This window comes from Xenopus tropicalis, chromosome 7 (genome assembly GCF_000004195.4).
Source record: "Xenopus tropicalis strain Nigerian chromosome 7, UCB_Xtro_10.0, whole genome shotgun sequence".
Classification (NCBI taxonomy): domain Eukaryota; kingdom Metazoa; phylum Chordata; class Amphibia; order Anura; family Pipidae; genus Xenopus; species Xenopus tropicalis.
Genome location: NC_030683.2, coordinates 120,482,485 through 120,554,573, shown reverse-complemented (window position 1 = coordinate 120,554,573; position 72,089 = coordinate 120,482,485). Strand labels below are relative to the sequence as shown.

The window sequence follows — 72,089 nt, the reverse complement described above, 5'->3', positions numbered from 1 at the left end:
AGCAGGCAGCAAGATGAGCCTGAAGCCTGAAAAAGCTATGGATGCACATCTCAACAAGTAAAGTAAATCTGGGAGGGATGGGAGGTTGAGCATCAGACTGCTATGAAGATAAGGGCCTTGAAGGAAAATCCTTCTTAAGGCTGTCTAGAAAGGACAACTGACAACTACATCAGGGGAGGATGGGGAGGAACATCAAACTGAAGGATTTCAGAGAAGGACAAGTATATCAGGGTGGAGGGAGAAGGGGAGACATTAGACTGCTCAGAATCAAAGGTCAGAAGAAGAGAAGAAGAAAACTGCAGCTAATGGATATTTACAGGTGATACCACAATCCAGAATGGAGACTTTCAGTGGTGTGACCTAAGAAGATAGAAAATCCTTTAGGGTTTTCTGTAATAATTCCTATGGGAGATAGCTCTTAGTACAAGTTGATCCAGGGACTGGTCCGATTGCCATCTTGGAGTCAGGAAGGAATTTTTTCCCCTCTGCGGCAAATTAGAGAGGCTTCAGATGGGGTTTTTTGCCTTCCTCTGGATCAACTAGTAGTTAGGCAGGTTAGATATAGGCATTATGGTTGAACGTGATGGACGTATGTCTTTTTTCAACCCAGCTTACTATGTTACTTACTAAGATCTTAACCTAGAAGATCCAAACCTACTCAGACATCTGGAGGTATAAGACAGTAGAGAGCAAAGGTTTTCTCTGAGCTTTTGTTAACTAGGAAAAGGTCCAAGCAGGCACATCTTTACAGTAATGGACAAGTATATCTGGGAGGGATGGGAGGTTGAGCATCAGACTGCTACGAAGATAAGGACCTTGATAAAAGAAAATCCTTCTTATGGCTGTCTAGAAAGGACAACTACATCAGGGGAAAATGGGAGAGGAACATCAGACTGATAAGAATATTTTGCTTGAGGGTTTCAGAGAAGGACAAGTCTATCAGGGTGGAGGGAGAAGGGGAGACATTAGACTGCTCAGAATCAAAGGTCAGAAGAAGAGAAGAAGAAAACTGCAGCTAATGGATATTTACAGGTGATACCACAATGCAGAATGGAGACTTTCAGTGGTGTGACCTAAGAAGATAGAAAATTCTTTAGGGTTTTCTGTAATAATTCCTATGGGAGATAGCTCTTAGTACAAGTTGATCCAGGGACTGGTCCGATTGCCATCTTGGAGTCAGGAAGGAATTTTTTCCCCTCTGCGGCAAATTAGAGAGGCTTCAGATGGGGTTTTTTGCCTTCCTCTGGATCAACTAGTAGTTAGGCAGGTTAGATATAGGAATATTTTGCTTGAGGGTTTCAGAGAAGGACAAGTCTATCAGGGTGGAGGGAGAAGGGGAGACATTAGACTGCTCAGAATCAAAGGTCAGAAGAAGAGAAGAAGACTGCAGCTAATGGATATTTACAGGTGATACCGCAATCCAGAAGGGAGACTTTCAGTGGTGTTACCTACGAAGATAGAAAACCCCATGGGTTTTTCCGTAATGATTCCTATGAAGACCTAAACCTAGAAGATCCAAATATTGTTTTCCTGGGTAGACTAAAAGTCCCCTCTAGGAAAAGCCCCTAAAGTGAAAGAGTGCAAAATATTCAAAAACTGTCTGGCGATTTGGTTCCACTTTGACCAAATCAGCTGGCAGTGAAAGGGTTACAGGACAAATGAAAGTTTAAAAATAAATAAAGCTTACAATATTGGCAGATGTACTTACTAGGAGTGATTTTTTTCTTTGATATGTTGAGTAATTAATATGAATTCATGCTTTTTAAAATAACTTAGAAGCTGTTGTTCCAAGCCTGTCAGACTTCAGTAAATCCCAGATTACAGGGCACACACATAGGCAGGAAATCTCTTAGGGGCCCTGGGCACAGATTCCTTGGTTTGCTCTGGCCCATGTCTGGGTCATGTGACTTACCCAAGTATCATATCTTACCTCTCTGGCCCCGCCTGCCTTATCAGCCAGGCCAATGAGATTTACTGCCGTATGAGTTGCCATAGGGACATGTATGTATGTATAACTTTATTTATAAAGCACCACAAGGGTACGCAGCGCTGTACAATCTTACAATATACACAATTACACACAGGGAGGGCAAGTGTTATAATAAATAAATACAATAAATATATATATATATATATATATAAACAACCGCACTCTGCACTCACCCATTATCAATATGTAGAAATTGGACACTAGGGCATTTCGCTACTAAGAAATGCCTTCCCTTCCCACCTCAAAAAGAGGGATTGTTTGTCCGTACATTGCAATATACATTAGCTGGCCAACTACGTCAAAGTCATCCCTTCTGGCCAGTCCTACCCTAACTGACCTATTTAAGTAATTTAAGATTAGTACTGAGCAAAGGGACTAAGTTTTACCTGCAACATGCTTGCGTATAAGGTTAAAACTCCCATATGGTTGCCCTTTTATTAGCTCCATTGGGATCACCTGTATTTTATGGTCACAGCCTCATTGCACCCCCGCTTAATGGTTTACAATTTAGTGGTTGAGCACAACTTTCCCTTTTTGTGTTATTATATATATATATATATATATGTATATAAGGGCCATGTGGTATGAGACACAGTAGGAAGGAGGTCTCTGCCCCGTAGAGCTTACAATCTAAGTGGCTGGGTAACATACAGGCACAAACCGGAAAGTAAGGGTGAATCAGGTATGGGCATTTGCCCTTAAGCACAGGACTAGGCAAGATATGTAACCCTTTCTTGGTTGTAGCCAAGCCAACAGCACGGCTAGATAGGTCTAGAGCATGGGGTACACGCGACTCAGTCCTTCAGGATGGGCCTTCGCTATGTGGAAGTAACCAAACGGAGCTATGGTGTAGTGCAACTACAACCCACTGTAGCTGTGTGCAGTGCAGAGTAACAAATGGGTTCTTGCAGTTGAACAGTAGAACTGGTTTATTTTCAGCGACAAGCAACTTGCAGGGTTATGCAATATCCTCACACACATCAGTTAGCATAGCATTTCCCTGGGGACAGCACAGAGATGGTGCACACCCGCTCTCTGGAACAGCCAGCTGGATACCCCACTCCTCAGGCCCCACGGCAACTCTGGATCAGGGGTCACACACTACCTGCCTCCTATGGCTAAACCGGGGCCCTACGCTAAGGCAACAGGGCCTGTCTGGGAGGGACTCCCACAGCTACTTTCCTCTGAGCCAAACTGCTCTTCCTTCCCTCACTATCTCACTCTCCTAGAAAGTGCTCCACACAACTTGCTCTCTAACTGGTCCTCGTTCACGGGTCCCTGTCCCCGACTTCCCCAGAGTGACTGACACACTGACTGACTGGGGCACATGGCTTACTGGGGCCTAGTCCCTTGCCTCCAGCACAGTGCTGCTTCCCCTGTGAGCAAAGGCAGCCAAAGAGCCAGACCCACCCCCCTGCTAAGCACTATATCTGTGTCCCAAGGGAGGGGTCTCCCTGTTACCCAATAAACACACATATGAACTCAAACTGATACATGGGTCTTTGCCCAGTAACAGCACAAACCAGGAAGCTGCAGGGTTTAAAGCCATAGGGACTAGTTAACCCTATGGATCCCTACAGATACTTATAGCTTTCCTGCTCCTCGCTTGGTTACAGTACAGCAGTGAGGGGCAGGTTTCAGGAAAAAGAATAGCACCATTTAGTTCTTTCTGACTAAAGTCTGAAATAATAAAATCTTTATTTTACACACAGCAAAAGAAAGGTAAGTTATTGCTTAATAACATTGCAGGGCCAGAGGGAGGCACAAAGGCAGTAGCAATGGAACACTGGGGGGAAGGGAAATGGCAAAAAGAAAATGGCGGCGGCGGCATACACTGAGATACACTGAGGTATTAACAATGTTTGACCCTGAAGTTTGCAAATGAAATATTATTATTATTATTATTAATAATAATAATAACATGTATTTATAAAGCGACAACATATTCCACAGCGCTGTACAATAAGTAGTTAAAATCTATCTTTTAGTGCAGCATTTTAGGAGAGGGGTAATTAGGAACATTTTTTAATTCTAGGTTTCATTCTCCTGTAAGAGTTTCTGTAAAGGACATTGTGGAGGGGTAGTAGCCTGCAGCCTTGTGCCTTTATATGGGCACAGAACCCCTCAGTAACTGCTAATATCCTTATCATTTACAGTAGGGGGTACATTATCCCTTATAATACATGAGTGATACTCAGAGTTCCCTGTATAACTCAGCCTGCAGCCTTGTGCCTTTATATGGGCACAGAACCCCTCAGTAACTGCTAATATCCTTATCATTTACAGTAGGGGGTACATTATCCCTTATAATACATGAGTGATACTCAGAGTTCCCTGTATAACTCAGCCTGCAGCCTTGTGCCTTTATATGGGCACAGAACCCCTCAGTGACTGCTAATATCCTTATCATTTACAGTAGGGGGTACATTATCCCTTATAATACATGAGTGATACTCAGAGTTCCCTGTATAACTCAGCCTGCAGCCTTGTGCCTTTATATGGGCACAGAACCCCTCAGTGACTGCTAATATCCTTATCATTTACAGTAGGGGGTACATTATCCCTTATAATACATGAGTGATACTCAGAGTTCCCTGTATAACTCAGCCTGCAGCCTTGTGCCTTTATATGGGCACAGAACCCCTCAGTGACTGCTAATATCCTTATCATTTACAGTAGGGGGTACATTATCCCTTATAATACATGAGTGATACTCAGAGTTCCCTGTATAACTCAGCCTGCAGCCTTGTGCTTTTATATGGTCACAGAACCCCTCAGTGACTGCTAATATCCTTATCATTTACAGTAGGGGGTACATTATCCCTTATAATACATGAGTGATACTCAGAGTTCCCTGTATAACTCAGCCTGCAGCCTTGTGCCTTTATATGGGCACAGAACCCCTCAGTGACTGCTAATATCCTTATCATTTACAGTAGGGGGGTACATTATCCCTTATAACACATGAGTGATACTCAGAGTTCCCTGTATAACTCAGCCTGCAGCCTTGTGCCTTTTTATGGGCACAGAACCCCTCAGTGACTGCTAATATCCTTATCATTTACAGTAGGGGGTACATTATCCCTTATAATACATGAGTGATACTCAGAGTTCCCTGTATAACTCAGCCTGCAGCCCTGTGCCTTTATATGGGCACAGAACTCCTCAGTGACTGTTAATATCCTTATCATTTACAGTAGGGGGTACATTATCCCTTATAATACATGAGTGATACTCAGAGTTCCCTGTATAACTCAGCCTGCAGCCTTGTGCCTTTATATGGGCACAGAACCCCTCAGTGACTGCTAATATCCTTATCATTTACAGTAGGGGGTACATTATCCCTTATAATACATGAGTGATGCTCAGAGTTCCCTGTATAACTCAGCCTGCAGCCTTTTGCCTTTATTTAGTCACAGAACCCCTCAGTGACTGCTAATATCCTTATCATTTACAGTAGGGGGTACATTATCCCTTATAATACATGAGTGATACTCAGAGTTCCCTGTATAACTCAGCCTGCAGCCTTGTGCCTTTATATGGTCACAGAACCCCTCAGTGACTGCTAATATCCTTATCATTTACAGTAGGGGGTACATTATCCCTTATAATACATGAGTGATACTCAGAGTTCCCCGTATAACTCAGCCTGCAGCCTTGTGCCTTTATATGGGCACAGAACCCCTCAGTGACTGCTAATATCCTTATCATTTACAGTAGGGGGTACATTATCCCTTATAATACATGAGTGATACTCAGAGTTCCCTGTATAACTCAGCCTGCAGCCTTGTGCCTTTATATGGTCAGTGAACCCCTCAGTGACTTCTAATATCCTTATCATTTACAGTAGGGGGCACATTATCCCTTATAATACATGAGTGATACTCAGAGTTCCCTGTATAACTCAGCCTGCAGCCTTGTGCCTTTATATGGTCACAGAACCCCTCAGTGACTGCTAATATCCTTATCATTTACAGTAGGGGTACATTATCCCTTATAATACATGAGTGATACTCAGAGTTCCCTGTATAACTCAGCCTGCAGCCTTGTGCCTTTATATGGGCACAGAACCCCTCAGTGACTGCTAATATCCTTATCATTTACAGTAGGGGGTACATTATCCCTTATAATACATGAGTGATACTCAGAGTTCCCTGTATAACTCAGCCTGCAGCCTTGTGCCTTTATATGGGCACAGAACCCCTCAGTAACTGCTAATATCCTTATCATTTACAGTAGGGGGTACATTATCCCTTATAATACATGAGTGATACTCAGAGTTCCCTGTATAACTCAGCCTGCAGCCTTGTGCCTTTATATGGGCACAGAACCCCTCAGTGACTGCTAATATCCTTATCATTTACAGTAGGGGGTACATTATCCCTTATAATACATGAGTGATACTCAGAGTTCCCTGTATAACTCAGCCTGCAGCCTTGTGCCTTTTTATGGGCACAGAACCCCTCAGTGACTGCTAATATCCTTATCATTTACAGTAGGGGGTACATTATCCCTTATAATACATGAGTGATACTCAGAGTTCCCTGTATAACTCAGCCTGCAGCCCTGTGCCTTTATATGGGCACAGAACTCCTCAGTGACTGTTAATATCCTTATCATTTACAGTAGGGGGTACATTATCCCTTATAATACATGAGTGATACTCAGAGTTCCCTGTATAACTCAGCCTGCAGCCTTGTGCCTTTATATGGGCACAGAACCCCTCAGTGACTGCTAATATCCTTATCATTTACAGTAGGGGGTACATTATCCCTTATAATACATGAGTGATGCTCAGAGTTCCCTGTATAACTCAGCCTGCAGCCTTTTGCCTTTATTTAGTCACAGAACCCCTCAGTGACTGCTAATATCCTTATCATTTACAGTAGGGGGTACATTATCCCTTATAATACATGAGTGATACTCAGAGTTCCCTGTATAACTCAGTCTGCAGCCTTGTGCCTTTATATGGGCACAGAACCCCTCAGTGACTGCTAATATCCTTATCATTTACAGTAGGGGGTACATTATCCCTTATAATACATGAGTGATACTCAGAGTTCCCTGTATAACTCAGCCTGCAGCCTTGTGCCTTTATATGGTCACAGAACCCCTCAGTGACTGCTAATATCCTTATCATTTACAGTAGGGGGTACATTATCCCTTATAATACATGAGTGATACTCAGAGTTCCCTGTATAACTCAGCCTGCAGCCTTGTGCCTTTATATGGGCACAGAACCCCTCAGTGACTGCTAATATCCTTATCATTTACAGTAGGGGGGTACATTATCCCTTATAACACATGAGTGATACTCAGAGTTCCCTGTATAACTCAGCCTGCAGCCTTGTGCCTTTTTATGGGCACAGAACCCCTCAGTGACTGCTAATATCCTTATCATTTACAGTAGGGGGTACATTATCCCTTATAATACACGAGTGATACTCAGAGTTCCCTGTATAACTCAGCCTGCAGCCCTGTGCCTTTATATGGTCAGAGAACCCCTCAGTGACTTCTAATATCCTTATCATTTACAGTAGGGGGTACATTATCCCTTATAATACATGAGTGATACTCAGAGTTCCCTGTATAACTCAGCCTGCAGCCTTGTGCCTTTATATGGGCACAGAACCCCTCAGTGACTGCTAATATCCTTATCATTTACAGTAGGGGGCACATTATCCCTTGTAATACATGAGTGATACTCAGAGTTCCCTGTATAACTCAGCCTGCAGCCTTGTGCCTTTATATGGGCACAGAACCCCTCAGTGACTGCTAATATCCTTATCATTTACAGTAGGGGGTACATTATCCCTTATAATACATGAGTGATACTCAGAGTTCCCTGTATAACTCAGCCTGCAGCCTTGTGCCTTTATATGGTCAGTGAACCCCTCAGTGACTTCTAATATCCTTATCATTTACAGTAGGGGGCACATTATCCCTTATAATACATGAGTGATACTCAGAGTTCCCTGTATAACTCAGCCTGCAGCCTTGTGCCTTTATATGGGCACAGAATCCCTCAGTGACTGCTAATATCCTTATCATTTACAGTAGGGGGCACATTATCCCTTATAATACATGAGTGATACTCAGAGTTCCCTGTATAACTCAGCCTGCAGCCTTGTGCCTTTATATGGGCACAGAACCCCTCAGTGACTGCTAATATCCTTATCATTTACAGTAGGGGGTACATTATCCCTTATAATACATGAGTGATACTCAGAGTTCCCTGTATAACTCAGCCTGCAGCCTTGTGCCTTTATATGGTCACAGAACCCCTCAGTGACTGCTAATATCCTTATCATTTACAGTAGGGGTACATTATCCCTTATAATACATGAGTGATACTCAGAGTTCCCTGTATAACTCAGCCTGCAGCCTTGTGCCTTTATATGGGCACAGAACCCCTCAGTGACTGCTAATATCCTTATCATTTACAGTAGGGGGTACATTATCCCTTATAATACATGAGTGATACTCAGAGTTCCCTGTATAACTCAGCCTGCAGCCTTGTGCCTTTATATGGGCACAGAACCCCTCAGTGACTGCTAATATCCTTATCATTTACAGTAGGGGGTACATTATCCCTTATAATACATGAGTGATACTCAGAGTTCCCTGTATACCAAGTTCAGCAGTAAAATGCTTTGAGCCCTTTTGCCCACTTATATGGGGTTGAAATGCATTGGGTTTTTGCCTCTTTATTTATGAGGCTTCCTGTCCCACAAAATATAGGTGAAGGGGTTAAATGTACTGTCGGTATTAGCTGTAGCACTTGTGCTATGAGCCTGATTTAGCTTGACATCTTCATATGCGTTGGGCGTCTGTAGGGATTGCCTGGGAAAATACTTGACAATAATAACCAAATCTTCCTGTATCATTAACTCCTGTGATATTTGATATGTTTTATTCATATTAAAATCAACAAACTCTAACCACCTATAACAACCAATCAGCAGGCAGTATTTACATGTCCCTTGATTAAAAGTAAACATTGTATTTAGCTGTATTTAGATGAGTGAATTTTGTTATGATGATGCACAATGTACCACAATGCAAAACGGTAAAAAATCTGCAAAACACATTTGTCACATGAATCTTTTTCATGCCCAGTGGCCCAAGGATCCTAATGGGATTGGCAGCAGTTTCAATTTCCCCATTAAAGTCAATGGATGAAATTTGATTGGCTGTTGTTGGCCCCTCCCACTTTTGGTCATCCAACAAATGTTGCTGTTTCATTTGGGGTGACCCCATGATTATGTTATGCAAGTTTGGGGGGTGGAGCTTCAAAGCTGTAAGTGCGGCAGCAGTTTGAACATCTTCCCTGTCAAAGTCAATGGGAAATTTGGGGGGCGGGATCACTTAGAAAAGAACAAGCAGCCTGCTCCGCTATAGGGCGAAGATGTGTGGGGAGTTTGGGTGTTGTACCCCTAAAACTGTAGGAGGAGTAGCGTTTAGAAAAGAATAAGAAGTCGGAGGATAACACTGTATGTTTTTCAAACCAATATAATTAATAGAATTGGCTCAGACTAAATAGGAACAGACACACATTGTGCTGATACTGGGATGGGGCCTAGAAAGGTGATTGGATGAATGGTTGCTAGGTAGGTTGTTACTAGGATATAAGTGATGCAGGTATGGGGGCCGTGGGAATAATATGGGAACTCTCTGTGTTTGGGGATTTAGTTCCTCAGATGTTATTGCCTTTCTGTGGGGTTTGTGCGTCTGTCTGTGCCCCAATAGTATTACACCCCCCTCTATAAAATCCCGAAAGCCCCTCCCTCTATTAATGTGACCTATAATGTGCCCTGAAATGCTGGGCCCAAGGTGCCATGGGATAGGGCAGATACACATTCCCTAAAGTTTCATTATATTATAATCACTGGTGATGAGCGAATCTTTTCGCCAGGCATGGATTCGCAGCAAATTTACGCATTTCGCCATTGGCGAAACTTCCGTGAAAATTCACCGCAAAAAACATCGGTGCGCGTCAAAAAAAATTGTCGTTCGTGAAATTGGGCGTGGTCGCATTTAAAAAGGGGTACGGTTGCATAAAAAAATCACTTTGCAAATTTTTCTCCATTTTGCGAATTTTCTTGCCGTTTCGCGAATTTTATGGTGAATCTGTCCCGGCAAGAAAACTCGCAAAATGGTGGGAAATTCACGAAAAGCATTTGTTGCCTGTGTTTTGGTTTTTTTTTGTCGCCCACATTTTATTTTGTCGCCCGCAGGTTTTTTTTTTTATGCGACCGCGCCCAATTTGATGCGCAACAAAAAAATTTGATGCCCGCTGAATTTTCACTGAAGTTTCGCAAAAACAATCCGCCAATGGTGAAGCGCAGAAACACGCTGCGAATCCGTGCCTGGCGAAAAAATTCGCTCGTCACTAATAATGAACCCATATTGGACATAGGAAAAGTCTTTTTTAGTAGATTTAAGGTATGGGGTATCTCAATTATGGAAAGACCCCTTATCCGGAAAACCTCAGGAAGTGAGAATTCTGGATAACAGGTCCCACACCTGTATTCGGACATTTTTTTTTTCAAACTAAACAACATTTTGCATTGAGATTAAAATAAAGTGTTTGTACAATACATTCATTTATAATACAAAATACGCACAGCAGGCACATAACGAGAAGTACTCGAACCTTTGCCAGTGTTAATAGTTTATAGATTTAATGGGATTTGGATCATCAGTCAGTGGTTAATGACAATTAAAGTGCAGATTAATTACCCAAGGAATGGCAATTATTATCAGTGGGTGATTAAAGCATTTACAATGGAAATTGTGTATATAACCAAATAATATATATAACTCCATGTGTATGGTGCCTTTCTTTTGATAAGCCTGATCAAGTGATGTTCTGATGGCAACACAGATGGTGGTGATGTCACAATTGTTTCCATGGCAGCCCTGGTGGCCAGCTGGTGATGTCATAATGGTTTCCAAGAGACCCCCCACGTAGTTGGGTTAAGGCTTCAGATACGTTTGGAAGTCAGGAGAGGTAGGTGTCTCCCTTATGGGCTCCTCCATGTTGATACTGTGAGACTCCCACTAATGGGAATAAGCAGGGAATACGCAGTGTGGCTGGGGCCCCTCTGTAACCATAGCTACTGTAGCGCCCAGTTACTATCAGACTAAATGAGAGATTTAGAGATAAAGTAACTGCTGTATAACTGCTATCATTTGTATTTAAACTGCCCAACACTAATAACATGGAACCATCCAATCCCATCTCCAATACAAACTGCCGAAAATAAAGATTTTACATTTTCCATATTATTATATTGGGCTGAAACCCCCCCGACTGTTCTTCCACTTTGGCTTCTTCTTCTTCTTAGCGCCCCCCATTTCTAAACACTACTCCTCCTACAGTTTTAGGGGTACAACACCCAAACTCCCCACACATCTTCACCCTATAGCGGAGCAGGCTGCTTGTGCTTTTCTAAGTGATCCGGTCCCCCCGTCTTTTTGTGGCGCCGCTCCGAACCCCCCAATTTTCCCATTGACTTTGACAGGGAAGATTTTCAAACTGCTGCCACTCTTACAGCTTTGAAGCTCCACCCCCCAAACTTGAATAACATAATCATGGGGTCACCCCGAATGAAACAGCGACATTGTGGGATGACCCCAATGTGGGAGGGGCCAACAACAGCCAATCAAATTTCACCTGTTGACTTTAATAGGGAAATTGAAACTGCTGCCAATCTTACAGCTTTGAGGCTACACTCCCCAAACTTGAATCACATAGTCATGGGGTCAGCCTGAAGTGGGCGGAGCTATGAACTGCCAATCAGATTTTATCTATTGACTTGGTGGAAATCCAACCTGCTGCCAGTCTCACAGTAATAACCCCGGGGTCCCCAAACTTTTTACACTTGGTCACTAGGGGACTGCAGTTATAGATTTGAAAAGTGGGCGGAGTCACCAACAGCCAATCAAATTTAACCTATTGATTTTTATTGGTTTGATGCCAGAGTTCCCAAACTTTGCACAGTCAGTCACTGGGTGACTATGCATTCAAGTTTTTTTTTTGTTTTTTTTTTTTTTAAACTGCAAAGTGGGAGGGGCCAACAAAAGCCAATCAAATTTTACCCATTGACTTTCATGGGAAATTTGAAACTGCTGCCAATCTTACAGCTTTGAGGCTACACTCCCCAAACTTGAATCACACAGTCATGGGCTCAGCCTGAATGAAAATAGGATGATTTCTGGATGCCCAAAAGTGGGTGGAGCTGTGAACAGCCAATCAGATTTTACCTATTGACTTGGTGGAAATCCAACCTGCTGCCATTCTCACAGTAATAAGACCGGGTCCCCAAACTTTGCAGGGTTAGGCACCAGGTAACTGTAGTTCAAGGTAAGAAAAAGTGGGCGGAGCCACCCTCAGCCAATCAACCTATTGACTTTACATGGGGAAATTCAACCTGCTGACATTCTCACAGTATGAACACCAGGGTCCCCAAACTTTTCACAGTTGGTAACTAGGAGACTGCAGTTTTAGTTTTAAAAAAGTGGGCGGGGCCACCAACAGCCAATCAGATTTCACCTATTGAATTTTATTGGTTTGATGCCAGGGTTCCCAAACTTTGCACAGTCAGTCACTGCGTGACTTCATACTCAAGGTTAGAAAAAGTGGGCGGGGCCTCCAAAAGCCCACACATTTCTTTCATTGTTTTCAGTGGGGAAATTTTAACTGCTGCCAATCTCACATGTTTAATGTCAGGGTCCCCAAACTTTGCACAGTTTGTCACTGGGTGACTATGTTTAAAGTTTAGAAAAGTGGGCGGGGCCAACAACAACCAATCAGATTTCACCTATAGACTTCATATATTTAAATTTAAACTACTGCCATTCTTTAAATATTAATACTAAGGTCTCCAAACTTTGCAGAGCTAGTCACCTGGTAACTGCGGTTCAGAGTTAGAAAAAGTGGGTGGAGCCACCAACAGCCAATCCGATTTTAACTATTGATTTTCAATGGGGAAATTCAAACTGCTGCCATTCTCACAGTATTAACACCAGGGTCACTAGGGAACTGCATTTTTAGGTTTTTAAAAGTGGGTGGAGCCACCAACAGCCAATCAGACTTCACCTATTGAATTTTTTTTTGTTTAAATTTAAAATTCTGCTTTTCTCACACTATTTATGTCAGGGTTCCCAAACTTTGCACAGTCAGTCACTGGGGGACTACATATTCAAGGTTAGAACAAGTGGGAGAAGCCACCAACAGCAAATCCATTTCCACCTATTAGATTTCATTGGTTTATATTTAAACTTATGCCATTATTTAAATATTAATTCCAGGGTTGTTAAAGTTTCCAGAGTTAGTCACTGGGTATTGAAGTTTAAAAGAGGTTTAAAAAAAAAGTGGGCGGAGCCACCAAACAGCCAATCACATTTCACCTATTTACACCTATTTACCCAAAATTTGCAAAGTTGGTCACTGGGGGACTGCAGTTCAAAAATAGGAAAAGTGGGTTGGGCCACTAACAACCAATCAGATTTCATCCATTGAATTTTATTGGTTTAAATTTAAAATGCTGCCATTCTCACACTATTTATGCCAGGGTGCCCACTGTTTGTCACTGGGTGACTTCAACTCAAGGTTAGAAAAAGGGGGCACACCCACAAATCAGAATTCACCTATTGACTTTTATTGGTTTAAATTTTAACTGCTGCCGTTCTTTAACTATTAACCCTAGGGTCCCTAAACTTTGCAGAATTAGTCACTGGGTAACTGCAGTTCCAGGTTAGAAAAAGGGGGTGGAGCCACCAACTGCCAATCAGATATCACTCATTGACTTTCGGTGGGGAAATTTAAGTTGTTGCCATTCAGACACTATTAAAACCAGGGTCCCCAAACTTTGCACAGTGGTTTTTACTATATAACTGTGGTCCAAGGTTAGAGAAAGTGGGCGGAGCCCATTCAGTGACTTCATGTTTTTCAACCCAACATGAAGTTTGTTCTATAACTTCCCTTTCTAGTTATTATTAACATTTATTTATAAAGCGCCAACATATTCCGCAGCGCTGTACAATAAGTGGGTTTCATACATTGGACATACAGAGTAACATATAAAGCAATCAATAACCGATACAAGAGGTGAAGAGAGCCCTGCCCAAAAGAGCTTACACTCTACAAAATATTGATTTTGTTCAGGAGACATGAGTGTCTGTGCGGGGGGGTCTCTTCCATATTATTCCCATAGAACTATGCATTACTCAAAAATATAATAAAAAAAAACTACTTATCACTAATAACCATTGTAACCAGGGTTTCTGCCTCAGGGGCCCCTACACCCCCCAATGTCGGCCCCCACCACCTTCATGCACCCCACTCCCCCCTGCTGGGGCCCCCCAACACCTGCCCAACCCCCTCCCGCCTAAATTAAACTTACCTACAGCGCATTAGGGGTGGGAGACCGGCAGATCACCGGAACGCCCTGCAGGGATTAGATCTGGGCCACTGGGGCTCACTGGGTTTTTTCCCGGTGCCCCGGTGGCCCAGTCTGATGCTGGTTGTAATTTAAAGAAATACTACATTAGTTAAACAACAGTGGTTCTGGTTAATGGATCTGACTCCCTATATAATATAGCAGGAGTCAGTTCTCCTACAGGCTGTTAATTAGCGGCTTCTATTATATTTTTTTAAAGATACATCGTCATGTGATTTTTTTTTAACATAAAGTGCGCAACACGACGGGAGAGGAGACGCCCGTCACAGCGACGCCCGTTACTCCGTATAATAATGTAGATTTAGGGGTTTAAAGATAACAGATTAATGGATACTAATTAATTGTTTTTGTTTATTTCCAAATAGTTTATAACATCTAGACCAAAATGGCTTTTAAACGATTCCATCAGTGCTTGAGATGTTTGCTTCGACTATGCACCCGCAGAAAGAAGGTAAGATAAACGATTTGCCCGTTATGCACCAAACAGAGCATTGCATTTTCTTGCCCAAATCAACTCCATTTGCACATTATTTAGTTTACGTATATATATATATATATATATATGTATAAATATATGAAATAAATATATAACAATAGCAGCATGCCTCAGGTTTCTTTGTACAAAAAATTAACACTTGTTTTTCCTCTTTAGCAACCAAGTCTCGAGCAAGATTTAATCAACGATGATGTAAGTAGAATAAACCCTGATATAAACATTTCAGACTAAATGAGAAGCTAGATCAAGTTCTTTGTGCATAAGTCACTTTGTGGTTGTGGTGCATGGGTGGGTGAATGATGGGAGATGGCTAGAGATGGGGTGCATGGGTGGGTGCATGATGGGAGATGGCTAGAGATGGGGTGCATGGGTGGGTGAATGATGGGAGATGGGTAGAGATGGGGTGCATGGGTGGGTGCATGATGGGAGATGGCTAGAGATGGGGTGCATGGGTGGGTGAATGATGGGAGATGGCTAGAGATGGGGTGCATGGGTGGGTGCATGATGGGAGATGGCTAGAGATGGGGTGCATGGGTGGGTGAATGATGGGAGATGGGTAGAGATGGGGTGCATGGGTGGGTGAATGATGGGAGATGGGTAGAGATGGGGTGCATGGGTGGGTGAATGATGGGAGATGGGTAGAGATGGGGTGCATGGGTGGGTGCATGATGGGAGATGGCTAGAGATGGGGTGCATGGGTGGGTGAATGATGGGAGATGGGTAGAGATGGGGTGCATGGGTGGGTGCATGATGGGAGATGGCTAGAGATGGGGTGCATGGGTGGGTGCATGATGGGAGATGGCTAGAGATGGGTTGCATGGGTGGATGAATGATGGGAGATGGCTAGAGATGGAGTGCATGGGTGGGTGAATGATGGGAGATGGCTAGAGATGGGGTGCATGGGTGGGTGAATGATGGGAGATGGCTAGAGATGGGGTGCATGGGTGGGTGAATGATGGGAGATGGCTAGAGATGGGTTGCATGGGTGGGTGAATGATGGGAGATGGCTAGAGATGGAGTGCATGGGTGGGTGAATGATGGGAAATGGCTAGAGATGGGGTGCATGGGTGGGTGAATGATGGGAGATGGCTAGAGATGGGTTGCATGGGTGGGTGAATGATGGGAGATGGCTAGAGATGGAGTGCATGGGTGGGTGAATGATGGGAAATGGCTAGAGATGGGGTGCATGGGTGGGTGAATGATGGGAGATGGCTAGAGATGGGGTGCATGGGTGGGTGAATGATGGGAGATGGCTAGAGATGGGGTGCATGGGTGGGTGAATGATGGGAGATGGGTAGAGATGGGGTGCCTGATTGCGTGTTGGTGCCCCCTGTTAGCCTTATTATACAGCGATGCTATTTCCTGTAGGGCACTAGATCATAACTAGAGAAACTAAGAGACAATAATCATTGCTATTTAAAAATTAAGCTTATTTCTCCTTCACTTTAACACTATTGGGATTTATAATATGTTCTATTATTCACGGGTAAACAGTTTAGATCTTGATTTGTTTAAACCTTCATTTTTTTCAGACATCTAACGAATTTGTAACTTGCGAAAACGACGTGAAACAACAAAGTCGTCTTTCCAAGGTAAAGCAGTCAAGGCGATTGCTATTTCTATTTTATTTTCCCTTTATTATTTCCTTCTTGCTGTTTCCCAATAAATTCAGGACTTTCCTGTCCTTGCCTGCCATATGTTGTTCTGTCTGTATCTTAAACTGCTTTTATCTGTACATTTAGGGAAGTGATGAGAAATCACATTTAGACAACAAGGACACTGGCAATCCGAAGATTGCAGGACATCTACAGAATGCTATTGTAAGCAATTCAAACAAATGTATATTTCAGTTTTACCTTAGCCAGTTTTCCACTTGAGCCTTAATAATCATTCTAGGGGAGAGACATTAGGGGCAGATTTATCCCTACTGGAGCCTTCCTAAATAATAATAATAAGATAAACCTGCCCCTAAACATCTCACCTATTGCTCAATGTCATTTCTATAACTCGGCCACAATATAAACAAACTATAAAGTTTTAATTGAAACCTCCTCGGCTCCCTAAACCCATGCTGGCACATCCCACAGTTAGGGAATAGGGGGCGGCAGTATTCCCAGCCTCGTTGTTGGGGTTAGTGGGTAATTTAGTGGCATTAGAACAGGTCCAAATTGCATTCCTGTACATGCAGGCTTGTATGTATAATGTTATAAGGTGTCGCCTCATTTATGACCACAAGTGCAAAGTGCATTTTGGATGCTATTTTTCCAACAATGCAGTGTTTTTTGCCCATTTCCCAAATTTTGCCCATTTTGCCCATAGCCAGCAGTTAGTGGATTTGTACCTACAGTATTGTCATTTCCTGCAGTTGCTGTTCATATGATGTTTGCATGTGATTCTTTAGGCTTCTGCACTAAGTTGGGAAACTTGGAATTACCTCTCTATTAGGGGTGCCGTTTGTGCCAGGGTTCAGGGTCGGATTGGGGGGTGCAGGGCCCACCCCAGGGGCCCTGCAAGTGGCCCCGCCGGCCGTGTCCCCCACAAGGGCCTCCGCTGATCCTCCTCAACCCCCCCACAGGTGTCCCCGCCCGACATCCTCCCCTGAGCGCGATTAAGTTTAACTTATCAGGGGAGGAACACCGTTGCCGGGGGCAAGGTAGGGATTTTTCCCGGTGTCCAGTCCGACCCTGCCAGGGTCAATAGGGACACTTGTGCCTGATTCCTCAGACATGCTGGGTGGGAGCAATGCCACTTGGCACAAAAGTTTGGAGGGAAATGTAGCTTCTGCACAACTTTTTTGATGTGACTTTAATGCAGAATTTTGCAGTGAATCCATGCCTAGCGAAAACATTCCCTCATTACTATTTTTGATTAAGAGACATACCAGTCCCTTATATAGATTCCAGTTCTCCATGGCGGTTATGGAAAAAAAAATAGATTTGCTACATGTCTAATAACCAATAGCATCTGCAGGTTGCGTTATAATGGCCCCCTGTTTAAAAGCAAACATCATATTGGTTTCTACCCCTTTAATTACAGTAGGGGCTTGAGGGTTATTTGGGCACCAAACAATGGGGGAATATATTCATATCCATAACTCATAGTAGTGTTCTAACCTCTTTGTCTCTGATTTCTTTAGGCTGAGGCCAAAGTAGCTCTCAAAGTAAAGGAAGATACAGGCAAAAAGCAGTGTCCAAAAGAAGATCAGAATGTAAGTTATTCATGGACATATGTCATTATTTTTCTTTAGGGATATTTCTTGGGGTGAAAGTTTAAAAAGAGGGTCCTGGTGGGAAACCATTTTTTTTATGTTTTGTTATGTTATAGAGCACGGGATTCTGGGCCGTTACTCACCCACTGATAGTCACCATGTAGTTTTGTTTATGCTGTTAGTGGCCCTTCCCTGCCAGAACAATAAGCCTTATTATGGGATTCATTATCTACAAATTAAATGAAAAATGCCCTCATTTAACTATTACATTATAACTGTCCATTGTAGGAATACCGGTTACCCTAGTAAATGGGATATAGGAAATGAGACCCATAAGTGCTAAAATCTCTGTCCTATGCAAAAAAATACTAATTATATATTTATATTTTTGTCTTTTTAGAACCGTGAACTACCATCAATTCCGGTAGTCATATACGTACGTATCAAACATCAAATATCAGCAACATATATGATAAGGATATTTAGATTTCAGATACTGATTTATTGTGCAGTATTTGGAGCACAATAATTAAAAAATAAAATAAGGGGATGGAAGCCTTATTGCACCCACTAGAATGTTTTAATTAGTATCTTTCTATGCCTTATAGTTGGGAACTCGGGGGCTTAATCAATAATAAACTCATAGTAAAGTAAATATCTTCTGAATAATGGGACGAGCTTATGACAATAGGGTGGGTTTTGTCTTTGGTTCATTCTTATCTTTTATTAACAAGTATAAATAAAACATAAATTAGACCCAACGTTTCCTTTGAGCCCCACTCACGGTTGCACTCTGCTAATGACGTTACACACGTTACTGTATTTTTAATGGTTATATGAAAAATCTCTCACTTATATTTTGTTTTCTATTAGGATCCAGCTACAAGATTTGCCGACATTGAGCAGATTGGCAAGGGCGCATTTGGAAAAGTCTTCAAGGTAAGTGTTTTCCTCACTCTCTCTCATTGTTATCCTGGGTCTTTACCATGTAGAGCAGCGGTTCTCAACCTGTGGGTCGGGACCCCTTTGGGGGTCGAACGACACTTTCACAGGGGTCGCCTAAGACCATCGGAAAACACATATTTCCGATAATCTTAGGGATAATTTTATGGTTGGGAGTCACCACAACATGAGGAACTATATTAAACAGTCGTGGCATTAGGAAGGTTGAGAACCACTGATGTAGAGCAACTATTCCTAAAATAAAAAAACACATTAAAACAATTAATGCCTGAGAATGTAGTTTCCCAAGAACACAGAACCCCCAATTGTAATCAATCAGCCTCCCTATGTATTCCTTATAGTTCAACTTATGATTCTTACCGTTTTCGAATAAATTCATCTATTGTAAAGATTTGGTAACATGACAATAAATTGTTTTCGGTATTTTACAGGCTCGCTTGAAAGACACCACCGTGGCAGTGAAGGTTGTTGATATCAGAAAGGTAACGTACCGTTTGTCTATATTGACTGTACATTCTATTGTTTGTTTTTAAAGTAACAGTCTCCGGTGAACTGAGCAAACTACTATTTTTCATTATTTAGGGTCAAACTGATAATAATGAAGCGATACAGGAGATCCGTATCCTTGAACGACTTAATCAGCACAACAACATCGTGACGTTTTACGACGCCGTGATCCATAAAACGCGCCCTCAGAACAAACTGTGGGTAAGTATATACCCCTGATTTGAATTATAGGTCCCTGCTGCATATATGGCACATATTTATATTTATTTCTGTATATTTATATGATTTAAAAATAAAAGAAGAAAATAGAGAAACTAAGCTTATACAGGTATAGGACCCCTTATCCGGAAACCCATTATCCAGATTTAATTATGTAAAGGCCATCTCCCATAGACTCCATTATAAACAAATAATTCTAATTTTTAAAAATGATTCCCTTTTCTCTATAATAATAAAACAGTACCTGTACTTAATCCCAACCAAGAGTTAATTAATCCTTATTGAAGACAAAACAATCCTTTTGGGTTTCTTTAACATTTATATGATTTTTAGTAGACTTAAGGTGGCCATACACGTGGCGATCCGACGATGTTTCGTACGACCATCGGTCGCACGAAACATCGTAAGATCCGCCACACACCATTCAGGGCTGAATCGGCAGGTAAGGAGGTAGAAACAATAGGATTTCTACCTCCTTCTGCCGATTCAGCTCTGAAGGGAGAATTTTGGTCAGGCGCCTTCTATGGCGCCCGATCAAAATTTTCAAACTTGTCCGATCGGCGAGTCGTCCGATATCGGCAGCTTCCTGCGATATCGGTCGACTCGCCGACATGCCATACACGCACCGATTATCGTACGAAACGGTGCGTGTATGGCCACCTTTAAGGTGTGGAGATCTAAATTACAGAAAGATCCCTTATCTGGAAAACATCAGGTCCCAAACGTTCTGGATAACAGGTCCCATACCTGTACTGTCTTTAAGCTGCATTTCATTTCAATGGACATTTAATGCAAAATACATCATGTTTTTGTTTTGGTTTTATTATAGTAACTTATGGAAAGATAAACATTTGCACCAATCTGTTTTTCTATATTCTAGTGTACTATGGAATACTGTGGAGGAGGATCACTGGCAGACATAATCAGCTCCACAAGGAACCAGAGCCTCCCTGAGCGCTCTATTCAATACATTTCCAGGGAGGTTTTAAAGGTAAATCGGGATTTAATCCACTTGCATTTTGCATCTTAAAATTATATCAATGTCTTTTAATAGAGACAAATAACCTGATAATGTTTTACTTTGCCTTAGGATACAAATCACAGGCTATTAATCTTTATTTCTCTCCTTAGGGCCTCGATTACATTCATAACAACCTTGTAATACACACGGACATCAAAGGGGCCAATATTGTATTGACTGAACAGGCAGAGGTCAAGATAAGTAAGTGAATTTTTACTATTTAATCAAGAATAGACAGCTAGAATCTTAAATACATAGGGAGTGTTACATTACATTATACATATTACATTATTCCACTGTACAATGTAAACCATTATATACACAGAGACATTTTTTTAGATGGATACACAGTCCTTTATTGCAGACACAGAGCTATGCTATATTATCTTTTTCAGTTGTATTATATTCAATGGGAGTTTGGGTCCATTTATTTTACACACATCTATTGATACTTATATATATCAAAGTATGTCTATGAATGGGAATACATATATATTTTATGTATAGATTATCATGGGTAACTTTGAGTTCCGCAAAATAGCAGTAAATATAGCACCTAAATTGCATTGTTTCCTTTCAGTTGACTTCGGATTGGCTAAAGAGATCCGTTACCCAGGCCAAAGAGTCAGTGAGTACTCAGGAACCCCATGGTACATGGCACCCGAAGTGATCATCACTCTTTATTTGCCTGAAATTGGATACACCGTTAAGGTATATTTTAAAGGCTGTTTTTATAAACTCTATAAACTCTAGACTTTTTATAAACTCTATCCTTTCCACTATCAAACCATTATTCCTTTCTCTATTCCACTGGCTGCATGTCATCTGCTTCCTTCAGTGTTTCATTTCCTTTATTATTTATTAGCCAGACTTAATGGTTAATCCATTATGACATCTAGATAGATAGATAGATAGATAGATAGATAGATAGATAGATAGATAGATAAATAGAGAGATAGATATATAGATAGATCGATTTCTATCTCTTAAAGAAAAGTAAATGGGGAGAGCCATGATGTTAATGTCCCCTAGTAAGTAGTGTAAATCCAATCATGACTTTTTGCCTAATATTTGGCACTCCCGAGTGAATCCTTACCCTTTTAGACCTGTTCTACTTAGAGAATGATACTAATTATACACAGAAAATTATTGCACCCTACTTAAAACCACTTGACTAAAGGGCTGTAGCTATCTAAATATACTATAATATACTGGGTATTGAATGGCCAAAATGTTAGAATAATAAGGACCTTGCTGCCCAGTAATATAAGTTCAGGATAAACATTTTTCATTTTTGCAAACAAGGTTATAGTGTTCTAATAAATTTTTCCTTTCCCTCATGAATGGCAGTCTGGAAAAACATATTTAACAAAGAGCTAGACTCATCAGTATCTGTGATTGATTAATAAACCTTACCCTCTTCCTATGTTGCCTTTACATCACTTTTTACGTTTTATTTATATTTCCAGTGTGACATCTGGTCCTTCGGGATAACCATCATAGAAATGGCCCAAGGCGATCCACGTAAGTAGACCTCTACTCACTTATAGGGAATCCCTTGGATAATTGTTAATGGATATATGTGTATACACAAGCATGTAAAAGTTTAACTTCCACCCCCTTTATATTATGTACCTGTTGGGGATTGTAGTCTTGCTTACCCCCCACCCAGAGCCATTGCTTAACCCCCTGAAGGAACAAGTACCCCCAAAGGTTAGGCTAATGGCACACAAGGCACAGCCTCAGCTTCTCTGCACCTCCATATTCTATGGGAGCCATTGAGCTCCCATTTTCACCACTGTTTCCCTGAACTGACAGGCTTGCCGTTGGCCTGTGCGCATACACATAGAGCAGATATAAGTATGAAAATACATAGTTTTGTGTCTCCTATAGTGAACGAGCCAATCAACGAGCCAATGCAATCCCCGATCCAATTCATTTTTTAACCTGCCTGATCGATATCTGGCCAATTTCAGGCCAGATATCGGTCGGGCAGGCCCTTTGTTGCTGCCCCTACAAGGGCCGATAAGCTGCCGAATCCGTGTAAGGGACCGATATCGGCGGCTACAATAGGCCCATGTATGGCCACCTTTATTGTATGTATATGTGAGAGAAGGGTATGGGCATAACATGACTTTGGAGCCTCAGACTAGCTAGGTGGTTGGTCATATGACTACAAATATATTTGCCTTCATCATAGAACATCACCTCTCTTTCCCCAACATGTACACTAAATACTGTATATATAATATAGGAAAAGGTTATATTCAGTAGTTTGCCAACTGATCTTTTAAAAAAATTTTAATTATACATTTAGCGAATAGAGATATGCCAGCAGAACGTGCCAAGATTAACATCTTCAGAGGGGATCCACCAGAGCTGAAATCCAAGCGCTGGTAAGTCATTTTGCTAAATGGTCTCCCTGTGCATTTTTACTACAAATGTAATATAGTTCCAGATATTAACACAAACAAATGCAAAATATTCAACAAAGAATTCTAATTATTTGCCTAATAGTGTTTTATGGTTATGGCTTTTTAAGAGAATATAATGCTTGGGTGCACAAAAACTGTTGTGCCTTAGATTAATGCATCTAACCCCTTACCCCCTTACCCATCTGAATCCTGTACTCCAAGCTCACATTATACTGTGGAACCCTTGAAAGGTCAACAAAATCCTACAGTATAATTTATATTGATTTAAATAACACTTCTTTATAAAGGTTCATTAGCGCAACATAGCAACACAGCACTATGACAACAAACACAAAAAGTAATTCATTTTATCCAAAGTGGCATCTATAGTTCTAGTCTCTCTGGCCACTCTACATGCATTGCACTTTAATATTCATTATTGGGTATAAGAATGCATTTTTATTAAAGAGTATTATGGTGATAAAGCCAATTAACTGTGCATTATCTCATTGGGAGTGTACAGTGCCTGTATAACTGTATATTTCTTATATACTAATTCACATTTATTTTTATATTATCCCATATAATGTGTGTCTGTTGTTATTGCAGACATTGTAGTTTAATTATATCTGTTTTTTCTTTCAAGGTCTACCGACATTCGTGATTTCCTCAAGCTTTGCTTGACCAAAGCAGATCAGGAAAGGCCCGGCGCTAAAGTTCTACTTCGGCACCAATTTATTACAAACCAGCCCAATGAAAATGAGGCTAGACTGGCCTTTATACAATGTTTGAATGAAGGTAAGAATTAATGATAGTTTTTTTTATTATTTTGGGGTTAACAATAATATAAAATTGTATCAACATTTACAGATTCCACCTAAAAAACTGCCATTTTGGTTACAGTGTTAGTCTAAAGGCAGAATATAGAATAGCACTCCATCATACCATTGTTTTTAGTCTCTAACCTTTTAAAAGACTGATAGAATTACTGATGGTTGCTTTTGGTAACTGCTGTGGTGTAATTTACTATAAGGTAATAAATGTGAGTATCCTTTAGTTTCAGGACAAGAATAAAATCCTGGCAAGAGAGGGAAGAAAAGCTTTTATCACCACCTTTAAGCTTTCAGGTAAGTCCCCCCCCTACAGCTATACAGTATTTCATTTGTCGCAAGATGATGAAGAAATGTGAAGAAGACAATAAAAACGAACACACAAAGAGAGGTAGTCGAGACTCGTCCAGTGGAAATGTAATAGAACGATCCCACACGGACAGGTTTGTACAAGCGTACAAGCACTCTCGATGCCAATATATAAAGTTCTACTGTAATTTTCAGCTTTTAAAGATATAATCCAAAAGGTGAGCTAATGTTTAACTCTTCCTTTACATGCAATTCTTCATACTCATTCTAGCCATATTCCAATACTGAGACTTCTTTTTTCCCCATAGCAGAAATTAGCTTGCTGTGCAAATGATGAGCGATAGGCTAATTTCAAGCTTCAAGAAGCCCAAGATGAAGATCCAAACCTACTCGGGCATCTGGAAGAAAAAGACAGGGGTTTTATCTGAGCTTTTGTCAACTAGGAAAAGGTCCAAGCAGGCAGCAGTCAAAGTATGTAGCCAGGCCAAAAGCTAGAGCAGGCAGCAAGATGAGCCTGAAGCCTGAAAAAGCTATGGATGCACATCTCAACAAGTAAAGTAAATCTGGGAGGGATGGGAGGTTGAGCATCAGACTGCTACGAAGATAAGGGCCTTGAAGGAAAATCCTTCTTAAGGCTGTCTAGAAAGGACAACTGACAACTACATCAGGGGAGGATGGGGAGGAACATCAAACTGAAGGATTTCAGAGAAGGACAAGTATATCAGGGTGGAGGGAGAAGGGGAGACATTAGACTGCTCAGAATCAAAGGTCAGAAGAAGAGAAGAAGAAAACTGCAGCTAATGGATATTTACAGGTGATACCACAATCCAGAATGGAGACTTTCAGTGGTGTGACCTAAGAAGATAGAAAATCCTTTAGGGTTTTCTGTAATAATTCCTATGGGAGATAGCTCTTAGTACAAGTTGATCCAGGGACTGGTCCGATTGCCATCTTGGAGTCAGGAAGGAATTTTTTCCCCTCTGCGGCAAATTAGAGAGGCTTCAGATGGGGTTTTTTGCCTTCCTCTGGATCAACTAGTAGTTAGGCAGGTTAGATATAGGCATTATGGTTGAACGTGATGGACGTATGTCTTTTTTCAACCCAGCTTACTATGTTACTTACTAAGATCTTAACCTAGAAGATCCAAACCTACTCAGACATCTGGAGGTATAAGACAGTAGAGAGCAAAGGTTTTCTCTGAGCTTTTGTTAACTAGGAAAAGGTCCAAGCAGGCACATCTTTACAGTAATGGACAAGTATATCTGGGAGGGATGGGAGGTTGAGCATCAGACTGCTACGAAGATAAGGACCTTGATAAAAGAAAATCCTTCTTATGGCTGTCTAGAAAGGACAACTACATCAGGGGAAAATGGGAGAGGAACATCAGACTGATAAGAATATTTTGCTTGAGGGTTTCAGAGAAGGACAAGTCTATCAGGGTGGAGGGAGAAGGGGAGACATTAGACTGCTCAGAATCAAAGGTCAGAAGAAGAGAAGAAGAAAACTGCAGCTAATGGATATTTACAGGTGATACCACAATGCAGAATGGAGACTTTCAGTGGTGTGACCTAAGAAGATAGAAAATTCTTTAGGGTTTTCTGTAATAATTCCTATGGGAGATAGCTCTTAGTACAAGTTGATCCAGGGACTGGTCCGATTGCCATCTTGGAGTCAGGAAGGAATTTTTTCCCCTCTGCGGCAAATTAGAGAGGCTTCAGATGGGGTTTTTTGCCTTCCTCTGGATCAACTAGTAGTTAGGCAGGTTAGATATAGGAATATTTTGCTTGAGGGTTTCAGAGAAGGACAAGTCTATCAGGGTGGAGGGAGAAGGGGAGACATTAGACTGCTCAGAATCAAAGGTCAGAAGAAGAGAAGAAGACTGCAGCTAATGGATATTTACAGGTGATACCGCAATCCAGAAGGGAGACTTTCAGTGGTGTTACCTACGAAGATAGAAAACCCCATGGGTTTTTCCGTAATGATTCCTATGAAGACCTAAACCTAGAAGATCCAAATATTGTTTTCCTGGGTAGACTAAAAGTCCCCTCTAGGAAAAGCCCCTAAAGTGAAAGAGTGCAAAATATTCAAAAACTGTCTGGCGATTTGGTTCCACTTTGACCAAATCAGCTGGCAGTGAAAGGGTTACAGGACAAATGAAAGTTTAAAAATAAATAAAGCTTACAATATTGGCAGATGTACTTACTAGGAGTGATTTTTTTTCTTTGATATGTTGAGTAATTAATATGAATTCATGCTTTTTAAAATAACTTAGAAGCTGTTGTTCCAAGCCTGTCAGACTTCAGTAAATCCCAGATTACAGGGCACACACATAGGCAGGAAATCTCTTAGGGGCCCTGGGCACAGATTCCTTGGTTTGCTCTGGCCCATGTCTGGGTCATGTGACTTACCCAAGTATCATATCTCACCTCTCTGGCCCCGCCTGCCTTATCAGCCAGGCCAATGAGATTTACTGCCGTATGAGTTGCCATAGGGACATGTATGTATGTATGTATAACTTTATTTATAAAGCACCACAAGGGTACGCAGCGCTGTACAATCTTACAATATACACAATTACACACAGGGAGGGCAAGTGTTATAATAAATAAATACAATAAATATATATATATAAACAACCGCAAAAAATCCTCTGCACTCACCCATTATCAATATGTAGAAATTGGACACTAGGGCATTTCGCTACTAAGAAATGCCTTCCCTCCCCACCTCAAAAAGAGGGATTGTTTGTCCGTACATTGCAATATACTTCAAGCTGGCCAACTACGTCAAAGTCATCCCTTCTGGCCAGTCCTACCCTAACTGACCTATTTAAGTAATTTAAGATTATCGTGAGGCATGCGGCAGTAACAAGCCGCTTCTAGGTCTGGGGGAGGACTGTTCTTTTAACAGCTTGGGGGTGCAAAGTACAAGAGCGGTTGTCCCGTAATGAAAGGGAACGCTCGGTTACTGCACATACTGTAGCAGGAAGTGGGTAGGTGTGGCTATGGACCCTGCAGTACGGTCGCTGTAAGTTAGCTGGGACCGCACATAACGTGTATTAGAGGCAATAAGCGCAACGGTGTAGGCGGTCAAAGGTGACATATTGATTTATTGAAAGTAGGCACCCTTGTAAATAACGAATCCGGATATATTGCCATATCCTCCATGTAGTATGCAGCACAACCCAATATAGAAATTATATACAGTGACAGAGTATTTACACGGATTTCGTCCATTTTGGTAATGAGGGTATAGTGTGGTACCCCTAAAAATATAGTAGTGTGCTCTGTCTGTCTGTCCCTCTTGATCTAACCTCTCTCCTTCCCCCACTCTTCTCTGCTTTCCACCTTTCTTAAAGGGAACCAGGGTACCTATGTAGGAACGAATTGTGCTTTAATAACTATACGCTATCTATTACCCTGATGACTATTCCCTTGTGTACATACTAATTTTCGGTAATGAACTCCTTCCCACTAGGATCCATGGTGGACTAGTGGTTTTTGAACGTATTTATTGACTTAATTTTAAATATATGAAATAAAAGGTAAATTTTAAGAGTTGGCATAAGCACAAAACAATTCTTTTGTCTGTGATTTTGATCATTTAGGTGGTAAACACCATGTGTATGCTAAGGTTTGAATTGACTAGTGGGTGATGAAGCACACTATTTCTTTTTTCGTTTTCTTTGCTGTGTTATAATATCCTTATCATTTACAGTAGGGGGGGTACATTATCCCTTATAACACATGAGTGATACTCAGAGTTCCCTGTATAACTCAGCCTGTAGCCTTGTGCCTTTATATGGGCACAGAACCCCTCAGTGACTGCTAATATCCTTATCATTTACAGTAGGGGGGTACATTATCCCTTATAACACATGAGTGATACTCAGAGTTCCCTGTATAACTCAGCCTGCAGCCTTGTGCCTTTTTATGGGCACAGAACCCCTCAGTGACTGCTAATATCCTTATCATTTACAGTAGGGGGGTACATTATCCCTTATAACACATGAGTGATACTCAGAGTTCCCTGTATAACTCAGCCTGCAGCCTTGTGCCTTTTTATGGGCACAGAACCCCTCAGTGACTGCTAATATCCTTATCATTTACAGTAGGGGGGTACATTATCCCTTATAATACATGAGTGATACTCAGAGTTCCCTGTATAACTCAGCCTGCAGCCTTGTGCCTTTATATGGGCACAGAACCCCTCAGTGACAGCTAATATCCTTATCATTTACAGTAGGGGGTACATTATCCCTTATAATACACGAGTGATACTCAGAGTTCCCTGTATAACTCAGCCTGCAGCCCTGTGCCTTTATATGGGCACAGAACCCCTCAGTGACTGCTAATATCCTTATCATTTACAGAAGGGGGTACATTATCCCTTATAATACATGAGTGATACTCAGAGTTCCCTGTATAACTCAGCCTGCAGCCTTGTGCCTTTATTTAGTCACAGAACCCCTCAGTGACTGCTAATATCCTTATCATTTACAGTAGGGGGTACATTATCCCTTATAATACATGAGTGATGCTCAGAGTTCCCTGTATAACTCAGCCTGCAGCCTTTTGCCTTTATTTAGTCACAGAACCCCTCAGTGACTGCTAATATCCTTATCATTTACAGTAGGGGGTACATTATCCCTTATAATACATGAGTGATACTCAGAGTTCCCTGTATAACTCAGCCTGCAGCCTTGTGCCTTTATATGGGCACAGAACCCCTCAGTGACTGCTAATATCCTTATCATTTACAGTAGGGGGTACATTATCCCTTATAATACATGAGTGATACTCAGAGTTCCCTGTATAACTCAGCCTGCAGCCTTGTGCCTTTATATGGGCACAGAGCCCCTCAGTGACTGCTAATATCCTTATCATTTACAGTAGGGGGTACATTATCCCTTATAATACACGAGTGATACTCAGAGTTCCCTGTATAACTCAGCCTGCAGCCTTGTGCCTTTATATGGGCACAGAACCCCTCAGTGACTGCTAATATCCTTATCATTTACAGTAGGGGGTACATTATCCCTTATAATACATGAGTGATACTCAGAGTTCCCTTTATAACTCAGCCTGCAGCCTTGTGCCTTTATATGGGCACAGAACCCCTCAGTGACTGCTAATATCCTTATCATTTACAGTAGGGGGTACAGTATCCCTTATAATACATGAGTGATACTCAGAGTTCCCTGTATAACTCAGCCTGCAGCCCTGTGCCTTTATATGGGCACAGAACCCCTCAGTGACTGCTAATATCCTTATCATTTACAGTAGGGGGTACATTATCCCTTATAATACATGAGTGATACTCAGAGTTCCCTGTATAACTCAGCCTGCAGCCTTGTGCCTTTATTTAGTCACAGAACCCCTCAGTGACTGCTAATATCCTTATCATTTACAGTAGGGGGTACATTATCCCTTATAATACATGAGTGATACTCAGAGTTCCCTGTATAACTCAGCCTGCAGCCTTGTGCCTTTATATGGGCACAGAACCCCTCAGTGACTGCTAATATACTTATCATTTACAGTAGGGGGTACATTATCCCTTATAATACATTAGTGATACTCAGAGTTCCCTGTATAACTCAGCCTGCAGCCTTGTGCCTTTATATGGGCACAGAACCCCTCAGTGACTGCTAATATCCTTATCATTTACAGTAGGGGGTACATTATCCCTTATAATACATGAGTGATACTCAGAGTTCCCTGTATAACTCAGCCTGCAGCCTTGTGCCTTTATTTAGTCACAGAACCCCTCAGTGACTGCTAATATCCTTATCATTTACAGTAGGGGGTACATTATCCCTTATAATACATGAGTGATACTCAGAGTTCCCTGTATAACTCAGCCTGCAGCCTTGTGCCTTTATATGGGCACAGAACCCCTCAGTGACTGCTAATATCCTTATCAATTACAGTAGGGGGTACATTATCCCTTATAATACATGAGTGATACTCAGAGTTCCCTGTATAACTCAGCCTGCAGCCTTGTGCCTTTATATGGGCACAGAACCCCTCAGTGACTGCTAATATACTTATCATTTACAGTAGGGGGTACATTATCCCTTATAATACATTAGTGATACTCAGAGTTCCCTGTATAACTCAGCCTGCAGCCTTGTGCCTTTATATGGGCACAGAACCCCTCAGTGACTGCTAATATCCTTATCATTTACAGTAGGGGGTACATTATCCCTTATAATACACGAGTGATACTCAGAGTTCCCTGTATAACTCAGCCTGCAGCCTTGTGCCTTTATATGGGCACAGAACCCCTCAGTGACTGCTAATATCCTTATCATTTACAGTAGGGGGTACACTATCCCTTATAATACATGAGTGATACTCAGAGTTCCCTGTATAACTCAGCCTGCAGCCTTGTGCCTTTATATGGGCACAGAACCCCTCAGTGACTTCTAACTCGGAACTCGGTAAAAGTCTGCGAAACGAATTTGTCACATGAATCTTTTTCATGCCCAGTGGCCCAAGGATCCTGAAGGGGAGGGGCAAAGCATTGTGTTTCTTTTTTTTTTTAAATCTCAAAAGACTAGAAGTCTTTAGTCATGTCACCCATGAGAACCATAGAAAAGACCCACATATAGGGGCCGATTCATTGAAGTGTGAATTACGAGTACGATTTGCGGCTATTCGCATTAAATACAAAAATTTCTGATGTGCGTTCATTTTGCGCAAACTTGCGTCGTGCTTGTACAAAAATATTGTGGTATGATCCGAAAGTTAAGAAATTTTCTTATCAAATGAAGTATTTGCTTAACTGCATACAGGAGGTGCATAGAATATACATTGGCAGTTAGGGACAGACCTATGATTGGCCAATTGGGCTCGAGCAACCATAACGGAAACCCTGTGTGAGTTAAGGCTCAAGCAATCATAAATCTGCCCCCTAGGGCAGTCCTGCAATAAGCTGTTGAGCTGCAGCCTACCCAGCAGTATAAAAAGTCTAAAACTGCTAATATCTCATAAACCACTAAAAAATAAAAGTCATTGGGTGAAATCTGATTGGCCATTGGTGGCTCTGTACACTTTTTCTAAACTTTAATTGCAGTTCCCCAGTGTCCTAGTGTAACAAGTTTGCTAACCCTGGTAGCATTGTGAGAATTTTCCCTTGGAAAGTCAACGACTCTATTTAAAGAATGGCAGTAGGTTAAAAGTAAATCAATGAAACTCAGTTGTAGAAATCTGATCTGTTAGTGGCCCCACCCACTTTTTCTGTTTTTGAACTCCAGTCCCCCAGTGATCAACTGTGAAAATTCTGGGGACCGTGGCATAAATTGATAAATAGTATGAGAATATCAGCATTTAAAATTTTAACCAATGATATTTAATGGCTGTTGTTGACTGGCTGTTGGTAGCTCCACCCACTTTTTCTAATCTTGAACCACAGTTGCCCAGTGACTAACTCAGTTAGGGGACCCTGTGATTAATAAAACAGCTTACTTTTAAACCAATGACCAACTGGTGAAATCTGATTAGCTGTTGCTGGCTACGCCCACTTTTTCTAATTTTGAATATTAATCACCCGGTGACAAACTGTACAAGATTGGGAACCCTGGTGTAAATAGCCTGAGAATGTTTAAACCAACAAAGGTGCGCAATCTGATTGGCTGTTTGTAATGCCACCCACTTTCTTTAAACGTTAACCTTAGTCCCCCAGTGACCAATTGGGAAAAATGTAGGGACACTGGCATTAAACGCCTCAGAATGGCAGCCATTTTGAAATCAGTGAGATAAACCCAATTGAATGTTAGTGGCTCCACTAACGTTTCTTAAACCCTGAATATTTGTCACCCAGTGACTAACTCTGGAAAGTTTGGGGACCCCCTGGTTTAAACGGTATGAGGATGGGAGCATTTTCAATTCAATAGGTGAAATTTGATTTGCTGTTAGTGTCTCCGCCCATAATTATATCTTAGTTGGGATCAAGTACAGGTACTGTTTTATTATTACAGAGAAAAGGGAATCATTTAACCATTAAATAAACCCAATAGGGCTGTTCTGCCCCAATAAGGGGTAATTATATCTTAGTTGGGATCAAGTACAGGTACTGTTTTATTATTACAGAGAAAAGGGAATCATTTAACCATTAAATAAACCCAATAGGGCTGTTCTGCCCCAATAAGGGGTAATTATATCTTAGTTGGGATCAAGTACAGGTACTGTTTTATTATTACAGAGAAAAGGGAATAATTTAACCATGAAATAAACCCAATAGGGCTGTTCTGCCCCCAATAAGGGGTAATTATATCTTAGTTGGGATCAAGTACAGGTACTGTTTTATTATTACAGAGAAAAGGGAATAATTTAACCATGAAATAAACCCAATAGGGCTGTTCTGCCCCCAATAAGGGGTAATTATATCTTAGTTTTGATCAAGTACAGGTACTGTTTTATTATTACAGAGAAAAGGGAATCATTTAACCATGAAATAAACCCAATAGGGCTGTTCTGCCCCCAATAAGGGGTAATTATATCTTAGTTGGGATCAAGTACAGGTACTGTTTTATTATTACAGAGAAAATGGAATAATTTAACCTTTAAATAAACCCAATAGGGCTGTTCTGCCCCCAATAAGGGGTAATTATATCTTAGTTGGGATCAAGTACAGGTACTGTTTTATTATTACAGAGAAAAGGGAATCATTTAACCATTAAATAAACCCAATAGGGCTGTTCTGCCCCCAATAATGGGTAATTATATCTTAGTTGGGATCAAGTACAGGTACTGTTTTATTATTACAGAGAAAAGGGAATCATTTAACCATTAAATAAACCCAATAGGGCTGTTCTGCCCCCAATAAGGGGTAATTATATCTTAGTTGGGATCAAGTACAGGTACTGTTTTATTATTACAGAGAAAAGGGAATCATTTAAACATGAAATAAACCCAATAGGGCTGTTCTGACCCCAATCGTTAAGTTTTACATAAGGAAGTAGTATATACTGTATATGTCCAGAATATAATGCCCAGTAGTCACATTGGGTGGATTAGTTACACTGTTCTTGGCTACACTTGTTATTGTGCTGTGGACAATATGACCCTGGTCTTAGGCTTTTATATTCCTTCAAATATTCTCGGCTATGTTTTTCATACCATGAAGAAGATAACCCATAGCAAAAAACATAAACACATAAGTAAATAAGAGGTACAAGTTCAGGTACATCCATAGTCAGTTTTCTAATCACATCCTTAGGATTTCCGGCACTTTGGAAACCACTTCTTTGATCATCTCAGGCAGGAAAATCCCTCCCCAGTATCCATGTATAGATCTTCTTCTAGTTCTTCTGTTCTCTCTCCATGGTTTGTTGCAATTATCAGAATGACCCAGCAGGTACGGAATGAGGCAAATGTTGAACCTGATGGGGGCCTGGGGCAAGTGTAGCTTTCCATTGTTTTCCAGGCAGAAAGTTTTATTTGAGGGGATTATACTGTATCTTGGATAAATGTTTATCAAAGGCAATTGTTTTTGAGATACATTAATAATAATAAAAGATATCTCCAGCCACCATTTTACTTTATAAAACGTTGTTGTCTTCCAGAACTTCTGGGGTGTCATTTTTCTCCTTGAATGTGCTTTCCAGGAGAAATGGAATTGACTTCTTTAAACTTTGTTGAAAGTCCCGGGCAATGAAGACATAGATTATTGGGTTGAGACAAGTGTTAGAGAAAGCCAAGCACTCTGCGAGTGAATAAAGGAAGAATTTACGAGGCCACGGCATGTAATGGCCTGCAATATCAATCACAGGCAACACATGGTAAAGAACCCAGCAGAAGAAAAAACAAAGGACCGTCGTTAGTATAATTTTCAAGGTTCGAAATGACTCCGGGATTCTTTTGCTTTTTCTCACCGTGAATGCAATGAGCCCATAGCAAACAAGGATGATGGGAAAAGGGATCAGGAAGGTGAAGACAAAATCAGAAATGACTATTGCTGGGAAACTAAACGATAACATCTCCTCGTGTATTGTAGTGATGTTTTCCAAGCTTCCGTTTGTAAGAAAACATACAGAAAAATTATTGGAATTTTGAATATCGGTAAAAAAAATGTATGGAAAGCTGAGAGCTACAGACAGGAGCCAAATGATTACTGAAATGATTGCTGCTAATGTGGCAGTTCTGCTGCTCCGTGACCTTATTGGGTACAGAACACAGATACAGCGATCCATACTGATTGTTGCCAAAAATAATAAACTTGCACACTGATTCAGGCCTGTGGTGAAATATGTGACCTTGCACATTATCTGACCAAAGGGCCAGTTACCCCACCGTGCTGCTTCAGTAATATAGAGAGGGAGGAACAGGCAGAACGAGAAATCTGATATACCCAGGTTGAGAAACCAAGTCGTAGTCATGGTCTTCCTCATTTGGAATCCAGTGATCCAGATGACCAGTCCGTTGCCGAGAATTCCTAAAACGAATGTTAGGCTGAAACACGTTATACTCATTGCCCGAGTCCAGTAGAAAAGTGTTTCCTCGGATATCCATTGTCCTGAACTGGCATCAGTGGGAGAGTCAGAGACGTTAGACGACGGAGTGGAACTCTCCATTTCCGCTGCAGACCTGAGTAAAGGAAATTGGAGACACAATTGGAAATGATCTGTAAGTCTAGCATTATGAGCTCTAATAGAACAGAGAGATGTTGGATTATAGCAATCAGGGTTGGGCTGGGGGTGCGGGGCCCACATCCCCGCCCCGGGGACCCCACATACCCCAAGGTACGTGTCCCCTGCAGGGAGGCCACACCCTGCCACGCACCTCTCTCCCCCCCACCAATGAGGACATTGGCGGCAAGGGAAGCGCCAACAGGGTCGAGTCTGGGGGCCATCAGAACCGGGGCACAGTCCAACCCTGATAGAAATTGAACACTTTCCACTGATTTTACCCATGCCTCTGCTTTTGATGAATATGTCAGTTTATACAACCCCCCTCCTAACCGTTAGGAACATCTTGCTGATGTGGATATTAACTTTGGTAAAATGATAATGGCTGGAAAACCTTTAGGGTTCCCTAATTTCAGATTAAATGAACTTCTTAGACGATGATGTTTGTGTGTTCTGAGACGCAGTAACATTTTAGGGTTAAATGGAAACCAAATTCACAAATATGTCAAAATGTTGTTGTCTTTTGTATTTATTATCTGTGGGAAATGTTTCTGAAGTTGGGGGGGGGGGGGGGCGAAGTTCAACAAAGAATTAGGCTGCACAGGTATGGGATCCGTTATCCGGAAACCCATTATCCAGAAAGCTCCAATTTAGTCAAATAATTCAGATTTTTAAAATTGATTTCCTTTTTCTCTGTAATAATAAAACAGTACCTGTACTTGATCCCAACTAAGATATAATTACCCCTTATTGGGGGCAGAACAGCCCTATTGGGTTTATTTAATGGTTAAATGATTCCCTTTTCTCTGTAATAATAAAACAGTACTTGTACTTGATCCCAACTAAGATTTATAAACATGAAGCAGGGTTTTACATATGAGCTGTTTATATAATATATTTTTATAGAGACCTGCATTGTTTGGGGTATAGTTTTCCTTTAACTTGCCTTTATGTACCTAGAGGGCACCTACGCAGACATGGGGAGAACAAACACAGTCCTTTATCACACGAAAACCTTAAAACTTAATAGAAGTCTATGTGGTAAATTGACATTCATTTGGAAATATGTTTTCCTTTAAACTAAACCTGGGCCCATAAATAGAACATATTATTTCCTAAACATATTCAGTTGTTTGGCCATGCTATTAATGTAAAGGGAAACTAAACTCTGCTGTACTGCACTGGTCAGTGGCACTTTACTAAGGGTATGCTGGACTACACCTCCCAGAGTAATGTAACATGAAGGTAATGGGAATGCTGGGAACTGTAGTCCAGCGACATCAGGGTTGTATTCTTAAAGAAATAATGCTTAGTAAAACTTTCCTATTAAAATGCAAATGCAGAAACTTTCCCATACCCCCCCACACTTCTGTACACAGTCATTAACACTTCCACATCCAGATTCACACAATTATATACACACACTTACCCCCTCCTTACACTCAAACACGTATCTGTCTCTCTCTCACACACATAGAGACTCGGATCTATAAGATGTAGGCTCTCACCAGGCTGAAGCAACGTCTCCTTAACTGTTTCGCTCTCCTCTTTCCTCTGGGGTTTCTCAGGCAAATAGAAAAATCTATGGCCAGAAATGATGCGTTTTATCTCCCCCGGAATTCTGTCTCTTTGTGCCTGGGAATGGTCATGTGACTATACGTTTCTCATCTTTGTTTCCCATCGGTTCCAAGGGAAAACCTGCCAAAGTCATTAAATACTTTACCAGCCCTGCGTGGTTACGTTCCCATGGGCATTTCCCTTCTAAGCAGACAAATTAGGTTATCTTTTTAGATATTACACATTTCTTTCTAAGCAGTTTCAGCTTCTGTACATGTCCTTGTATGTTGCAGGGGTTAAGTGAATGTTTTTGGCTTTAGTTTCATTTTAGCATCTATTTATAGATATGCAATTGCCCTGCCCCACCCATCTTGCCCCTAGCTCTTGTTTCCTGCTCTGGCTCCTGGTCTGTGTCTGCTCTTACCCGGTCCTTGCCTTGTCCTGGTCTAGTTCCACCCCTGTTGTGCTCGTATCTGCTCCTTCTGGTTCCGCGCTATTCTGCCCCTGCTCTTGTTCCTGCCTTTGCTCCAGTCCTGCTCCAGTCTTTGCTCGTTCTGTCCCATCCAGACCTAGTCTTCCCCCACTCCATCTTGTCCTAGCTTTCCTTCACTGTCTTGGTCATCTTGTATCTTCACCCGCTGCGTCCTCACTTATACCCATCCCTGGATCTTTGCCCTTGTCACCCTGTTCTTGTCCACACTTTATCAGCCCCTGCTTTAAAGATTTGCCTTTCCCTTCTCCTCTCTAGTGCCCCCTTCCTTTCCCTCACCCCTTCTCCGTCTGCTTTACCTTCTGACAGACTTTCAGCACACTAAGCCCAATGTCAGACTGAGATGCCAGGGGCCCACCAGAAAACTTTGGACCATTGGCCCACTTTCTAAACTATTAATCCTCCTCTCCTCTCTCAACCTCTTTATTATCCAAGTCTCTTTCTCTATCCTTCCAACTTTTTCCCGTACAGAAATAGGGAATGACCATGAAGCAGGCCAAATAGTTAGAAGCAAGAGGGCCCACTGACACCTGGGCCCCCCGGGAATTTTCCTGGTATCCAGGTGGGTCAGTCCGACACTGACTAAGCTCTAATTATCTTATTCCCTCTTCCACTGGGGCCCTATCTGGGCAAGGTACTGCCAGGACACTGGTCCCTTCCTCTCTCCTCATTGGAGCCTCAGCTTCTCATCTCACTAACCTACCACTAACTTACTGCCTACTGCAAGCACCACAATCTAACCTATTTTCCTTGGTGATGTAAAATTTTTCTCAGGTTTTTCTGCAAAAAAACCGTCTCCAATGACAAAAAGTGTCCTGTTCACTATATAACCTCTCCTGGTGACCGTCCCCTGCTTAACAGCGCCACTTGCTGACTAAACTAGAAACAGTTCAGTATTTAAGATCCCCATACACGGGCCGATTCTAGCTGCCGATATTGGTCCCTTAGACTGATTCGGCTTCTAATCGGCCCGTGTATGGGGCACTAACAACGGGACTGCCCGACTGACATCTGACCTGAAATCGACCAAATATCGATTGGGCAGGTTAAAAAAACTAGATGGATCGGGGACCGCATCGGCTCGTTGATGCGGTCCCCGAACTGACTTTGCCTATACCCGTTGTGATAATTTGATCGTTTGGCCCCAGGGCCAAACAACCAAATTAGCCTGGATTCTCCCGATATCGCCCACCCGTAGGTGGGGATATGAGGAGAAGATCCGCTCGCTTGGAGACATCGCCAAGCGAGCGGATCTGAAGGTGTATGGCCACCTTTACAGAACGGTACCCTCCTTTAAACACGGGGGAGGGTGCATTCCAAGGCTACATCGTATATGAATAAACTATAGTGCAAGTGTGATTGACATGCCTAAATTAGCTTCTGTTAATACAAGTGGTCTGGCTCCTCGATTTGTTAGTAATTCATTGTTTGTAAGATCTTATTAGAAAATAGCATAATATCCCATAATATAAAACCTTCAATCTGAAAAAGAAGATAAGACATGGGTTACTTATCAGTTAAGGTCTATGTAATACAGAGGGTTTAGATTCCTATGAACTAAACCCATTGCATCCTATAGAGCTTATACGTTATCTACTATTTAACCTGTGCCATTTAGCCCCATTTCAGCTTTAAAAGGCTTCCACCTTGGCTACACATGATCTTATTTATATACACTGTAGCAGCGTTTGTGAATCAAACACACCAGTTTGACAAGTTTTACAACAGTATATTGGGTTTTAATTGCTAGTATCCAGAAGTATATGGAATAAATACACTTTGGAAAGCCAATAATAGAACAGATAAGCCAACATTTCAGTTTATAAAATGCTGTTCTCTTCCTAAATGTGTGCAGGCTCTCTTTTCTCTATGAACGCACTTTCCAGTAGGAATGGAATTGACTTCTTCAAAATCTGTTTATAATCCCGGCCAGTGAAGACATAGATGATTGGATTAAGACAACTGTTAAAGAAAGCCAAGCATTGTGCAAGTGTATAGAGGGTCATTTCAAGGTGATGCCTCATTATGTTAGGGCCTGCTATTTCAATTATACACAACAAATATAAAAGAAACCAGCAAAAGAAGAAGCAAAAGGCAGTTGTAATAATCATTTTTAGGGTTCGAGCCGACCCAGGGATTCTTTTGCTTTTAAACACCTTGAATGCAATAAGCCCATAGCAAATAGTAATGAATAAAAAGGGGATCAGAAAGTACAACACAAATGTAGTAATACCAAATGCTATCATTATTACGCTATAAGTCTCATAATCTATTATGTTTTCCCAGGCTTCATATGTTAAAGAACATTCAGAAAAATTGCGGTAATATAAAATATTAGAAAAACAAATCAAAGGGGAACCAGCAGCCATAGAGAAGAACCAAATGATTGCTGAGATGATTGCTGCTGACCTGGAAGTTCTGTGGTTCCTTGACCATATTGGGCACATAACACAGACACAGCGATCGATACTGATTGCTGTTAAAAGCAATACACTTGTACACAGATTTAGGTATCTGGTAAAATATGTGACCTTGCACATTATCTGACCAAAGGGCCAGTTACCCCACATGGCCTTTTCGGTAATAAAAAGAGGAAGGATCAGGCAGAAAGAGAAATCTGTAATGGCCAGGTTGAGAAACCAAATCGTAGTCATTGTCTTTTTCATTTTGAATCCAGTGATCCAGATAACCAGTCCGTTGCCCACAGTTCCTAAAATGAAGGTTATGGTGAAACACGTTATGTACATTGCTTGCGTCAAGGTTCCTGAGTGGAAAGATTCCTCAGTGGAAAAGTTGGTGATGTTGGGAGAATGAGTGTAATTCTCCATTTCCACTGCAGACCTGATGAAGGAAAATTGAAGTTAGAAATAATCTGTGATTCTGGCATTGACTGACACTGCCTAGAGTTGCACTGCCTGTTATCCACAAACCCCCAAATCCTTCTTAATCAAGGAGCTCACCAGCACAGTTTGATCTAATGGTGAATGAAAATATCTACTGAAGACGGCAAAGGAAGCAATCAAGCCATTTAGCGTTGCATCTAATTCAGTACATACCCTAAGCCTGCCTCTTGTAATAGATTTGGATACCTTATTCAACCTATACGGGGAATTGAAATAGCTGGAGAAGTGATATGTAACTGGTTCGAATAGTTTTTCTAGAAAGATTCAATAGCTCTGATTTAGCATTCCTTATAACAAACTTTCATGTTATTCAGTTATTTAAAAATGTTTGTATATGTTGCGGATCTGATCAGAACTGAAGTGGGGATGGTTAGTACTATTTATGGGGACTATGAATGCATACATGCAAGTATATGGTATTGACAACATTTTATAAGTGTGTATAAGGTCTGTATAGGCACATTTACACATTACAATTCATTAGTTCTGGATTGCGTTAAAGAAAATCTGTGATGGCTATTTAGGTATTTCTTACCCTATCTGATACGCTAATAGGTGGGTAAGATACCCTGAAAAGCCTTCTGGAGAGGGTCTTTAGCATTTCAAAGTGTTTATGGCAAAATCGTATCTAAAGGAAACTGTATAACTATTCACAAAATGGCTCAAAATGTGTGAAACTCGGTTGGCACGCAACTTTTTTGAAGCTTTTTTTTGATGCGCAACAAATTTTCCCGTGGCTAATTTTCTTGAAACAATTCGCCAATGGGGAAATGCAGAAATTCACTGCGAATCCATGCCTGGCGAAAACATTCACTCATCACTACACACAGAGAAAGAAAGGAAGGAGCTGGCTGTACCCTATAACCCGTGGGCAAAATCTGAATGATCTGTTACCACTTCCTGTCTCTAGGCATGAAAATCTGACTAAAGTGCTTCGTCTCTGGAAAAGAACCATGGTTGTCTCTGTTTTAGTAATAAGCGAATCTGTCCCGTTTTGCTTCGCAGGAAAATTTGTGAAATGACAGAAAAATTTGTTGAAAAGCGTTTGGAGCCCGCAACTTTTTTTATGTGACCGAGCCCATTTTTACTCAACCGCACCCATTTTACATGACTGCGCCCAATTGGTCGCAACTGCAACTTTTTTAATGCGCGACACATTTTTTTGTGGCGAATTTTCACGGAAGTTTTCCGAAACAAGTCGGCATTGCAATGTGGAAATTCCCTGTCAATCCACGGATGGCAAAAGAATTCGCTCATCACTACTCTGTTAACCTGACTGTGGTACATACTGGAATCTACAGTATATTTACAATACTATACATATACAGTATCTACACAATACAACATAACTAACCTTTATTTTACGTTTGCCTGAATGCAAAACTTTGCCTTTAGCAACATTGAATATGTTTTGCCAGTTTTCTACCTAGTTCTTCAATGTACATCCTGCATGGAACTTGTGGTTTTGGACAGTTTTGTACCTTCTGAAAAAAACAAAGACAGTACTTGCAATGCCAGCTGGAAGATTATTTATGAATTATAGCTTTGCTCCAGCACTGTGGCCTTTGCTTTTGGATCACTCCTGGAACCTGTTGTGTGGAAAACTGTAGGAGATATTGCTGGAAGGACTCGTTGAGGAAGGACCTCTCCTACACCTCCCACTAAGGAACACAGCCGCTGAGGATGGAACAGGACTGGGACCAAATGGAGGAGTGCCGAACCAGACGTCAAAGCAAAATCGAGAGGCAGTAGCGTGGTTGTGCAGGCATCAGGGTTCAAAGTCTAAATCAGGCCGGGTCGAGGATGAAAATCAATAATACACAATGCTTGGCGTCAATCACAAAGGAAACGATCACTTCGCAATGACTCCCTGCTTCTGGCGTCCTTTTGGGCGCAATGCGCATGCGCTGGCATCTGGACGCACGTCGGCGTCAAGACGCACGCTGGCGTCAATGCGCATGCACCGGTGGCTATGCGCGCGCTGGCGACAACGCCATACTACATTGATAAGAATTTGCTTAAATATAGTAACTCATAGGCTAATGTCTCACAGAACAAGTTAGATGCCCACGATAGATTTCTGCTACCAGTCGGGCAAACTTGCCTGCAGGAGAAAACTTGACACAACTACAGAAAACTGAAGCGATGTGTAGGCCTTTCCACCAGTGACTCCTATTGTTGCCCATGGAACGGCATTTTGGAGTGGCTAGTCGCAGGCAGTAGCAGAGATCTATCTCAAGTGACTAACTCGCTCAGTGGGACAATAGCCTTAATATCAGAACTAGGGAATTGAATGTCTGACTGATGGAGAGGGGCTATAGCAAATGAGCAGTCGATACATATGGAATAAGGCCACTTTGTTGCTTTCCAAATGAAAACAGACAAATTAAAAAAGAAGATGTTTTGCGATTTTTATAATCTGTGTTTTCAAATAAGCACTGACAAATACCAACCATTGATGAGCCTCTGAAGCAATATAGGGGTACTCCAAGTTTGCAAATGGCACAACAGCTGTTGGTTATATTAACAATAAGTATAGGAAAGCAGTTGAGCAATTGGTGGTTAGGGACAGAATTACAACTTTAAATGTTGAAAAGACAAATGAGAAGGTAATTGATTTTAGGAAAAACTGGTGTCCAACCTCCACTGCCAGAGCCCTAAGCAACCCATCCAGCAAGCCCGCCCCCCAAAGATGCACTTAAGACAGAGGGGAGGGAAGTAATGCTGGTGTGAGGGAGACTTGGGGGCAGTGGGACTGGGGGGTTCCGGACTAGGGGTAGGCAAAGAGGTATGTGCCTGACCCCGACCGTTGTGCCCTAGGTATGTGCCTTTTCTGCCTACCCCTAGTTCCGACCCTGTCCACAGCACATGGAGGGTACTACCGTCAGGAATGTGATATTCTTAGCCGTGAATTTGGCAGATAATCTCTTAATGAATTTGACTACTGCTTCTATCATCAAGGAAGAAAATCAATGTTTATATTTTCTATGGAAGCTAAAGAAAGCTAGTCAGCCTCCTTCTATCCTTACAACTTTTTATTGTGGCACTACTGGGGGAGTTTTATGCTGCTACATCACAGTTTGCTTTGGAGATAGTACTGTTGCTGAACAAAAGTCCCTGCAGAGGATAGGTAGGGCAGCAGATTTATAGGAAATTCCCTCTTGCCCATCTCACAACTGTATAGAAAGTATTTCATCCACCGGGCAAATAGCATAGCGCAGGATATTTTATATTTTATATCCACTCATGCACTGTTTTTTCCTTTACCATTTGGCAAAAGGTTTCACAGTATTTGAACAGCAACAGCCAGACATTACCTCAAGCAGTTAGTTCTTAATTCACTTAATTTGGTAAAATGGGAAATAGAGTCAAATTAAACTGTAATTCTTAAAAAGGAACAAAAATGAGTAATTATATCAGTGTTGTTTCGGCACAAAAACGCACTTGGATAAATTGAGCATGGGCTATAGATATAGATGGTAAATGTCCATTGACATAAATATGTACATCACTATAGATAAAGATTATTTATGATCTAGAGATCACTCTTGTTAAATGATTATTAGCACAATATGAACGTGTCACTTTGGATGAACTGAGCAATGGATTATAGATCAGGCAAATGTGCGCTCGTAGAATATGTGTCACTTTGGTATAGAACTTTTGTAATTTTTTATACCAAATTCCTATGAAGTATTAGTACAGGTATTAGTTTATTTTAAATATAATTATATTGTTTTTATTGTCTTTTGCAATCCTTTTTCTGTTATAATAAAACAGTTCATTGTACTTGATCCCAACTAAGATATAATTACCCCTTATTGGGGCAGAACAGCCCTATTGGGTTTATTTCATGGTTAAATGATTCCCTTTTCTCGGTAATAATAAAACAGTACCTGTACTTGATCCCAACTAAGATATAATTACCCCTTATTGGGGGCAGAACAGCCCTATTGGGTTTATTTAATGGTTAAATGATTCCCTTTTCTCTGTAATAATAAAACAGTACCTGTACTTGATCCCAACTAAGATATAATTACCCCTTATTGGGGCAGAACAGCCCTATTGGGTTTATTTAATGGTTAAATGATTCCATTTTCTCTGTAATAATAAAACAGTACCTGTACTTGATCCCAACTAAGATATAATTAATCCTTATTAAAGGTAGATCAATCTTATTGGGCTTAATTAATATTTAAATAAATTTTTTATTAGACTTAATACATGGACATCCAAATTATTGAGTCTATGGGAGATCAAGTCACAAGGGGGCAGGTGAAGACAATGTAGTTGCTATTGCCATATCTTTACCGTTATAACTGTATTATCTACCTGAGCAGTGGCATCTTCCAAAAACTACAATAATAAAGTACCATCTAATAATATCTGTCTGCATTTAGCCCAGGTAATTAAAGGCGCTTAGCCCTGTAGTTGCCAAGCAACTTTGCTTAATCACGTTCTCATCCAGGAAACTACAGGCCAGTAAGTTTGATGCCTTTAGCAGGAAAACATTTGAATAATGTAATAAAGGGGAACACCACCAAAATATTGTTTTTCCTAAAAGAAATAAAATGTAATTCTATGCAACTTTCCAATTAGTGTTAATTAAACCCTTGTTCCTTAGCCATCCCTCCTTATTCTTATTGTTTGTTATATCATTGCTTATCATTCTATATCCTTACCTTAGGGAAGTCTTCAAAACTGTCTGCTTTCTCTCTCTTTCTGTTCCGTATTACTGTGAGAAGCAGAGCAGATAACAAACTATTTAACAACCAAAGCACAAACTTTTTTAGATCTCTCTTCTGTGATTGGTTTCTCAGATTTCAGGTTTTATTTTTTAACAGCGCACATGCGACCTGCGTGTTCTAATGATCGGTATCTAATGATAAATACATGCAACTAGTTGAGTAAACGAATACTGTCATGCAATTTTTTTTTCAAACCCATCAGTTAATAGAGCTTCTCCAGCAGAATCCTGCATTGTAATCTGTTTTTCCCATGGGGCTAGCCATATTCTTCATTTCCCAGGGTGCCACAGCCATGTGACCTGTGCTCTGATAAGCTTCAGTCACACTTTACTGCTGCGCTGCAAGTTGGAGTGATATCCCCTCACCCCCAGCAGCCAATCAGCAGAACAATGGGAAGGGAGCAAGATAGCAGCTCCCAGTAGGTATCAGAATAGCACTCAATAGTAAGAAATCCAAGTCCGGCATGGGACTCCTCCAGTTACATGGGAGTAGGAGAAACAATAGGTTAGCTGAAAGCAGTTCTAATGTGTAGCGCCGGCTCCTTCTGAAAGCTCAGACTCAGGCACACTTTACTGCTGTGCTGCAAGTTGGAGTGATATCCCCCCCAGCAGCCAATCAGCAGAACAATTGGAAGGGAGCAAGATAGCAGCTCCCAGTAGGTATCAGAATAGCACTCAATAGTAAGAAATCCAAGTCCGGCTTGGGACTCCTCCAGTTACATGGGAGTAGGAGAAACAATAGGTTAGCTGAAAGCAGTTCTAATGTGTAGCGCTGGCTCCTTCTGAAAGCTCAGACTCAGGCACACTTTACTGCTGCGCTGCAAGTTGGAGTGATATCCCCCCCTCACCCCCAGCAGCCGATCAGCAGAACAATTGGAAGGGAGCAAGATAGCAGCTCCCAGTAGGTATCAGAATAGCACTCAATAGTAAGAAATCCAAGTCTGGCTTGGGACTCCTCCAGTTACATGGGAGTAGGAGAAACAATAGGTTAGCTGAAAGCAGTTCTAATGTGTAGCGCTGGCTCTTTCTGAAAGCTCAGACTCAGGCACACCTTTTCGCAATTTTTTCGCCAGTTTCGCTGATTTTCAGCTCATCGCTATTAGTCAGCACTCACCTACTTTACAGTCTTTTTAAAAAAATCAGGTGCACGTAATCCATTGTCCACTCACCAACTACAGTACGTTACAACACACCAGTAGGAGGCACAGTGCCATTCACAATTCCAATTTAAAAGCCTTTATTCATGGGGTATGGCTTTGGTCTGTAACAACTGCAATGTTTCAGTCCTGCCCCCGACCCTTTATCAGGCTCGGTTTGGGAATGGTGTTGTACCTCCTACTAGTGTGGTATGAAAAGTGTATTGATTTTTGGCAAAATTGGGTTATGATGTTTGATTGGTGCAGAGGGCACAAGAATTAAACTTGCATAGGATTGTTTTGAAAAATACCACCTTGGACATGGATGTGCCAAGCAGGGGCAGGAGAAGATGTTTTTGGTGGGGGGGGGGCTAGGAGAGGAAGGATTTGACATTTTTGGACATGCCCATTTCCCCCCTGAAGCCCCCTGACTGTCTCTCTCCCGCCCGAGCGACCTGCCCCTCCTCTTGCACCGCCCACCCCTCCACCTCCATCTCTCCAAGTTTGTCTCCGTTTAGCCCCAACTTCCAAAACTGTGGGGGGGGGGTGAGATGGGGAAGGGGGTAGGGGGGACATCCTTGTATGTCGCCAAAAGATTTGGGAAACGGTGAAAAATTCGCAAAATGACAAAAATGTTGAACATTCAAAAAAGTTGTCTCATCTGTCAATTTTTTGACGCCTATAGCTATTCTTTTGATGCTCGGCAATTTTTTTGGACGTGGCCAACAATTTTTGGACACACAACAAATTTTTCCATGCCGAATTTTGTCGCCTGTTTTGCGGAAAAATCCACCAATGCCAAAACGGGGAAATTAATGCCTGGCGAATATTTTCGCCAATCACTAATCTCTTCCTTATTGCGAGTCATATCTAGGAGTCCCACAGACTATAAGATGTAGGCTCTCTACAGGTTACAGCAATGTTTTTCTCTCTCTCCTCTGGGGTTTCTCCGACAAAAAGTAAAGCCTGAAGCCAGATATATTTTTTGTAACTACATATTTTTCATATTCATTTACCAGATGGTCCAAGTGAAACTCTGCCAATTACTTTAAGTTTGTCACAATCCTAGTTTGTCATGTTCACATGGGCATTTCATTTTTGTACTTGAGATCTTTTTTCAGAACAGCATTTGGGGTATCACAGTCTGAGCTTTTCTACATATACTTCTGTGTTGCAGTGGTTTTTGGCTCAGGTTTCCACATATTTGTCTCCTGTGTCATTTTCTGAATTACAGAAAGGCCATCTCCCATAGACTTCATTTTAATCAGATAATTCAAAATTTTTAAATGATTTCCTTTTTCTCTGTAATAATAAAACAATACCTGTACTTGATCCCAACTAAGATATAATTACCCCTTATTGGGGCAGAACAGCCCTATTGGGTTTATTTAATGGTTAAATGATTCCCTTTTCTCTGTAATAATAAAACAGTACCTGTACTTGATCCCAACTAAGATATAATTACCCCTTATTGGGGCAGAACAGCCCTATTGGGTTTATTTAATGGTTAAATGATTCCCTTTTCTCTGTAATAATAAAACAGTACTTGTATGTAACCCTTTCTTGGCTGTAGCCAAGCCAACAGCACGGCTAGTGTAGGTTTAGAGCATGGGGTACATGCGACTCAGTCCTTCAGGATGGGCTTTCGCTATGTGGAAGTAACCAAACAGAGCTATGGTGTAGTGCAACTACAACCCACTGTAGCTGTGTGCAGTGCAAAATAACAAATGGGCGCCAGAAAGTTCTTGCAGTTGAACAGTAGAACTGGTTTATTTTCAGCGACAAGCAACTTGCAGGGTTATGCAATATCCTCACACACATCAGTTAGCATAGCATTTCCCTGGGGACAGCACAGAGAGGGTGCACACCCGCTCTCTGGAACAGCCAGCTGGATACCCCACTCCTCAGGCCCCACGGCAACTCTGGATCAGGGGTCACACACTACCTGCCTCCTATGGCTAAACCGGGGCCCTACACTAAGGCAACAGGGCCTGTCTGGGAGGGACTCCCACAGCTACTTTCCTCTGAGCCAAACTGCTCTTCCTTCCCTCACTATCTCACTCTCCTACAAAGTGCTCCACACAACTTGCTCTCTAACTGGCCCTCATTCACGGGTCCCTGTCCCCGAGAGTGACTGACACACTGACTGACTGGGGCACATGGCTTACTGGGGCCTAGTCCCTTGCCTCCAGCACAGTGCTGCTTCCCCTGTGAGCAAAGGCAGCCAAAGAGCCAGGCCCACCCCCCTGCTAAGCACTATATCTGTGTCCCAAGGGAGGGGTCTCCCTGTTACCCAATAAACACACATATGAACTCAAACTGATACAGGGGTCTTTGCCCAGTAACAGCACAAACCAGGAAGCTGCAGGGTTTAAAGCCATAGGGACTAGTTAACCCTATGGATCCCTACATGTACTTGATCCCAACTAAGATATAATTACCCCTTATTGGGGGCAGAACAGCCCTATTGGGTTTATTTAATGGTTAAATGATTCCCTTTTCTCTGTAATAATAAAACAGTACCTGTACTTGATCCCAACTAAGATATAATTACCCCTTATTGGGGGCAGAACAGCCCTATTGGGTTTATTTAATGGTTAAATGATTCCCTTTTCTCTGTAATAATAAAACAGTACCTGTACTTGATCCCAACTAAGATATAATTACCCCTTATTGGGGGCAGAACAGCCCTATTGGGTTTATTTAATGGTTAAATGATTCCCTTTTCTCTGTAATAATAAAACAGTACCTGTACTTGATCCCAACTAAGATATAATTACCCCTTATTGGGGGCAGAACAGTCCCATTGGGTTTATTTCATGGTTAAATGATTCCCTTTTCTCTGTAATAATAAAACAGTACCTGTACTTGATCCCAACTAAGATATAATTACCCCTTATTGGGGGCAGAACAATCCTATTGGGTTTATTTAATGTTTAAATGATTTTGTATTGGGCATAAAGTATGATCATCCAAACTACAGACAGATCCCTTATCTGCAGCTGCAGGAGGAACAATGAATGAAACAATTTTATTGGTTGCCATGGGTTACTGCCCATGGGCAAATTTGCTTAGTGTTGAGAAATGACCCAGAGTGTCTCTAAAAGGGAAATGGTTTCTTCCACAGCTTAAAGTTTAAGGGTGAAGACACACAGAGCTACTAGTAGCTGCTACTTGTCACGGCTACTAAAATAGACAATGCTGATCATTTACTGATAACTGTCTCTAGGTGTGTTTTAGCAGAGGCAATTCTCATTACTGTCTATGGCAGGGGATTTTCTTGTGTTTACTAGCTGTGAAAAAGTAACTGTTACAAGTAGCTCAGTGTGTCTTCACCCCAAGCATCTCAATAACAGCAATGATAAAGTGATGTTTATGGTTTACACAAAGTTGGTAGTTTTCTAAATAATGGCACATTACTGTATTGGGCCATGTAAAAGGAAATACACAAATTTAGTTTTTGTAAATCCAGACAATTCGAAAAAGTCATGATTTTCTGACAAAACTCAGCAAAATCTCTAAAGTTTCGAGAACTTCAAGGAGAGGGAATGGACCTCTGCTGTTGACTTCTTCATGAACTCGGCACATTTAATCTGGCGAATTGTCGCATTTGGATTTGTAGCCATTTAGATGCATATTAAACCTCAAAAAAGCTGCAGCATTTTTCCTTTTTTATTGTTTTTATTTGATGCCGTTGCAATGGAATACTGGTTTCAGCCAGGTTACTATAGGCCTATACGTTTGATGTCTGTACTGGGGAAGCTTTTGAAAGGGCCACTGAATGGAAAAGAGTTAAATTCCCAGTATGGGTTTATAACTAGCCGACCCTACCAAACAAATGAAAATGCATTCTACAAAACTGAGCAGAGACTTAGACCTTGGGGTAGAAGTGGATGTGATTTACTCAGATTTTGCTAATGCATTTGATACAGTACCACCCAGAAGGCTAACGGAGTAAATTAAGGAATATTGGCCTTGAACATTATGTACATGAATAAATAACTGGGTTAGATTTAAAAAGAGCAGTAATACATCAAATGTTTGCCATTTGTATCAGTGTTATTAGCAGTTTATGATCATTTCCTCAGAACTATTTGGTTTTTCGGTATTTTATTTCACGTTACAGAACTTTGCAATAAGACACTGAATCTCACACCGTGTTGAATATACTGTCTGTATTACTGTACTTTAGCAGGAAGAGTACATATTTGGAAATAGAAGACATCATTACTTTCTTAAAATTTTGGCCGACATATTTACAAATGTTAACGTTATCAACACAAAGTCAACAATGAACTGTCTTAGATGCAAAACTGCAAACATGGTAAGTTCATCTGTTTATTTATTTATTTATTGAAATTAAGGAGGGTCACATGCCTCTCTGAATGTGTTTTCCAAGAGAAATGGGATGGACTTCCTTAGACTATTTTTAAAGTTCTGTCCAACGAAGACATAGACCATTGGGTTGAGGCAACTGTTAAAGAAAGCCAAGCATATTGCCATGTGAGAGATAATATAACCATAAGGCCATTTAATATTAAAACCCGTGATTTCCTTCAGAAACATTAAATGGAAAGGAAACCAACAGAAAAAGAAGCAAAGTACAACTGTAATTATAATCTTGAAAGTTCGAGCAGATCCCGGTGGCCTGCTGCTTCTTCTCACCCGGAATGAGATAAGCCCATAGCAAACCAGGATAATGGTAAAAGGGATCAGAAACACAGACACAAATCTGGTCAAAATCATAACTTTTTGCCGAGTAGGAGAATGAACGTTTGACCCGTCAGCCCCGTTTCCATAGGTAGAGCCACAAACTGAAATATTGCCGCCATGTACAACATTAGTGAAAACAAGACTTGGAGAACTGACAGCCAAGCCCAAAAGCCAGATCATTACTGAGGAAATCACAGCTAATCTCAATGTTCTATGGCTCCGGGAGCGTATTGGGTACAGAACGCATAGGCATCGATCAAAACTAATGACCGCTAGAAAAAAGACACTGACAGCCATGTTTAGGTCGAGGATACACGTTGTAAGCTTGCATGGTATCTGCCCAAAGGGCCAGTGATTCAGTATCACCACCGGTATATAGAAACCGAGGGACAAGCAGAAGCAAAAATCCACAATGGCGAGGTTTAGAAACCAAATGGTATTAACTGTCTTTTTCATTTTGAATCCAAACACCCAGATGACCAGTCCGTTTCCCAAGGTGCCTAAAATGAATGTGGTGCTCAGCCACACTATGCGCATCACTTCTACTGAGCGGTAAATGCCTCCTGGAGATCCCTCCTCTTGTACATTGGCGTCGGCAGAGATGTTAGCGATGTTATAAGAAGACATGTCTTTCTCGCTATCCATTATGGACCTGGGGGGGTTGAGAAAAAAGCCAGAGATACATTAAATAGGAAAACAACATTGGAAAGAGAAATCCATCTGTATCAGTTACTTTTTTTTCCATAATTTATTTAATTCAATAGCTGACTTTCATTTTGGTTGTGTTTTTATACACTGCAATATTATATGGTTTTAAATAAGTACATTTAGAAAAAAAAATAAGCCATTGAAACTTTTCTGTTTGCGTATTACTGGAAGACTTTTGCCTATAGCTTTATTCTAGCAATAGTGACTCAGACTGGACTAAAGTAAAACCTCTATTGTCCCACGGTGCCCTCTAGTTCTGTACATTGCCAGACTATGGCACTTCTAGCTCCTTCTAGATGTAGGAACAAAGAACAAGAAGCCAACTTCACACAGGTGGGGTTTGACTGGAGGATCTGATTGGAGCTTCCCCAGTGCCCCAATACATAGCACACAGCAGTATTTGCCCCACACACAATAAATAGCTACCTGCACCCTGTAGCACCCAACAGTATCTGCCCAGCACTCTGAATTACTTCCCCAGTGTCCCAGCACACAGCACCCATCAGTATAAATAACTTCCCCTGTGCCACAATACATAGCGCCTAGCAGTATCCCCTTATCCGAAAGGTCCCAGGTCCCAAACATTGCAGATAACAGACTCCATGCCTGTACTAGCAGTAATAACTAGCACTTCAACATCCAGAGACATACACATGTCTACTTCATTCCCACATACATACATGTCTACTTCATTCCCACTTCATTCCCACATACATACACATGTCTACTTCATTCCCACATACATACACCTCTACTTCATTCCCACATACATACACCTCTACTTCATTCCCACATACATACACATGTCTACTTCATTCCCACATACATACACGTCTACTTCATTCCCACTTCATTCCCATATACATACATGTCTACTTCATTCCCACATACATGTCTACTTCATTCCCACTTCATTCCCACATACATACACGTCTACTTCATTCCCACATACATACACGTCTACTTCATTCCCACATACATACACATGTATATTTCATTCCCACATACATACACATGTATATTTCATTCCCACTTCATTCCCACATACATACACATGTACTGTATATTTCATTCCCACTTCATTCCCACGTACATACACATGTACATTTCATTCCCATTTCATTCCCACATACATACACATGTCTACTGCATTCCCACATACATACACCTCTACTTCATTCCCACATACATACACATCTACTTCATTCCCACATACATACATGTCTACTTCATTCCCACATACATACACATGTCTACTTCATTCCCAGATGCATACATGTCTACTTCATTCCCATATACATACACATGTCTACTTCATTCCCACATACATACACATGTCTACTTCATTCCCACATACATACACATGTCTACTTCATTCCCACATGCATACATGTCTACTTCATTCCCACATACATACAGATGTCTACTTCATTCCCACATACATACACATGTCTACTTCATTCCCACATGCATACATGTCTACTTCATTCCCACATACATACAGATGTCTACTTCATTCCCACATACATACACATGTCTACTTCATTCCCATATACATACACATGTCTACTTCATTCCCACATACATACACATGTCTACTTCATTCCCACATACATACACATGTCTACTTCATTCCCAGATGCATACATGTCTACTTCATTCCCACATACATACAGATGTCTACTTCATTCCCACATACATACACATGTCTACTTCATTCCCACATGCATACATGTCTACTTCATTCCCACATACATACACATGTATATTTCATTCCCACTTCATTCCCACATACATACACATGTCTACTTCATTCCCACATACATACACATGTCTACTTCATTCCCACATGCATACATGTCTACTTCATTCCCACATACATACAGATGTCTACTTCATTCCCACATACATACACATGTCTACTTCATTCCCACATGCATACATGTCTACTTCATTCCCACATACATACCATACATACACATGTATATTTCATTCCCACTTCATTCCCACATACATACACATGTCTACTTTCCCTATCTCTTTCTGTTACACACAATATATTTCTTTCTCACATACATACACACACAATGAGAGTCCCATCTATGATTCACTTACCCAAGACCTGTAAGATGTAGGTTCTCACCGGGCTGTAACATCTCCTACTTGACTGTTTCCCTCTCTTCTCTTACATTTCCCATGAAAATACAATTTGAGACTAAACGTGTAATTATTCTCCCGGGACTTCTCCTCTGTCTCTTCTTGGCTGGGAATGATTGTGTGACTACATATTTCCTATCTTCATTTAGCAAACGACTCCAAGAGTAAAGCTGCTACTGTCACTGAGTGCTGTAATGGCCGTATTTGGGTAGGGAATGTACTGAAGAAGAAAGAGATGCATCTAAACAGAGTTAAATATCTGATACATTTCTTTCTTTCATATATTCCTCATGTTTGGCTCATGTCTCATTTTTTTTTAAACAAGCAGAAGGAAAGGGCACATTCTTAAAGAGGTTGTAAACCCAACCATAACCCTGTCCCACTGCGCCCCCTAGTTTTGCTATAGAAGCTGCTAAATAACGTAATTATAGGTGCAAGAAAATTCCCCACTGAGCATTCTACTGAGCAACCATCTCATTATAAATGCAAGAGAAGTGACCAATGAGAATGCTGATTCCCAGCACTGTGTCAGGCATCTCCCTGTTACCTTACATATAGAGATAATTATGGCATTTTTCCCTTCATTATATTACACTGGCAATTTATATGGGGATAATAGAAGACACTAAACTGTAAAGAAGCAAAACAATTACTTTTTTTTTTTATCTTTGTTGCCTCTGTGGTCGGTCTCTGATCCCTTTCTCAGATATTCATGGTTTTATAAAAGCTCACATGTAATGTGATAAGTTATGATCAGTATCTAGTGACAAATATTTGGCTGAGAGAAGTGTGAAAATCATATTAATATTGTAAGTGAAGGGTACATTATATGAGGAGAAATTGTAAGGTTTTTTACACCAGCTGGTAACGTTCATGAAAATGAAACAAAAAAGCCCAAAGTCCCTCAAGCACATGGGAGTAGTAGGCATGTATCAAAGAGCACCAAACCTATACTTACCTGCCTACTATAGAACAATTAATTGCTGAAGAATAAATTATACAAACTCAATAACCGACACCAGACCATGTAAATGCTTGGAGATCGGCCGCAGCTGTATATTTATACACAAATCAGAATTACCAAAACCAAAAATCAGGTATAAGCCAGACTCTGTACCTTCAGTGCCCGCCATGACCACAGCCAACCACGTTCCTCAGACTGCGCCCCTTACCTGAGGTGTGTGGCTTAAATAGCCTCGCATCTGCTGATTTCCATCTGGTGGGCTATGCAGACCAATCACCTGGGGACTCAAAGCTCCCTATGTCTAAGGCTGATGCCACACGTGACGTTTTTCCGCTGCGTATTTTCTAATTCTCTCGGCAGCTGAAAAACGCCCAATATCAACATCCATAGAAATAGCTTGAAAAGACTCGAAGCAAACCACACAATGCGGAAATACGCTAGAAAAGGTAGGCCGAAATACGCCAGTATTTGCAAAGCAAGCTATTCCTATGTATACACAAAGGCAGCTGCCAGACCTAGCGGAAATACGCAGCGTTTTTTGCTATTTCGCACTATTAGCACCATGGAAACAGGATTTGCTTACGTCACCAGTACTAGGCTGAAAAACGCCATAGTCAGGGGCTGTGCGGCTTGTACGGCGTTTTTAGGCTGAGAAAAAAACGCAGCGGAAAAACGCCACGTGTGGCATCAGCCTTATAATACAGTGGACCCTAATTGATTTTCATTTCCCTTTATGGGAGCTGCTGCTGGTATTAATGATACATTTTGGCTTCAGCCAATTCTTCCATAGGGGAATTTCTTTTCAAGAGGGGCTTTACCAAAAAAATTGTACATTCAAAAGAAAATGCTGAAAAGAGATATAAAAAGCCTTTAGTTAACCTTTCATTATACAGAAAAAAAACACTTCAAAATGCATCAGTTTATAGCACTGCTCCAGCAGAATTCTGCACTGAATTTTGTTTTTTAAAAGAGCAAATGGATTTTTTCATATTTCATTTTGAAATGTGACAATCTCTTACATTCCCAGGGGCCCTCAGCCATGTGACGAGCAGAATATCCAAGGCTATTGTGATACTAATATCTACAGTTAGTATTAGCGGTTGTATATATAGTTTATGTATGTGAGTGTATAGATTGGTAAGTATAGGTTGTGGGTGCTGGGTTTACTTGGAAGGGTTGAACGTGATGGACTCTGGTCTTTTTTCAACTCTATGAACTATGTAACTATGTAACTATGACTTATGATCCCATAAACTTCAGGCACACTTTACTGCTGCGCTGCAAGTTGGAGTGAAATCACTCCCTCCCTTCCCCCCCAGCAGCCGATCAGTAGAACAGTGGGCAGGTAGGAAGGTAGCAGCTCCCTGATACATCTGCTGAAGGATTCAGCTGCCTGGACTGATAGTGCCTCCATGGGCTAATAGCACTGCTGGTACTGCCCTGCATTTTAGTAAATGGGTAAACAGACAAAACTGCCTATACTGCATCCCAATAATTTAGGGCTTCAGAAATTTCTCTGCCAGTTAAAATACACTGTGTAAAAACTGCCCCATGTGCCATTAGACTCAATTAGTTTGTACAGTAAAGGAGATATAGATATACACACAGTATGTACTTGTAAGTAGTGATGGGCGAAAAGTTTCGCCAGGCATGGATTCGCGGCGAATTTCCGCGTTTCGCCATTGGCGGATTGTTTCGCGAAACGGCTGAAAAATTTCGCCGCGGAAAAATTCGCCGCACGTCCAAAAATTGTCGCGGGCGTAAAAAAAGAATAGTCGCGGGCGACAAAATAATAGCTGCGGGCGACGAAACAATAGCGCGCGACGAAACAATAGCCGCGCGCGACGAAACAATAGCCGCGCGCGACGAAACAATAGCCGTGCGACAAAATAATAGCTGCGGGCGACGAAATAATAGCCGCGCGACAAAACAAGAGCCGCGGGCGACGAAACAAGAGCCACGCGCAACGAAATAATAGCCGCGGGCGACGAAACAAGAGCCGCGCGACAAAACAATAGCCGCGGGCGACGAAACAAGAGCCGCCGACGAAACAAGAGCCGTGCGACAAAACAATAGCCGCGGGAGACGAAACAATAGCTGCGCGACAAAATAATAGCCGCGGGCGACAATTTTTTTTGTCGCACTACATTTTCGCCGTTTCGCGAATTTTTCGCCGTTTCGCGGATCTTTTCAAAGATTCGCTAATTTTTTGGCGAAGCGAAACGGAACAGATTCGCTCATCACTACTTGTAAGTAATGGCCCATTGACTTCTATGAACAATAACTTCAGATCCTAAATACATTTTACAGTGAGGGGCAGTAGTTATACCCAAAAATACATTAAATATAGTGAGATTTAGTGGAATCCTTAGCCCCAAATACATTAAAGGGGGTGTAAACCCAACCATAACACTGTCCCACTGCGCCCCCTAGTTTTGCTATAGAAGTATGAAAAACCCAATTATAGATGCAAGTAAATTCCTCACTGAGCATTCTACTGAGCAACCATCTCATTATAAGTGCAAGAGAAGTGACCAATGGGAATGCTGATTCCCAGCACTGTGTCAGGCCCCTTGCTGGTACCTTACATATAGAGATAATTATGGCATTTTCCCGTCATTATATGGCACAGGAATCAGACATGGGGATAAAGGGACAGACTTGTTCTGCAACTTTCTTTGACGCACAACGAATTTGGGAACAAATTTATTAAACAGTAAAATGGAATTTTGTTCTTGTTTTACCCATTATTAAATAAGCCCCTAAGTTCCATACAAAAGAACTGTGAAATTTCCTTTGGGTAAACTGGGGTTGAGTTTTATTTTGCTCTCAATTAAAAATACTCCTTTGTTTCCTGCAGGTTATGACACAGTGAGGAGGAGGCCACTGACCAATGTACGTTCCTTTGCCCCATCTTCTAATAGTAAGTTGGTCTCTGCAAGTAAATACGTTATTAAACATTTATATGAATTCAACTCATGATCAAATAAATACACATAAATACAAGAACAGCAGCTTGTGTGCCCAGGCTCTTCAGAAATACATGATATATGGGCAAGAACAATGTCCATTCACTGTATCCTGGATCCAGTTGTAGATACACAAACCCAATGTCAGGATAGATGAAAAGTATAAATAAGCAGTAATTCATGTCACAGCAACGTCAGTTTTCTATTAAGAACTGTCTTTAGCTGGAACATATTCTGAGCAATAGGAACTAAAAGAAGATATGAGTGAGGCCCAGGTCATTGTGTTGCTCTATAGAACTTTATTACGATCTTTATTGTCAATGGTATTATTATTACATTTATTTATAAAGCAGGCAAGTATTCACAGCACTTTACATATTAACTGACAATCCCACTGATACAATAGAAAATGAGGGCCCTATTTACAATCTGAGATAAGGGAGAGTTTATTGTCTCTATTACACATTATTTTGACTGAAGAGGCAACTGCAATGAAACTCTGGGCAGAAGAATCTACTACAAATGCAGGTGATTCCAACCAGTTCATAATCAGTAATTGCTATTCATATAATGAAACACATATTCCAATAAAAAAGTTCACAATGTTTCTGCACATTCAGACTCACAACCATGGCAATTCTAAGCTTAGGGCAGTTTATTAGAGACCAGGGTTACCAGATTTATTTTTCCAAACCAGCCAAACTCAGTTCTAAAACCAGCCCAAAACTAGCCAAAAGCCACTTTGAAAGCAGCCCAAAAATAGCCAATATGCGCAAAGAAAAAAAATTCTAAAAAATAAAAGTATATATATATATGGGAAAATATGCCTTTATAAAGCATATAATCACTACCCATGCCCTGTGCCCCCTCTCCAGTTACTGGGATGGCTGATAATTCCCTGCCCTCGGTGCCCAGTCCAGCTGGGAAGTCACTACAGAAATAGATTCAGAATGTTGCATTAACCCCAGACATGATATACATATGGGTGTGTTGAACTACAACTCTCAGCAGCCCAAGATATCCTGAGAGTTATAGCTTAAGGATCAACTACAGAACTGCCCCCACATCACAGTAGAAAGTAATAGTACAGTAACACACCCTATAGAGCAGGGAGCAGGGGGTAGAACTGCCCCACATCCCAGTAGAAAGTAACAGTACAATCACATACCCTATAGAGCAGGGAGCAGGGGGTAGAACTGCCCCACATCCCAGTAGAAAGTAACAGTACAATCACATTCCCTATAGAGCAGGGAACAGGGGGTAGAACTGCCCCACATCCCAGTAGAAAGTAACAGTACAATCACATACCCTATAGAGCAGGGGGTAGAACTGCCCCACATCCCAGTAGAAAGTAACAGTACAATCACATTCCCTATAGAGCAGGGAGCAGGGGGTAGAACTGCCCCACATCCCAGTAGAAAGTAACAGTACAATCACATACCCTATAGAGCAGGGGGTAGAACTGCCCCACATCCCAGTAGAAAGTAACAGTACAATCACATACCCTATAGAGCAGGGGGTAGAACTGCCCCACATCCCAGTAGAAAGTAACAATACAATCACATACCCTATAGAGCAGGGAGCAGGGGGTAGAACTGCCCCACATCCCAGTAGAAAGTAACAGTACAATCACATTCCCTATAGAGCAGGGAGCAGGGGGTAGAACTGCCCCACATCCCAGTAGAAAGTAACAGTACAATCACATTCCCTATAGAGCAGGGAGCAGGGGGTAGAACTGCCCCACATCCCAGTAGAAAGTAACAGTACAATCACATACCCTATAGAGCAGGGAGCAGGGGGTAGAACTGCCCCACATCCCAGTAGAAAGTAACAGTACAATCACATACCCTATAGAGCAGGGAGCAGGTTGTAGAGCAGACAGGTTGAGCCTGAATAGAATAGAATTGGGAGCCTCTGTCTATACTGTCCAATTGCATGCTGGGTATTGTAGTTTTATATTAATCCTAGCTGTAGGCTAATTGTTAGCTACAAACTACATTACCCAGCATGCACTGGGGCAGGCATGTCAGGTTTACTAGGGGGAAAAAACTTTGGCTAGTTTCCAAGTTACAAATCCGCCAAGGCTCCAAGAAATAGACCAAATCTGTACCTTGGCGGGTTTGTATTTTGGAAACCCGCCTGGGCTTTAAATTAGTAGCCCAGTTTGGCAGGAAAACCTGCCAACCTGGCAACCCTGTTGGAGACTCAAGGTCCTTTAGCTCTAAAATAAAGAATTCGGTGTACAAATCAGTAGAAGGCCATACCTAGATTGCTGAACAAGAGATTCAGATCAGTTTCCAGATGTACAGAAGTTGCCTGGTGATACTTATTTCACTTCTAGCATCAAATTATCAGTCACATTTTGCTATGTTATCCTTCTTTCAGCTAGTAATGGGCACACCATGGAAACAAACACCGATTGTAATGAAAAGGTACATTTACCATATGGTCTTGTGGATAACTGAGGGAGGCTGGTGTTGTTCACCCTTGTCTTCCATTAGATCCAAAGGGAATATATCATAAGGATACACTTTGTTCCCAGCAGCCCCCCATTGAAGCACAGTTGCTAAGAACTCAAACTCAAACTGCTTACAAAATTGCTTTATAGCTTTTGGCAAAAGCTCATTTAGTCTTGTTGGGCTCCACTAGTGCTGAACTGTAGGTCAGGTGATAGGTGTGAGAAAGTCTAAGGGAGAAGACACATGGAGCTACTAGTAGCAGCTACTTTTTAATGGCTACTAAACTCTAGAATATACCCTGCCATAGACAATACTGAGAGCTGCCTCTGCTAAAACACACGTAGAGACAATTATCAGTAAATGATCAGCATTGTCTATTTTAGTAGCCACAACAAGTAGCTGCTACTAGTAGCTCCGTGTGTCTTCACCCTAATGCTCCAAGAGATTTGTTGTAATGTTGTGGAGAATCCAGTCCTAGGCAGAACAGGGCACAATTCGGAGGCTTTTTTTTTTTTGCCCATGCAAGGAAAAAATAGTTCCTACTGTACATACAGTTGATATTTTAAATATTATATGTCAATCAATAAAAAGTTTTCCACAATGGCTGCTTATGCTCCAGGTATACGTACAATGGATAATGGAAGCAGGTTTCATTTATGCATAATACTCCAGAAAGCTCAATTACAATTCCAGGATTACTGGGATTATTGTGTACTTGCCCGTTGTCAATGCAAGTTGCACGGTATAGGGGTAATTTGTGGAAGGCATGGTGTAAAGTGCAAAAATCCACTATGTTTTGGCAGCCAGCTTTCCACCCTAGATGAATTACTGCAGGTCTTGGTGGCCACCTCCGTGAACATAGTAATGCTGTATTTGGAGGTGGGCGGAGGCAATTGATTGGAGGCAATTGATCCCCTAACTGGAGACCTTTTTAGACTCACAAGGTAAGAAGCAGCGATAGACACAGGGCAACAGGGGTGTAAGGACAGGGCCCATTAATAATGGACCATGAGGTGCATCCAGATCCCGGACAGAAGTGCCCTCAGCACGAGCACCAAGGGGCACGGATTTGCTCTCTATTGGCAATTTATAAACTGTTATTATGTTCCAACATTTCCGGGGGGTCAAGACTCTCTCTGAATGTGCTTTCCAGAAGGAATGGAATTGACTTTCTTAAAACCTGTTTAAATTTCCGGCCCATGAAGACATAGATGATTGGATTGAGACAACTGTTGAAGAAAGCCAAGCAGTCTGCAAGGGTATAAATGAGGAATCTATGATGCAACGGTACATAGTGACCTACAACATCGATTACAGGCAACACGCTATAAAGGACCCAGCAGAAGAAGAAGCAGATGACAGTTGTAACTATAATTTTCAAGGTTTGAGCCGACCCATGGATTCTTCGGCTTTTCTTCACTCTGAATACAATGAGCCCATAGCAAACAAGGATGATGGAAAAGGGGATCAGGAGAGTGAACACACAATCAAAAATGACTATTGCCTGGAAAGTTTGATTGAAAGTCTCGTCGGTTGTGGTTATGTTTTCCCAGGCTCTATTTGTGACAAGACATACAGATATATAATATATATTTATATCCCTCATCAAAAGGTAAGAAGAACTGAGAGCCACCGAGAAGAACCAAATGATTACTGAGATGATTGCTGCTGAACTGGAAGTTCTGTGGTTCCTTGACCATATTGGGCACAGAACACAGACACAGCGATCGATACTGATTGCCATTAAAAATAATACACTTGCAATGGCATTTAGGCTTATGATGAAAAATCTCACCTTGCACATTATTTGACCAAAGGGCCAGTTACCCCACATGGCCACTTCAGTAATATAGAGTGGAAGGAACAGGCAGAAAGAGAAATCTGCAATGCCCAGGTTGAGAAACCAAGTTGTAGTCATGGTCTTTCTCATTTTGAATCCAGTGATCCAGATGACCAGTCCGTTGCCCACAGTTCCTATAATGCACGTTAGGCTGAAACACGTTATACTCATTGCTTGTATCAAGTATAAATTCACTCCGCTGTGTGCCCACGGGACTAAACTGGCATCAATGGGAAAGCCGGTGACGTTAGGAGAAGTAGTGGAATTCTCCATTTCCGTTGCAAACCTGAGTAAAGGAAATTAGTGACAAAAACTTGAGTTTTGTAAAATTTACAACTTATAACTGTGTAAAAATTCACTCCCCCAATAAGGGGTAATTATATCTTAGTTGGGATCAAGTACAGGTACTGTTTTATTATTACAGAGAAAAGGGAATCATTTAACCATTAAATAAACCCAATAGGGCTGTTCTGCCCCCAATAAGGGGTAATTATATCTTAGTTGGGATCAAGTACAGGTACTGTTTTATTATTACAGAGAAAAGGGAATCATTTAACCATTAAATAAACCCAATAGGGCTGTTCTGCCCCAATAAGGGGTAATTATATCTTAGTTGGGATCAAGTACAGGTACTGTTTTATTATTACAGAGAAAAGGGAATCATTTAACCATTAAATAAACCCAATAGGGCTGTTCTGCCCCAATAAGGGGTAATTATATCTTAGTTGGGATCAAGTACAGGTACTGTTTTATTATTACTGAGAAAAAGGAATCATTTAACCATGAAATAAACCCAATAGGGCTGTTCTGCGCCCAATAAGGGGTAATTATATCTTAGTTGGGATCAAGTGCAGGTACTGTTTTATTATTACAGAGAAAAGGGAATCATTTAACCATTAAATAAACCCAATAGGGCTGTTCTGCGCCCAATAAGGGGTAATTATATCTTAGTTGGGATCAAGTGCAGGTACTGTTTTATTATTACAGAGAAAAGGGAATCATTTAACCATGAAATAAACCCAATAGGGCTGTTCTGCCCCCAATAAGGGGTAATTATATCTTAGTTGGGATCAAGTACAGGTACTGTTTTATTATTATAGAGAAAAGGGAATCATTTAAAAATAAATTGAATTATTTAATTTAAATAGTATCTATAGGAGATGGCATTTCCATAATTCAGAACTTTTTGGATATTAGGATTTGTAATAGGATTTCACTGTTTTAAGATGCAGTCAGTAAACAATAAACTGCCCGTAAAGTGACTGATAAACAATCACAACAACTACAATATAAATCCAAATCTTCCCCCTGCACAATTCTCTCCATAGGGCTAGTGTCTTTCTGAGGAAAAGGAAGAGGAAGGGTCAGTGATAAAGAGCTTTAAGAGCTGATGCCTTTTATACATGGTGGAACATCTTTCAACCAAAAGAGAAATAGACTTTGTGTTATGGCCGCAGTGAATAAATCAGACTCCTTAATGTGCTTCATCTCTATACTCCAACCCAACCTCATTGTATAATCCTATATCCTTACCAGGGAAGACTTCAAAGCCGGCTGCTTTCTCTCTCGCGTCTGTATTCCTCTCAGCATCAGAGAAGCCAACAAGCTGCTTATTAATCTAAGTACAACTTTTTAATCATCGTTTCCTCTGTAATTGGTCTCTGATCCCCTTCTCAGATATTAATGTTATGAGAAAAGCTCCCGTGCAAATGTGCTTGTTCTGATCTCTATCTCTTGACAAATGCACGCCAGCAGCCTACGGATTAAAGTGATAAAAATAAAAATAACTGATATTGTACAGTATACAGCATGTTATATATATATATATGTGTGTGTAGAGATACCACAGCACTCACAGGATTTTGAAAAAGAACAAAATATTTTTATTAGTGTAATATCAATGTTTCAGTTACATACTCAAGATCTTGAGGAAGGTCTGAGTCTGTGACTGAAACGTTGATATCGCACTGTTTTGTTATTTTTCAAAATCCTGTGAGTGCTGTGGTATCTCTACCTTTTTGTACTTCACCAGTTCACCCGGCACCCAGGCAGTAGAATGATTTTGGAGTGTGCCCTCTATATACTATGTTGATATATATGTAGGGAATCAGAGAACTCTTTCCGCTGTTTTTCAGTCTGTGACATCATCTAGTCTGGTTATAGACTGGAAAGAAACCCATTTGGCTGGGAGCCCCAGTGCACTTCTGGGAGAAAGGAAGTGGCTGACTTTGGAGCCAAAAATCAGGGGCGGGGCCAGCAGGTTATAAAGGAACCCCTGCTATATTGCCAGCCAGAGAGAACCAGATTGGGAGTGAGTAACCAGCCACTTGTGCTGTGCTTTGCATCGAGCTCCAGACTATAAAGAGAGAGGTTTGCTTAGTGGCTGTTAAATGACTTTAACTCTGTGTGAGTCTCCGGCGTGCGTCCCCTGTGTGAGACAGGTGTTTCTTGTGAGAATGCTACAAAGGGAGAGGTACTTTGGGGCAGGTAGCGCTACCTGGGGAAACTGAAAGAGCTCTGGGGAAGGGACTTTGGGGCAGGTAGCGCTACCTGGGGTAACTGAAAGTGCTCTGGGGAAGGGACTCTGGGGAAGGGACTTTGGGGCAGGTAGCGCTACCTGGGGAAACTGAAAGAGCTCTGGGGAAGGGACTTTGGGGCAGGTAGCGCTACCTGGGGAAACTGAAAGAGCTCTGGGGAAGGGACTTTGGGGCAGGTAGCGCTACCTGGGGAAACTGAAAGAGCTCTGGGGAAGGGACTTTGGGGCAGGTAGCGCTACCTGGGGTAACTGAAAGTGCTCTGGGGAAGGGACTCTGGGGAAGGGACTTTGGGGCAGGTAGCGCTACCTGGGGAAACTGAAAGAGCTCTGGGGAAGGGACTTTGGGGCAGGTAGCGCTACCTGGGGAAACTGAAAGAGCTCTGGGGAAGGGACTTTGGGGCAGGTAGCGCTACCTGGGGAAACTGAAAGAGCTCTGGGGAAGGGACTCTGGGGCAGGTAGCGCTACCTGGGGTAACTGAAAGAGCTCTGGGGAAGGGACTTTGGGGCAGGTAGCGCTAGTTGGGGGAACTGAAAGAGCTCTGGGGAAGGGACTTTGGGGCAGGTAGCGCTAGTTGGGGGAACTGAAAGAGCTCTGGGGAAGGGACTTTGGGGCAGGTAGCGCTACCTGGGGTAACTGAAAGTGCTCTGGGGAAGGGACTTTGGGGCAGGTAGCGCTAGTTGGGGGAACTGAAAGAGCTCTGGGGAAGGGACTTTGGGGCAGGTAGCGCTAGTTGGGGGAACTGAAAGAGCTCTGGGGAAGGGACTTTGGGGCAGGTAGCGCTACCTGGGGAAACTGAAAGTGCTCTGGGGAAGGGACTTTGGGGCAGGTAGCGCTACCTGGGGTAACTGAAAGAGCTCTGGGGAAGGGACTTTGGGGCAGGTAGCACTACCTGGGGAAACTGAAAGTGCTCTGGGGAAGGGACTTTGGGGCAGGTAGCGCTACCTGGGGAAACTGAAAGAGCTCTGGGGAAGGGACTTTGGGGCAGGTAGCGCTACCTGGGGAAACTGAAAGAGCTCTGGGGAAGGGACTTTGCCAGGACTGAACTGGGAAAGTGTATTTCCTCCAGGAGGGGAGTGTGGGACTGTGTCCTGAGAGAGACTGATTAAGAAGTTGGTTAAAGCCACACAGATTTCCCAAAGCAGGGTTATATTCTTTGCATTTTACAGTTATTTCTTTTTTCTAAACTGCTATATAAAGTATATATTTGCAGCAAAACTCGTTTTTATTCTTAAAGCAATATTGCACAATAAAACTTTCCCCCTAATCCCCAGGGCCAGCGGCTGCATTAAAATGCAAGAAATCCCCCAATGAGAATCCCAGCTGATGTGAGTAAATCCGGCTCCCTGTTCTCTGTTCCTGCAATTGGAGTTGGGAGCAATAAGCACAGTTTCCCAGCACTGAACAAGTCTGTCCCTTTATCCCCATGTCTGATTCCTGTGCCATATAATGACGGGAAAAATGCCATCATTATCTCTATATGTAAGGTACCAGCAAGGGGCCTGACACAGTGCTGGGAATCAGCATTCTCATTGGTCACTTCTCTTGCATTTATAATGACGTTTTTGGTCAGTAGAATTCTCATTGGTGAATTTTCTTGCATCATTTATTATGTTTTTTGGCAACTTCTATAGCAAAAAGTAGTGGGACAGCGTTATGGTTGAGTTTACAACCACTTTAATGATTTTCCTTATCACTATAGTAGCTACCATTTAGCCTAATGTTTTTCCATTCACCTACACAACTTTTTAAATCACTACCCATAAGTCCATGCAACTGCAGTACTGCTCAGTAATACATTTCCCAGAATGCCTTCAGGGGTCAGGGTCTGACACAGCATCAGACTGGAAAAAACACAGTGGGCCCCGTGGCCCCTGCCGACCCAGGCCCGCTGCTACCGGCCAATGACTGTGAGTGCCAGTGTTCCCCCTCCCATTGCGGCTGCAAGGACAGTGGGGGGGGGGGAAGGGGGGTGTAGCAGCTCTGGACTGGGGTGCAGGGCTCCCAAGCAGCAGCCCTGGTGGGCCTGGACACCCCAGTCCAACACTGGTCCGACATCATGCATTCAGCAGCCCATTGTACTGTCCAGGTAGCAGTTCCAAAGCAGGTGTCAGTATCCAAAATGTTGCTTTGTCTTAATAGTAAAATAAAAATTCTGATTAGAAATACTGTATCTTATATACTGAACCAGCTGTACTTAACATTGTACCAACCCAAAATGTTTAGCAGCCAGCAGTAATGATCCATGACTTCAAAGTCGTCTACAGGGGATTGCCATCATTCCTTTGATTCTGTTAGGCCATCTCTTCAGTGTCAGTGGCACTGCACATGCTCAGTGTCTTCTAATCAGTAATAATTCAGTTACAGTATTATTATTTATTTATAAAGTCACACAGTTTGTTCAAAGAACCAAACGCAATAGAGCCAAGAGCAGAGAGACAAAGTGCAACAGCAAAACTTTATTATGTTATTCAGCAGACATGTAAGATTTTATTGGTTAACTTGTATGCATGCTTAATTGTTACTTTTATTATTATTTATATAGAGCTATCACCTCCCACATAGTAAGAGAATACATATACAAGCGAAAACAGTTTATTTATACAAATAACAGTATAAATGCACAGGTACATTTCCATATTGTTAGAAGACAATAAGGGGAGGGTCCGGCTCACAAGAGCTTACAATCTAAAAGGGAGAGGAAGTGAGATATAAAATGAGGGTAACCAGGGAGACTGCAGAGTTACTGTTGGTTAGGATAGTAATAGTCCATATTGAAAACTGGAAATCCAATAGTTAGGGGCTTAGGTTATAGGCTTGAATGGAAAGGTTGGTTTAAGTGATCTTTAAAAGTCTATAGGCCTTGTGCCCACAGGGATGTCTATAGGCTTTGTGTCTAATGGGATGGTGGGGGGAGTTTCAGAGGTTGGGTGCAGCTCATGAAAAGTTCTGGATGTGGGAGTGAGAAGAAGTAATGAGTGAGAAGAAGAGGAGGAGGTCATGTCCAGAGTGAAGGTTATATCTGGGGTGCACTTTGTAATTAGAGAGGTGCTGTATAGAGGAGCGGCACTGGTGAGAGCTTTGTAAGTGAGTACAAGAATCCTGAATAAATTCTAAATTCTCTGTATAACAGGCAGTTAGGTCAGGAACTGGCAGAAAGGGAGATAAGGGGTGTATGAGTCTGGCAATCATTAGTATGATCAGCCAGTGGCAAAGTCATAAAAACTTAAACTCATTGTAGAGCAAAACCTAAAACAAATATATGGGCCTTCTTAAAATTATATTTTTTGCCTAAAGTTTAGAATGCTTAAAAAAAACCATTGTTTTCCATTCAGATGTGCAATCTGGCAGTTTGTAGCAGCGCTGAAGAATAGACCATTGTAAGGGTTTCCTACTAGACTGATTGGCTCCAATTTAGCAATATCCAAATGTCGCTCTGTCTTAATAGGGAAATAAATCCTGATTAGAAATACTGTATCTTATATACTGAACCAGCTGTACTGAACATTGTACCAACCCAAAATGTACAGCAGCCAGCAGTAATGATCCATGACTTCAAAGTTGTCCACAGGGAATAACCATCATCTCTTTGATTCTGATAGGCCATCTCTTCAGACCATTGTAACGGTTTCCTACTAGACTGATTGGCTCCAATTTAGCAATATTACCCCTTTGATTTAATCATTAAACCTGGTAACATGTTACTTAGATAAATGATAGTTCCCTTTCTGCTTAGTATAATATAAGTCAGCCCCAAAGCAAATAATGTTTTTTCTAAATGCCAGCATTAGCTTAATGCAGCAGTAGCCAATCGCTATCACCGGGCAGATGCTTCCCTTACAACCAGCCTTGTATAATGATAATGTTTGTGTAGCCATGTTCACTCGTGAGTAGCACTCGTTCATCCCAGACTCTGTAAGCAAAGGGAAATATCCACAAGCAAATAGAGTAGATTTACCTCTTTGCCTTCCTCTAGATCAGCTAGCAGTTAGGCAGGTTTATAGACCTAAACCTAAAATGCATTAGATATGCCAAGCCGCCACTTTAATTTATTAAATGTTGTCTTCCTGCGTTTCTTGGGGGTCATTCCTCTCTCTGAATGTGCTTTCCATAAGGAATGGAATTGACCTCCTTAATACCTGTTTAAAGTCCCGGCCAATAAAGACATAGATTATTGGATTGAGACAACTGTTAAAGAAAGCCAAGCATTGTGCAAGTTCAAAAAGGTGGTTCCTACCAGGCCACTCAGTATCAGGACCTACCATATTAATCATGGGCAACATATAATAAAGAACCCAGCAGAAGAAGAAGCAAATGACAGTTGTAGTTATAATTTTCAAAGTTCGAGCCGACCCAGGGATTCTGCTGTTTTTTCTCACCGTGAATGCAATGAGCCCATAGCAGACAAGGATGATGGAAAAGGGAATCAGGAAGGCGGACACAAACTCAGTAGTGGCCGTTGCTTTGTCTATTAGATCTAAAGTTGTATAATCAATTGTGGTTGTATCTTCCAAGGGGGTATTAGAGCCAGTACATTGAAAATTAAAATCATCATCTACAAAATTGCTAAAAATAAAGTACGGGGAGCTGAGAGTGATGGTTAAAAGCCAGATGATTACTGAGATGATTGCTGCTAACCTGGAAGTTCTGTGGTTTCTTGACCATATTGGGCACAGAACGCAGACACAGCGATCAATACTGATTACAGTTAAAAATAATACACTTGCATACTGATTTAGGTACAAGGTGAAAAAACTGAGCTTGCACAATATTAAATCTAAGGGCGAGGCAGCCCACAGTTCTGCATCACTAACATAGAGGAGAAGAAACAAACAGAAAGAGAAATCTGCAATTCCGAGGTTGAGAAACCAAATCGTAGTCATCGTCTTTTTCATTTTGAATCCAGTGATCCAGATGACCAGTCCGTTGCCCACAGTTCCTAAAATGCTTACTATGATGCAAAACGTTATGTACATTGCATTTCTAGAGTAGTCATCCTCTTCCTCCTCTTCCTCCTCTACCCAGTCTACTGAACCAGCCTCAGTGGAAAAATCCATGACATTAGGGGAAGGAGTGTAAATCTCCATTTCCAATGAAGACCTGCTTAAAGCAAATTGGAGTAAATGTTGAAATATTCTATAAATCTGGCACTAATATACATGAAGAGAAAGAGAGGGAGTAGCTAACACGTTAGGGTAACATGAACCATGCTGTCGGCAATTCAGACATCTGTCAAGCAGAAATGTTACAAACTGCAATTTTTTCTAATTATTTGAACTAGCCCGCACTTAGCACTCTGCATGCATGTCTTTGCGCTCTAAATTGAAACACAAAAACCTGTGCTTCTCCCATTAATACAGCAAGTTGCCGGGTGGGGGCAACATATGGGTGTCCCCCATCCTGCCCCCTTATTTGCACCTAATTCAGACGTGCAAGTTTTTGAGCCCCCTAGGCTAAGGGCACACAGGGCGTAAGGATACACTACACCAACATTGGACACATTGCAATGAGTCCTATTATATAAAAAAAATGTTCTTTATGATAAATATGAAACAAACATTGGATAATTGGCACAACATTGGATAATTCAGAGATAATTTTTCATCACAGCAAAGGAAATAATACTGAGGGGCAAAGGTGGGAAATGATGCTTTAGAATTCATTTGCCTTCTAATGTCTATGGCTTTGTTTTATTTTTCCAGAAAAACCTTTAGAACTTGAACTTTCAGTGTAACAAGAAAAACTATATAAGTTTTTTGTTATGCATGAATATACAGTACATGCAGTTTGAAAAGCTCTTTATCCCTTCTCCATGCTAATATCTCACGTCATTTTTTTTTCCATGGCAAAAAATTCTTTAGAGAATATTCTCTACTACTGTTGTATAGGGAAAATTTCTGGCAAATTTTCACAGAGAATTTACGCTCGGAGAAAATCAGGCAGATTTGTCTCACAAACGTATACAAAATGTGAAAAGTCCATACATTATTAAATATGCCCCATTGTGTTGGCACCATTACAGCATTAACTCTCACACAAAGAGTATATACTGTATATAAAGAGTCTATACTGAACTGAATATAATTCTTACAGTGGAACTCTATGTGACTATGCGCACAGGGGCACCATTACTGTATTAACTTCTACACAGAGGAGCTAAATCTGATCTTGGCACTATCATTAACCCTCACACAGAGATGATAATAACTGATCTGTAGTCAAGTTCATTTCCAGTAAAACTAATTTGCTTTTCATCCCAGAACAACCCACTCAATGGCTGTATTACCTCAGCTAAACGTGGCCGACGAGCCGATGAGGTCCCCGATCTGAAGGAAAAATTAAACCTGCCCAATTTCAGGCTAGATGGTGGTAGGGGAGGCCCGTCGGTGGTGCCCATACATGCACAGATAAACTGCCAAATCTGTCTAAAGGACCGATATCAGCAGCTGAAATTGACCCATGAATGGCCACCTTAACTCAAACTCTTACTTGTCATTCTTCCTTATTCTTTCATTTAGTTTAGCAGTTTTAATTACTCCCATTTTCTTACCAGTGTAGAGTAGAAGACCGGCTGCCTTTTCTATATCTCTGTTCTTGCTCCCTGTAAGGAACAGAGAAAAGAACAAACCATTTCATAATCAAAACATGAATATTCTTTAGTCTTTGTTGGCTTTGCAGTTGATCTCTGATGGTCCTGGAAGATTCCACTGCTAAAGCAGATAATACAGTAGCTCTTACTGTACAAGGCACATACTAAATCCTGATTCAGAACATAGATTCTACATTCTGTTGCACTTTTAGTTGGAGAAGCAGCTTTTAAAGCCACAAAGGTGGGAAAGTTGTACCCGGTGGGCCTCTAGGAGATCCTGGGACCTCTTCTCCCTCCTATTAAGCTTGCCTGCCCCAAGTTACTGTCACACACACAAACAGAAACTCACTCACACATACATTTTTGGGGGATAAGGGGTTCTACACATTCCAAACCTGTACACGTAATCACAAATACATTTTTTTCTATGTCATTGCTTTTCTTTTGTGCCCGTAAACATTCAAAATACTGCAAAACTATTGAAACCGTGACTTTAACCTCAGATGCCTCAAGGTAAACAAAATATATATTGCTTTTATTTTTGGGATTTCTGGGAGAATTCTTGAAGGGTTCTGAACTTTTGATCTCTCAGAAATCCCAATAAAATAATACATATTGTACTTGGTACTGGCATATGCTGGCGCATAAGGCTTACCAAATCCAAAGTATTTTGACATATAAATATCCATATCTATTTAAGTTTGTTTCAGTAGTTAGAGCCTTATATCTTGTAGAGCAGGGGTCCCCAACCTTTCTTACTCGTGAGCCACAGTCAAATGTAAAAAGACTTGGGTAGCAACACAAGCATCATAACAGTTCATGGAGGTGCCAAATAAGGGCTGTGATTGGCTATTAGGGGCCTCTATGCATCCTATCAGCTTACAGGGGGCTTTATTTGGTAGCAAATCTTGTTTTTATTCAACCAAAACTTGCCCCCAAGTCAGGAAAAAAAATAACTCCCTGGTTTGGGGGCACTGAGAGCAACACCCAAGGGGTGTCGTAGAAGAAGAATTATACAAAAACTCTGATGGAAAAAGCTTAGTTTAGTAGTCCAGAAATAAAATGTGGCTCACAGGTGGCACAGAGTGCAGCATAGTGCCATTATGAACAAATCTGTAGTCAAATTCATTCCTAGGAGCACTGCTATGGTTTCTATCCCAGACACTGACCAAGCCCATAGAGACCTACAGTAGTTAACTCCAGCCACATTAGTCTATCATAGTTTATAATCCTATATCCTTACCGGGGCAGTCTTCCAACCTGCTG

At 41.4% G+C, this 72,089-nt stretch overlaps 4 protein-coding genes across 4 annotated transcripts; 1 reads left to right on the top strand and 3 right to left on the bottom strand.

The window, feature by feature from the left end:
- The first annotated feature begins 19,023 nt into the window (after positions 1–19,023).
- On the top strand, positions 19,024–25,383 carry LOC116412251 (mitogen-activated protein kinase kinase kinase kinase 4-like). Its single transcript, XM_031906032.1, has 10 exons — positions 19,024–19,100; positions 19,556–19,606; positions 19,707–19,832; positions 20,731–20,841; positions 20,982–21,072; positions 21,452–21,582; positions 22,341–22,395; positions 23,189–23,267; positions 23,932–24,083; positions 24,343–25,383. Exons 4-10 carry the CDS (start codon positions 20,737–20,739, stop codon positions 24,357–24,359), a joined length of 630 nt encoding a protein of 209 aa, XP_031761892.1. The 5' UTR covers positions 19,024–19,100; positions 19,556–19,606; positions 19,707–19,832; positions 20,731–20,736; the 3' UTR covers positions 24,360–25,383.
- Positions 25,384–38,945: 13,562 nt separating this feature from the next.
- On the bottom strand, positions 38,946–41,967 carry LOC116412383 (N-formyl peptide receptor 2-like). The gene is made up of 3 exons (XM_031906554.1): positions 41,864–41,967; positions 39,668–39,945; positions 38,946–39,391 (listed from the first exon to the last, which is right to left on the bottom strand). Exons 1-3 carry the CDS (start codon positions 41,965–41,967, stop codon positions 38,946–38,948), a joined length of 828 nt encoding a protein of 275 aa, XP_031762414.1.
- An 8,132-nt stretch (positions 41,968–50,099) lies between these two features.
- On the bottom strand, positions 50,100–51,250 carry LOC116412268 (C3a anaphylatoxin chemotactic receptor-like). Its single transcript, XM_031906126.1, has one exon. The coding sequence runs from the start codon at positions 51,246–51,248 to the stop codon at positions 50,250–50,252; it is 999 nt and encodes a 332-aa protein (XP_031761986.1). The 5' UTR covers positions 51,249–51,250; the 3' UTR covers positions 50,100–50,249.
- A 17,036-nt stretch (positions 51,251–68,286) lies between these two features.
- LOC100490494 (N-formyl peptide receptor 2) lies at positions 68,287–69,321 on the bottom strand. The gene has a single exon (XM_012967296.2). It carries the CDS (start codon positions 69,319–69,321, stop codon positions 68,287–68,289), a length of 1,035 nt encoding a protein of 344 aa, XP_012822750.2.
- Positions 69,322–72,089: the final 2,768 nt, after the last annotated feature.

Bases quoted from the DNA above. Each gene is read 5' to 3' on its own strand.
- LOC116412251 (XM_031906032.1), top strand. From the start codon at position 20,737: ATGGAATACTGTGGAGGAGGATCACTGGCAGACATAATCAGCTCCACA. The intron at 21,073-21,451 runs GTAAGTGAATTT...GTTTCCTTTCAG, and splicing joins ACAGGCAGAGGTCAAGATAA to TTGACTTCGGATTGGCTAAA. The intron at 21,583-22,340 runs GTATATTTTAAA...TTATATTTCCAG, and splicing joins AAATTGGATACACCGTTAAG to TGTGACATCTGGTCCTTCGG.
- LOC116412383 (XM_031906554.1), bottom strand. From the start codon at position 41,967: ATGCGCATTGACGCCAGCGTGCGTCTTGACGCCGACGTGCGTCCAGAT. The intron at 39,946-41,863 runs GTGATCGTTTCC...TTCCTTCATCAG, and splicing joins AAGCAGGGAGTCATTGCGAA to GTCTGCAGTGGAAATGGAGA. The intron at 39,392-39,667 runs GTAACTGGCCCT...TAACATATGAAG, and splicing joins TACCGAAAAGGCCATGTGGG to CCTGGGAAAACATAATAGAT.
- LOC116412268 (XM_031906126.1), bottom strand. From the start codon at position 51,248: ATGGATAGCGAGAAAGACATGTCTTCTTATAACATCGCTAACATCTCT.
- LOC100490494 (XM_012967296.2), bottom strand. From the start codon at position 69,321: ATGGAGATTTACACTCCTTCCCCTAATGTCATGGATTTTTCCACTGAG.